We start from the raw sequence: 55,411 nt of genomic DNA, 5'->3' as shown, positions 1-55,411 counted from the left end.
AATCTAGCGATCTCGATTAACCGTGCTCTCATCTTCACCGTCCTGTGCACTGAGGAGCCCACAGGGTCTTTACTAGAGATGTACGTTCATGTCCAATTGCTCAGGACTCCCCTCAAGCCACCTTCTCTGTTGCAGCGAAGTGTACCTATGCCAGTGGCAGCAACATCTGTGCAGCCCCCAGGGCTGGTTTAATGGCGTTAATTTATGACCAGAAAGACCAGTCTGAATTGGAAACCAGGGGGAACCTTAACACTTCTGAGGAGATAAAGAACAGAAAGATTTTGCATGGCAGGGGTTTCCTCTGAAGAACGTAAAGGCCTTCAGCTGTTGACAATTCCATGCTCTGCTGTCTGCACAGACAAGGACAAATTGGGGCCAGCTCCACACATTCCTAGCGCCCGCATCGCTTCGGAGTGCTGCACAAAGCAGGTAACCGGTCCCCATTTTCACTGGTAGGGAAGCAGGAGCGAAGAGACTTGGCTGAGGCCCCGCTGAGTCGGAGGGGACAGGGAATAGAACCCAGGAGCCTAGGCAGTACCAGATCAGCCACACTGCCTCTCAAATAGGTCCCTCAGCGCAGGCCCGAAGAGTCATTCGAAATCCCTTTCCAGCCGCTCCCGCCCCCCTGCAGTGACTCAGGGATGGGAGAGAAGGGGAGGGTGTGGCTGTCAAGTTGATTTGCTCCCAAATGCCAGGAAAGCCGCGGCAAGCGAAAAGCAGCATTAACCCAGGAGAGCGCGAAGAACGGAGCAAGGGAGCGAGTGCTTTGGGTTTGTAGTCCTGCGATTTGATTGATGAAAGCTCCCGGGGGCAAGAGGGAGGGATCAGGCCTTGGAGACTCAAAAGGGGGCAGAAAGCAAATGGGATTCCATTCGCACAGAGCTTTTCATCAGCACGTCTCAAACACACTGGAGCTAAGGGGACCCTGTCACATATTTGGGAGTGGGGAAGTCTCCATTCAAATACTTGGATGACTAGCACTGGAAACCCAAACACTACGCAGCTGATCCCAAAAGTTGCTGTCAGAGAACCCCTCCCTCGGCTCTCCTGATGCCTTGCATTTGACTGGGTGTGAGCAGAGCGGAGGGGAACCACACACACAGCCAGCAGCACAAACCAGGCGGTAACTAACATACCCTGTGCCTTTGGGTGGAGAAGGTTGCTGTGGCCAAGCCAAGATGTTCTTAGACTGAGGCCAAGTCTACACTAGGAAAGAAGGCACATTTTTAAACACGTGTAGACAAAGAAACTCCAGGTCAGACCTAGGCTCTCCTCTGAGGAGCTTGTGGCATGCCAAAGGGCTGCACGTGTGTTACTTTACAGACATTTAACTGGGTTTTTTAACAGCACACTTTCAAACTTCACCAGCTGACGGCACGCTGAACAGCCTGGAGCCATCCACGTTATCCGATCATAGACACCACCAGAATATTTAAAGCTCCGAAGTAGGGGGTTTATTTAATAAAAATATCTGCAGACTCAAACCCTGAACGGACTTAACTGCTAGGCATAAGAAATTCCACCACCAAAGGAATGGTTAAGGATGTTCTAGACACCCAGAAACGAGGACTTCGAAGAAAATCACTACCTCTGGTGCAATCACAACCACCATGCTTCAGAGTAACAGCCGTGTTAGTCTGTATTCGCAAAAAGAAAAGGAGTACTTGTGGCACCTTAGAGACTAACCAATTTATTAGAGCATAAGCTTTCGTGAGCTTATGACCACCGTGCTGTAATTCACGTATCAGTGTGCACACAGAGACTTTGCTGCTGTCAGCATCTCCCTTTGAGGCGGGGGAGAGGGACTGTCAAAGTACCCAGATGTGGACTCCACATGAAGTCCCTGTTTCAAGAGTCGGACGCTGTTCCTCCTTCCACAATGCCCAGCCTCCTCCAACCCAGCATAGATCTCCAGCTGGAAGGAAGCTGGGAGTTCCCATTCGCTGTCTGATCTGCAATGCCACAGCTCAGATTTTGTCACAAACAGGCGAGGGATGAGGCATTTTCAGTCTTCATTGAATTCTAGGCACTTCACCTCAGACCTGCTGATGACCCCGGCCAGCGCTGGGGTGGTGCAAACCCTAGTCGACAAGCCCGCTGTGGGATTATGCTGCAGTCACTGCAAAGCCTGGGGGGGTTTCTACTGTCCTTACAAACAGGACACGAATCACCCATGTGGAATTTCAGCCCCATCAGTTTCTCCAACTCATTTTGCGTAAGCCTGAGAATACGCGATCAGAGACCTGATTCCAGTCCCCATCACTCACCCCAGAAGAGAAAGCTCATTATCCCATCCTTTCAGAGCTTGGGAGCGACTGAACCATCCCTGCTGCAGGAAAGCACAGACAACAACAGTTCAACATGCCCATCGTCAGCACTGTCTTTATTTGTACAACTATGAAGAATGCCAGGAGCAATCTCTGACTGGTGTTACCTAGGATTAGCACTGCTAAGTGTTATGGTTATAAATTTAGTTTAGGGACAAGATAGGGTAGGGACGGGCAGGGGGTGAATAAAATAAAGAGATCCCCCCCCCAACATTAAAAATAGGGAACATCTAAATTTATACAGGAAGTGTGCGTGGGCCTTCACAACTCTGCTTGGCTCCATGGAAGGGTCCCGAGCAAGGGTTTGGGATTCGGGGGGCCAATGTCGGCCTGGGCTGTGCTGAGATTCAGGTGAGTTCCAAGGAAAGTGAGGCAGACTCCACACGGCTCTCTCCAATCTGACCAGCAGCTACCCTAGCTGAAGCCCCAGCACTCATTTCACAGCGACCCTCTTCACTGCCAGCATGAACTGTGTGCTGTTACCAGTGAGAGCTGGCTGGGGGCTGAGGTTCCACCCACAGGTTGGTTCACCCAGGGCCACAACTGGGAGGTTATTTTTGGCTCGGATTCTGCCTGGGGTTCTGTGGATAACTCTGAAGGAAAAGGAGCCATGGAGGTCCCGGGAGCTCCCAGGGGAAGCCACAGATCTGGCAGCAGCAGAGTGTGTTCCCAGTAAAGCATGAACCTGGCACACGGCAGTAGCGCGTAGGGAGACGCATTAAGTAGCTTCCACAAAGAGAAGAAAATTAAGGAAACGTATAAGGGAGGAGAGAAAAACGTGGCACAAGAGAGGAGTGTAAACTTTCCTTTGTTAATAGCTCTAGCTAGGAGTTTCCTACAGTCCAGTTATCAAGCCGAGTCTCCAGAGGGAATGGAGATCTGGATCCACTCAGGAATTCGCCTCTTCAGGCTGGCTTGACCTTGGCTTACGTTGTGGGAGCCCCTTGATGTCTGTGGTGGGTGCGCCTGGATGCACCTGTGCTGAGGGGATGGGCTGGCTCGCCAGGGAGGCAGCACCAGTTCCACTGGTTCCCGTGGAATGAGTCTGGCCAGGGTCAGCAGCAATCCCTGGAGGTCGGAACTGGGAATTCTGAGACCTGGAACTGGACTGATACCAAGGCCCATTTCTGTACCGGTTCGTACTATCGTGTCTTCCTGGATTGGAGGGGCCGTTATGGCGCTGGCCTTGGGTCCGGTAGCCCTGGCCTTGTCTCCTGTTACCCTGGAAGACCTGAAACAGAAAGAAGGGCTGGCAAGTGACTGGAGAGAGGAGATTAGCAGAGCCAGCAGCTGCAAAGTGCAAGCTACATGCAGCAGAGATCTATGAACCGCTCGTGCCAAGGCCCTGGATGATCCTCAAGCTGATTACTATCCCCTCTCCAGCCACCGCCTTTCCAGCCACCCTGGAAGCCCCCTAGACCAGTGGCACCTCAAGGGATTGTCTCAGAAGACAGGCGGGTGTTGTGGTGGCTTAGACGTGCTCCTCCCCAGGAGATGTTGCAGCACGCAGCTGTGGCAGACTTCGTACCAACAGCTGCCATTGCAGAAGTAGGTGGTGCTGCTCTCAGAGAAGCTGAGACAAGCCAAGGTTCCTCCAGCCATGCTTGGATGCCCTGGACTTTTATCATGCCCTCCTGCCTTGTGAGCCTGGACACACTGCCACTGCCCAGTCTGCACCAGGCAAGACAAATGCCCTTTTGGCACTTGGCAGGAGGGACCCATTAGAGAGAGAGGAAACAGCCCCGAGCTGGTGGTGAGCTCCATGCCGTATTTAAACGCTTCTCTTGTGAAGTCGTCACCTACCTCTCGGTGAGGCTGGCATGGACGGCTGCTGGCGCTGGCTCCGGCTGCAGGTGTTTCTGCCGAGGACGGGGGCTTCCTGCTTGCTGTGGGAAGGCTGGGAGCAGAGGCACACTCCGGGGTGGAGGGATCACTTGGGCTCAAGGACATGACGGAGCTGCACCGCGATCTGGTTGAGTAACTGTTCTTTGGATGGGAAACTGAAATGGAAACACAATGAAGGATGGTGTAAAGGAATTCCACACGCACACATATGCCCCTTGAATCTCACCTACTGTGGGCTACAGCACGGCTGCCCTGTTCACTCCATGACATGTTACACTATCTCTTCACCTGCTGACTCACCTACGATCTGTGCCAAAGGTCGGCTGGCCAGGGTCAGCATCTCGGTGTTAGAACGCGCCGGGAAAGGGCCCTGACTGGCACTGGAGGGGCTGGACCCGGAAAGCACCGCAAACTCCAGCGAAAGCCGGCAGGATCAGGTCCTGCTTTCATCACGAGACGTGTCCCTGCTTCCTCAAACTAAGCAAATTCCTGATGAAGGAGACCACTTAGCTCCTGCATGACTTTAAGGGCCTGAGAGAATTGACCAGCCTTTGAAGAGCCATTGTGGTGTTTAAATAGGATCTGGACAGACTCTGGTAATACACCACATTGTCAATGCTATTCATGTTCTTAAATTTATACATACGGTTACAAGGGGTCCCTGCCAAAGATGCTCTCCCACCATAAATTAAGCACAAGCATTAAATGGCCGGCAGACCACTATCCTCCCCAGCCCCCAATCTGGGCTTGCCCCAAAGCACACTGCCCACCGCACTGGGTAAAGATACAGGGGCTTTGCAGCATGCCCAGAAGGTCAACAGACTGGCTATTCTGAACAGAGGGGAAGCTTCTTCCAGAGCAGAGAGCCCCCCCCACCCCCCCCAGACAACACTATACCACTGGCCCCTGGTTTAAATCCAGGGGCCCCTCTGAACTCTCTCCTCTGCAACAGTACCTGTCCCTGTCCATACCTGCCCACCCTCTGCCACACGCACCTTCTCACTTATAGCCTCAGACCAGCTCACCTTGCCCAAACGAGTTGATGCTCTTTTTTACTGCATCCAGGTCACAGGTGAATCGTGCCACTCTGCCCAGGTCTTCATCATATTTGCGTTCGCTGACAAAGTGCTTAATGGGAAAGAAAACACTTGCAAGTTAATACAATCTTTATGCTAATGCCTGGTGACAAACTGGCGCGTAAGAGGGGAAGTCGAGATAAGAGCCTTCTCCCTCGCCTGGAAACAGAGCCTCAGGTCAGGCACGGCTCTGACAGCCTTGCCAAGAAAGGGGATCGTTAACACCACGAGTCACTCGGCGCTCTGCTGCATCAGTTCCACCTACACACGTGCAAACAAACAGGCGTCTGCAGCCTCCCACCAGAAGTTAACATTTCCAGGAAACGCAATCTAAGAGCGGGCACAACCTGCTGCTCTCCACCCTACGGAACTCAGGGTGGCTCGCGAATCTGCTTTGGATGCTGTTGGCAGCAGTAGTCCAACTGGGGGAAAACCAAAGCTGGTCTAGGCTGGACTGTTGCTGGGAGAACGTAGCAGACCCGGTGATCTGACTTTCAGACTGGGTTTTAATTCAGCCTGTAGATAACATTTTACTGACCTCTGGTGGTAAAAGTCTGAATGCAATGGGACTGATCGGGGACTGGTCAGGTGCCTGCTGACACTGGTGGATGTGACATCAACCCAAAACCATCAGCTGCCAGCCCTAGCAGGAGATTGCCAGGCAAACCCACGTGGACAAGGCTCACGAGGTGCCAGAAGCCCTGTTCTGGGCCAATTCAAAATGGTTAAAAGCTGAACTAAGCTAAGTGGTGTTAAGAACCAAAAGGCCCTTTGTTTGCTGAAGCCAGTATTTTGCCAACCAAATGCTAAAAGAAAAAATGCAGGGCAAAGTCTGCTGAATCTTCCACGCTGTGCATGAGCGCCGCTAGGAGTGAATGTATTTTGGGAACTACTATTTCTCGCTGAAAAGAAACGGAAGATTTACAGACACGGGTGCTGCTCTGAATGTGCTTCTGCATAAGACGAGCAGTGTGACCTTATGTATACACCGGACTGGAGCGGAGAACTCCCAAATATTCACCTTGACTCCATTTTAAATCTCTGTGTCCTTCAATGGTCACTTCACTTCTGTCTGACTGGGCATAGCCAACATCTGATTACGCTATATCTGGAAGGACATTCATCCCGAACACAGGCCCGGGGTCAGAGCCCTCAGGCCAGTGCCCTGTTGTAACAGGACGGAGGAGTAGAAAAGTTCACCTTTATGTCAGCTCTAAGCTCTACCAACTGCTCCTCGGACATGCGCACAGCGACATCAGTCATCTTCTTTAGCGCCCCAGCTTTCTTCTGTCGGCTGACCAGGATTTCCACTGAAAGGTAATGAAAGGGAGACCGAAGCTTATGTAGAGTTGATGCTGAAGGAAGAGTCAGTCTGCAAAGCACCTCACTGGTACACATAAGGTTTAGCGGTCCGTCTGGGTGCTCGGTTAAGCACAGCCGGGTGCTGGGTTGAGAAATGGAACTTTCAAGCACTACAATCTACATGTTAACTACATTGTCCAGATTTTAACGGTTTCTGACCACCAGAGCGCCTCGCTAGGGAAGCCATTGGAAAGTGAGTTTCAGAACAGATCTGCGTTTTGTTTCTATTAAATCCTAAGCGCTTCAACAGCACCAACATCTTCACTGGTATGCACACGAAAACAGAGCCTCTCTCTCGCCCAATCCCACTTCATTTCTGATCACCCCAGACCGCCTGCACTGACAGGCAGCTGCCGAGCTGATTTTCAGTACACCACCAGGGACGGAGATAGAGGACATCCAAGAGGAATTTATGCTCTCAGCTTCAGCCTACCCGTTCTGTGCAGCCAAGGTCCTACTTCCTAGCACAAAACAACCTTTGGAACTGGTGCACCGCAGAGAAAGCAATGATCTGGAGAAACTGTTTAATACCCAACCACAAGCCAGAGTCTGTCTTTTGGCAAGTGTGTTAGACTAGTTAACCAAAACTTTCGGTTACCAGCTAAGGTAAAGTCTTGGTGGCGCTGCAAGTTTCAGCCAGATTAAAAACAAACCTGGTACATTAAGACCCAGTACAAAAAATAGTAGTTGTATAAAGAAAGGTATAAATATTTAAAGAGACTTCATCTGGTTAAAAATATTTCCTGAGCTTTGTAACACCCCAGATTATTAAAACTGAAAGGATCTTATATCTACTTGACTGTTCATCATTTGTGTCACTCATTTCTCTCACTGGAACATAAAAATAGGCTAGTGAATTTCACTTTATTCTTGTAATGCTCTTATACAATGGTCAGATTGCAACCACTACAAAGAGATGCTTGTTTAAAAGAAACTTTCCATTGGAATTAGAATGTTTACAGCACTGAAGCCCAACAAACTTCACAAAACAAATGTAGCTTGTGACCAACTTTGATTTGTGTCCCTTTAACAGCTAAATGTCATCCTAACCTGTAGAGAGAAACTTTTAAAAGTGTGTAAGTGTACGAGAGAGAGTGTGTGTGTGTGTGTAATGACAGGTTTCAGAGTAACAGCCGTGTTAGTCTGTATTCGCAAAAAGAAAAGGAGTACTTGTGGCACCTTAGAGACTAACCAATTTATTTGAGCATCAGCTTTTTGCATCCGATGAAGTGAGCTGTAGCTCACGAAAGCTCATGCTCAAATAAATTGGTTAGTCTCTAAGGTGCCACAAGTCCTCCTTTTCTTTTTGTGTGTGTGTAGTTAGTTTACCTGGGAATGACGGAAGTCAGACAATGTACTATACACACTGCTCTCCCTGGAGCAGTGTCTGTCCAACTTGCTGTTAGAGTGGAACCGCACCAGCTTTTAAGATGAGCCACTTTTAAAAAATAAAACATCTTACTTGCTTCTGCTTTCACTTTGTCCATTTCAGCCAGTAGCGCCACCTCGCGGTCCATGAGGCTAAGAAAAGAAGGTGACAGGAATAAAAAGGTCTGATCAAGAGCCTGAGTTCACAAACAAATAACCCAGAATTCAAAGCAAGGATTTTTTTGGGGGAAAACAGACAGCAAAAGCATCCCTCCCTTTACGTGGCCAGCTGCATACAGTACAGAAGCAGGAAGCTCTCCAGTTAGATGTTGGCCAGAATTGGCAGAGAACAGGCCAGCAGATGGCAGCAGAAAGCCGGTGTTCCTATGACCGCAACCTGTCCCGGCCTGGAGCAGACACTGAAGGCTAGCACGCACCTTAATGTTCTCATGGTACTGTTTAGTCTGGAAGTTCGAGAGTTTTGTGTGAATTTTTTTAGCACCACAAAACCCAATTCCACTTTGGCCCACATAAGTTACTGTGCTAGCTGCCAGGGCAGCCCGCTGGGTACCGGTGCAGTCCCCGCGCGACCTGGGAGGGGAGAATGGTAAAGCCACTGCACAAAGCTGTGCTCTGGACACCTGCATCAGCAAAACCCGCTTTTCACAGATGAGGAAACTAGGCCACAGAGGTTCCGTGACTTGCTCAAGTCAGGCTGAGTCTGTGGCAGCACAAGAGCAGAACCCAGAAGTCTTGATGGCCAAGGCCCTGACCTTACCACTAGGCAATGCTCCCTCCAGAACCATTTGTCAGTAGGAGCTGAGCTCTAGGATTATAGCTGAAGAATGACAGGGGACACCCTTTTAGTCTCTCGTTGCCCCATCTCCTTCTGTGTGGACGGTGTTGGTATCAAGCCTCGTTAGAGAGGTGATTTGTGTTCATGCTCTCACCGGGACGGGGGGCAGATGCACAGGCAAAGTTCACTGTGCTGGTTATGAAACGTGACAAACTCAAATTCAAAGCAAATTCCCTCTGTTCTGGCTGGCCACATGGCAGGCTTGAGGGAAGACCTTTGAGAGACTGCTGAGAAGGTCCGAACATGGCTTTTCTGCATCAACAGAAAGAAGACTAAAGAAATCCCAACAAAGCCCCAAAGCTAACAGTTGGCGGCAATGTTCCAGCCTTCACTATGGCAAGGCAGCAGGCACTGGAGGAAGAGATTTTCTCCTCGAATCACCCAGGCTGAAGGCTGATGCTTCTGCTCATATCACAGAGGCACTTTAAGAGCTGAACACACCTTACGAATGAAGCAACAAGCTCAGGATTTAACACACACATACACGTGTGACATTCAAGATTTTAACAGCTAAGACACCACTCTGGCCTCCAGTTGTCACCACACACAGAAAGCAGCCCACAGATGTCAAAGTACACGGCACGACCCCTCCAAAGCCCTTTGTGACTGTCACAACTTTCTAGCAAAGGAGAAACCAAGAGGATCACAATGAAGCTCCCTCATTTGCCTGTAAGTTGTATTGTGACTTGGATGCGTATCTGTTGCTAGGAGACTAAAAATTCCCTGAGACTTTCAGCTGGCAGCCTGCACTGGCAGCTCTAGCTAGAACTTCAGGTGATGACCACGTTCAGACTAGAGTAAGTGCTCTTCAGTTAGCTCATTTAGTTGCTCAGCTCAACCACTGAAGAGCAGACAAGGAGGGACTTCCTGTAGCTGCTGCTCAAAGGAACAGGCCATGTGAAGAAGGGCACTTGAGTAACCTGAGTTACTCAGACTTTGTGGAGGCAAAGGAGGAAAGGCCAATGCCCACGTTCTGGATTCAGATACATATGGGGAGGGGCCCTCCTGTGTGAGGCACAAAGCTCAGGTCTCCATTCTGCTCCCTGCTCTATAAGGCCCCCTCTGCAATAAACGCTGCTAGCTTTGCACTCATTCTCTACTGGAGCAGGTTTCTCTCACTCTTGCGCCTCAGTTGTCCACAGTGGCGCGGTTTGTACCCCGAGACACACCAAGTTACCTAGCGCGGCAGCCAGCATGTTACGAATACATTTACCAGCCACTTCATTAACTTAGGCTCATTTCAGCTGCTGATCTCTCCTCACTACATTCTAGGTTTGACATCACAGCATGCTATACGGGCTTCTCTGCAGTTCTAGTACCCAGAGGATCAGAACCATCAAGCTCCTACTTCGTGCTCCACATTGAGAATGATTTACTCGCTTCAAATGGGAAGGGTCTTTATTCTACTGCCCATTTGGAAGCGGGCATAAAGCACAGTACATCTGAAATGCTCGTGCTCTCCCGTGTCTTAGAGGGGAGGGAGGCAGGCAAGTTCTATTTGTGCTTCTCGGTTTACTTATCACTGTGTCTGTGTTGCCTAATTAGATGAAATTCGATAATGACAAGTAAAGTATTTTGTGCTTAGGAGGGAAAAAACCAAATGCACAAATACATTTCTGCCCTACATTTCTAGGGCTGTGAGCTATTCAGAGCAGACAGGCTCTCTGTTCCCAGTGCGATAGGATCCTGACCCTGGCTGGGGTGCTCTAGGCACTACCGGAATACAAACGCTTAGAACACAAAAGTTACTAGTAATGAACAAGCACAAGATTAAAAAGATCCAGAAGTGATTTAACCTTGCCCGGTTGACACAGTTCAGACAGACTGTGGTACAGAAAGCAAGGGGACAGGAAAAGACTGTACCCCGTGACTGCAGTCTGCTAGCGCTGTCCCACACTGTGTTCCAGGAAGGATTCTCCGACAGAGCGCAGCAATGACTATCCAGCCATGGGTGCGGGGCCTGAACAGCCCTTGCCTATCTCCAGGGGTAGCAGAAGCCTTGTTGTGCATCGTGTGACACCCTAGAGAACTAGCCCTGTGCTGTACCCTCCTTCCACACACCCCCACTCATGCTAAAGCAGCCACCTGTTTCTATCAGACATTCCTGGCTCAGCACTCCAGGCATCCGTATGGTCGATGGGCAAACTGAAAAGCAGGTTGGGCAGCCTGTGCAAACTCAGGCTTGCTTCAGTAGGTAAGTTAGTTTACCCAGCGAAGCTCAGCTGGAGCCTTTTACGCAATTTTACAGCTGGGCTCGCTAAGGGACAAAGGTCAAGTGGCTTTGCCTGAGGTCCACACGCTGAAGGAGGACTCTCAGATCTGAATCCAACGGTCTGTTGCTGAAAAATCCAGATGGCCTGGCTTCTAGTTAAAGAAAAAAGCTCCTTGTGCTGGGTCCTTTCAGAAACAAGTATTCATTTTTTGACGGCTCTGCCTCAGGGGCAAATCTATGTGGGGGGAGGGGAGACCAGTTCACAGTGGCGATCTGAAGTGCAGCTCCTGAGAAAGCAGGTTTAGAAGAGGGGAAGAAACCCAGCCAGCTGGCAGCTGCTGAAATTCAGGGGAAAACGAGGAAGGTGAAATAAGGCTGACCACACCATTGTGATCTCAGCCAGCGTTTGAAGGGTTAACTTCAGCTGCAACCAAACTCTGGCAACAGCACCTGGAAGATGTTGCCCCTTGGTGCAGTAAAACAGTGGCTTGCCTTTGCACACGCACACAAAGGGTTTGGGGCCAGGTTTATGTCAGGCTTAAATATAACAGTCTCTGAAAGACTGGAGGGTGCCTGGCAGCTCCTCCACAAGACAATGAAGGCAACCTACAGCATGTAACATGCATAAGCAGAGGTGGAACTCCCAGATCCAGCACCCAATGCACAGCCAATGTCCACAGTGGGGGGGATCTGTGACTAGAACCATGTACCCCACAAAGCTCAACACCTTGTGTGCAAAGCAGAGGATTTCGGGCATTCTCCCCCACATCATGTAGTGGGAGCGTTCTGGTCATTATGTATGTTCCCCAGTCAATACCGCCAGCCTGAACTCCAACCCAAAGACAGGAAGAGCAGAGGGAGGGATCTGAGAAGGAGAGACTGCCGTCCTTCAGCACAGCACCAGGCAGTGCCCCCGACTGACTAGCCAACCACAACACGCCGCAGCAGAGCCCTGGGGGAAGAATGCTCTGCTGAACAGTGGAAACTTCACAGACTGAAGAGAACTTCCGAGTGCGGAAGGGTGGCTACTTCCACGCAGAGACAGGCCTGACATTCTGGGGAGGGCGTCAGTCCTCACGGACTGGAGCAAATCCAGTTACAAGCATGGGTCAGCACCTTATGTTTGCTGTAAGCAACTGTAAGGGCCAGGTCTGTGACAAATGTGTAAAAGTGCATGAAACAGCCAATCAAATGGCAGTCGTCTGAGTACAGCTTTGATAGCTGCAGCACCAGCCGCTGTTCTGCAGCCCACCTGCACAGCCTCTAAAGTCAAGAGTCCAAACTCTGCCTTTCCTTCACCGCCCTGCCCCGCAGAACAGCTGCTTTTTAAACCAGCACGGGGGCAAGTTCTCTTCAGCCGAAAACCAGTGGGAGCGATGGCTCAGCGAGCACCGTTAGTGCCAAGATCTTGTTTTGTGCCAACAGGAGTTAACAAACATACTGATTGTTCCTTGAAGCACGGCGCATAAAGGGCACGGAAATGATACTCAAAGGCACAAACCTACAACTGAGTGGCAAGTGCATCACTTTCGGGAAACGGCACATCATCTTCTCTCTAAAGGCAAATTGACCTGGCTGCAGAGCTATGGCTTATCAACCCTATATACACAGCCTCCCAGCAGGAAGGCCGTTCATTTGGCATTTACTGAAGGAGGTTCCCACTGGCTGCATTCCAGACATGTACTCAACATCCCTGCCTCACGGAACTGTGTTTCCTGGTTCATGCTGGTTCTGTCTCTCAGCAATCAGAGCTTATCGGAGCAATGCTACTAAACTGGACTTGAATCTTTAACCTTTCTGAAAATGACATGAGTGTTTCATGGACTATAATCCAAAGGGCAAGGAATTACTGATACAGAACCAGACATTTTAGCTAAAAGACTTAAAGCTTTCCATTCTAATGAGAGGTTTTTCAGAGATTTTGTCCATACAGAGAGGCAGAGAATAGAACTGCTGACAGAAAGAGGTCACAGTAGTAATAATTAATATTACTGACAAAATCTACTGAAAGAAAAAGGTCATAAATAATAAATAGTATTAATTCCTATCCATAAAAACATTAACCGGAGTTAAGATTGTAAATAGCTCAGTTATTTATAGGGAAAAATCTCTTGAGAATATACTTCTCAAAATATTGAAAAGATTAGAAATTCCAAGTTAAGGTTACACCAAGACATCCCAAAAAATTAGAAAGTCTGGCAATGAAGGTAGCATCACCCAAATAGTCTTAACTCTGCCCCGCAGTTTGGCGCAGATTATGGATGCCTTACAGATCTGCTTCAAACATTACAGTCTTTAGATGACATCACAGTTTATGGAATCTACACACTTGCTGATACAGGTCCCATCCCTGCAATCATTTATGCACATGCTTAATTTTACTCCTGGGAGTAGTTCCATTGAAATCAGTGGAATGTCTCACAGTAGCAAAGTTAAGCATGTACATGTTTACAGGACTGAGGACATATGGATCACACATCACTACAGCATTGGAACGGAGTTACAAATGTCCTTACATCACTCCAGCAAAACCCCACTCCTTAATTATGGCCAGCTCAGTCACCAGACAGGTTTGAACAGACCTGCAAGCCCACCACAGAAATCACCTCTCACCCCTTAGCACAAGAGTTACATTTAACTGCCTGTCAAAGAACATCACTCACTCCAGTGAAGTTTTAATATTTCTTCACCAAAACCGACCCTATTTGAGACCATCGGGTAGGGCAATTCCTCAAAAATCTAAGACAGAGTCAGCACAGACAGCTAGTGTAATAGGCACTATCACCTTAAAAGGGCATCATCTTAAAATAAGTCCTTCAATAACAGAGCTATGATACATACGAGGTGCAGCAGTTCCATAGTGTTGAAGACTGACGTGGGAGGGGGCAAAGTTAAGGTTGCGTGGGATGATTCTCATGTGCATTTCTTCCCTTCCACTGGGTTTCTTCCCTCCACCCCCATCATGGTACCCTTAAAATGGAATTATTACCAAGCCCCAAGATTTATATTTTTTAAGAAAACTACAGCATTCTCTTACCATGTTTCTCTGCAATAAGTGGTAGGATTAAGATGATAAATACCTTAAATATTTTGCCTGTGAGTTTCCTCAGATTATCAGTGTCTAAAAGAGTGTGTGTGTGTTGACCTGGACATCAGGGTAGTTCTGACAGGGTGAGGATATTGTTAATTCCAGCACCAGAGAGTCATGACTTAAAACAGACAAACTGAAGCCTTGCCTATGGCGATGGTGGTTCTAAGGCACACGGAACCCGTAAGGTACAGTGGCTCCAATGTGGGCCTTATGAAGGCTGTAGCCTGGGAGGGCAGGTGTACTAAGGCACAGCAGACCCTAGGCTGATACAGTAGTTGCAGATGCCCACACCTAGAATTTGTGTTTATTCCTTAACAAGGTAGATGTGCAGTGTTCGGGGCAAGGGGAAAACACAAATGAGCAATCCATGAGCTAAAACATTAGGTTTCCTATTTACTCAGTTTGTTGATCCCAATTCCTAACGGTTGGATCGCTTCCTATTCTACTTACCAACTCTGCAGTTCAGCAAAGACCTGCTTCATTTTCTTAATGGAAGCATCCATTTCCTCTTTGACCACAACCCGATATCGTGCCAACGAGACTGTACAACGCTGGAGGTCCTTCACTGATTTTTCAATATTTGAACCTATTGACAGAAAAATAAAACAACACAAAAAACAGCCAAGCATGTTAGCTTACAAAATCTTCCAGATTGTGATAAATCATAAAGGAATCTTTCAGCTCATTTCAAAACCACAGACTGCTTGGCTTTAAACTCCCCTCTGCCTTTTCCTGTTACAAAAACATTGTATTTAGTCTGGACAGCTGCAGAATTTTCCACATGGGGGAGTTTTTCTGGGCTTACAGAATCTCCTGCTTACAGCTGAGAACACAGATGTGTCACTGGATTTTCATACACAGGAGAAATCTAATGCATCTCATGTTTGCTGCTCCTTTGCTACAGATTGGGGACTACTGAAGGGAAGCCCACCTCAAGGAATAACAAGCAGAAGCACTGAATCATATGGAAAAAATGTCCAGTTGTGAATAAAGTTTACTGGGGAAGAGAAATCTTTTAGAAGCTAAATCAAATCCCAGCAGAGAGCTATTTCCTCTGAAAGAAAGAGAGATGAAAGGCTTGGCTATTTGTTAAAAAAGTTTGTCTCCACACTTCAGATCTCCAACAGAGCAGATCACCATGCCTGTGTGCGTCTCTGCAGCTCCCTGACTGCCAACACCCCCTGACAAGCTAAATTAGCAATGGCTCATTATGGTCCTCGTTACAGTGAGAAGGTGAACTACCAGCACTAGGGGCCGGATGTTCTCATCTCACTAAAGCAGAGGATAACGACGGAATTTAAAATTGGGGTCTCAGAGGTCCTTCCTGCTGACGAGACAAGAACAGAAGTGGAGAAAGCAGAAGGAAGGAAAAATAACCAGAGGCTGTCGTTTCTTGTAACTGGGTCTTTGGGAAGCTTTGGCTCCTAGACAAACTCTCACGGAGGAGGAGAAAGAGCACACAGGCTCAAGGCTCTATGATGGGGCACACAGAGAAACAGGCTAAGCACATGTAGCATGACTGACTGCTTATCTACTACCCCTGTCGTACTTGGGTTTGGTGCTTCAGGCATTACAGCTAAACTGCTGTCAAGATTCCAGCTGTGCACAGAGAGGAGAGTGCACTACCAGTTACTGACCAGATAATAAAAAGGATGCTAGTTTGCCTTACAATCAAAGTCCAGTGTGCCTCTCCATCCATCAGCAACCAGCTAAATCTGGGCAGTACAACCAGAGAGGAGGCCCACAGAACCCTGCTGGAGGTAACCAGTTTTGTAACTCAAGCGCACATAAATCTTTGAGGCCTTACCCAACTTCTTGTTTGAAGATGACACCGGAACATCTTCCAGCATCACTGGAGACAAGGAAGCAGACGTCTGGTTGCTTGCTGTGGACCTAAACAGAGACTTGCTGACATTCCTCTGCTCTGGCTGCGGCCTGACAGATGGAAGGCTCTGGGAAGAGTGCATTACGGGTGACTTTGGCTCAAAGTCCACTATTCCACTGTCTAGCTCAGACACTGCTGTAGAAAAGCAAGTGAGTTCAGGGAAACAAACAAACACAAAAAGCTGAAACAAGGAGCATAGAAACAGCCCCCTTCCCACCAAAACTTAAATCAACAGGGAGAGCAGCCCTTCGTTCTGTGACAACTGCCAAAGAGTGGAAAGCAAATAGAGTATTTACAGAGCCAAAGAGTTTATGCTATTTTAAAAAAACTCCGTATTCAGAACTGGTGCAAAGAAAGGCAGCAGTAACAGAAGGGAGAAAGCAGCTGTTTGAAAACTTACTGAGCTGTTCAATTCCTACAATACTTTAGGAAGTCTAACCTGGTCCATCGGGCATGTCAGGTGTGGCAGATTCACAATCCTCTAACTCTCTGGCATCTATTGAAAGTGTATCCAAGCCTTCACTGAGCGAGTCCACAGACTCCGTATCATTGGCTGAGCCGTTGACATGGTAACCATTAATCCCGCCCTTCTCAGAGGAAGCTGCAGACTGTTCCCCTTCAGCGGATGCCAGTTTACCAGGATCTGGGAGGCCTGGGCTTGCTTCAGCTGGAGGTTTGGGTTTCGTTTTCTTCTTTTTGTTCTAAGGATTAAATACCCATCCCACACAAAAAAACCCCATAGGTTAAGCTTAATTTCTGAAGGGAAAATTCACCTTGTGCTTACTGCCCAAGAGTCGCTGAATTAAACGCTTTTTCAGCCAATCCTGGCTTTTGGTCCCATAACTGCAGGAGGGATTTATTCAACAATGAGAAGAGATATCCTGGTATTAATGAGGTTGGAGTGCAGTCTCCTCCTGCAGTGGGGCGTGGGGGAAACCATGCCCCCGTTACCGGACGAATGCTGCCTTTCCTATCAGTTATGTAGCAGTGACATTCCAGACGCCCTTCTCACGGTTAATCCTGCTGGGTGACGGTCACCCATGAGGGGATACATATCCCCTGCCTCAGCCCACGCCGACTGAACCCTGTTCTCGAGGCTGCTCTACCCACCGTCAGCCTTTGGATGGGACACCTCACGCACTCCCCCTCTCTTCCCCCACCTCTCCTACACTTTTTGCACGTCCGAGCTATAGTATTTTGTTTTGCACCTCAGTGCTTGCTGGTTATTTAGAGAGAGTAGTGTGGTATGATTATCGCTTAAATTTTTATACTGCAGTGTACTTCGATATGATGGCATTAATAACTGAAAAAATAAGTGAAAACAGCCTAAGTTATCTGTTTGTGTAGGGCTCTGAACACACTAGCAGGCAAAACAGTCAACGAGCGAAACATGTGTTGCAAAGAAAAAGGGCATCAAAGCAAAGACTTCAGGAAATAGAGGCTGCTGAGCTCCAAGGGGTCATGACGGGACACACAAAAGAGGCTGAACACATGGAAAGTGAATGACACCTTCTCCCACCGAAGATGAGAGCCTCGCAGCATGGGGGTGGGGTGGGAGGGAGGAAGACCAGCACGTAGCAGTGTTTTCATCATCGTGGCAAAGAGCAGGGGTGGAGAATTTGTGGCCAAGGTAGTAAATTTTCATGGTGATTCTGCAAGGCAGTGTCATCAATATTACACTGCAGAACTGAACTAATTACATGATGGTGTTTTGGGGGAGGGAGGGGTTCAAACCTTCTTTTGAAGTCATCAGATAAAGCATTTCACCTCAGCTGTGAGTTAGACTAGCCGGACTGGTGACTACTTCATGTGAGGCAATTCTGCCCACAGCAATATACATCTATATATATATTTGCCCTGGGGTTTCTTTCCTTGTTCTTCATGATTTAGCATGGAATTATAAAGGATGCTGGGTCTCTAACATGCCCTGGAGCCTTTAAAGAAGAAAATGCCAGGGTGATATAGACCCTAGCAAAGTAAGTTAAAGCACATTTTAAAGGTTACCTTTTTCTTGCCTGTTATTGTCCATTCTTTCAATACTTCGCTGGCATTTCCTGAAATGAAACTTAAGATAAGCACTGGAAAATGCTTCACACTCTCCTACACCTGTGCCATACAAAAACCAGAGAGTCTCCATATCTAGGGCCCGCTGGAATGTGTCCTGAAGCTAATGACGTAAAGAAATTAAGTTTCAATTCTCTTAGCTGATGAAATGAAAGGATCGGTTTCATTTTTGGTTTGGGAACGTCCCACTGATCAGAATGACTCCTCCATATAACATTCTGTGCTGGTTGCTTCCAGGTAACAAACCCCCTATTGGCACGGCCATGCTAAAGACTTTGGCTGTGTTGGAACTTGGACTAAACAGGGGTTCAGTCCAGATCAGAGGGTTTATACGGCTCTCTCCCGCCAAGGACAATTCTGTAAAGTTGTTCCAGGCATTAGGAATAGCTGCACAACTCATATGTACTCTTAGCCAGAGGCAAAGCACCGTGTTGTGAGCGAGAGTTAGTACAAGAAACAAACAAGAAGTCCAAAAAGACAGTTTCATTGGTGAACACCTCCTGTCCTACAAGGTAGGAACTCGATCTGATACAATATGCCACCTGATCCCGATACATGAGCTGTGATCCATGTTTCAAAAGGGAGGAGAGAACTACCCCAAGGTTCATGCAGTCATTCCTTTTCTTGTGCACATGAGCAAGAAATACAATGATTAAATACTTGGTATCTCCTGGTACAAAGTAATGGTCTTTTTTTCCCTCTTAAAACCTAATGGGGCGGATTCTGAATAAAATTATGGGAAGGTCAAGAGGACCATCTTTGGATTGTCTTCCAGGAAAGCATCTGTACTTGGATGCTTTGCAAAGAAGATCTGAGAGAGTCCCCAGTCACAAAGTATACATACTGTATAAAAAGAGCATATGGCCCTTTCCTGAAAGCTGTACAGTGCCTGCTGAAAAGACATGCTATTTCGAAATGAAACCCACAATAAACATTGTAGCTAAAGCGCAGTTACCAAGATCATGAAACTAGAGATCGTTACCTTCCATAAAGGCCTGTACTGTTCTATCCACACAGTTATCAAAGTGCTGTAGCACCAGGATGATTTCATTGTTGCTCCTGTTGGGGACCACCGCACGCACTGCACTGATCTGGAAGAGAGGAACAAGGAGTCACATCTTTGTCACTTGCTTACCTTCTTTGTACCATCACGGTAACTGCTAAGCTTGCATCAAAGGGTATTATACTGTATAGAACATGGGATCACTTAGATATGGTTTTAATAGGCCAGGACAAAGCATCTTAGAGAGTGAAACTGTCAAAACAAAAAACTTTAGTCAGTGAATGTTTTCCCCATGTCTGAGTTAACAGCTAAGAGATGCCCTTTCACTAGCACTTCCACTGCCAAAGAAAAGCTACAGAATTGCCCATAGTAACACTTACCTTCTCCTTCATGTTTTCAAAGGTTCCTCCCTGGGCCATCACGGTGTTGGACTGCACATCGAAAATAAACCCTGTTGGATCTGTAAAGACAGTGAAAGGCTGTGCTGACAATGGTGGACATCAGGAAGAGACATTCAGAATAACCTAAGGCAACAGGGTAGCTCAGATGTTTGCCTTGGAGCGGAAAGCAGGAGACAGTTTTCTGAAGCTTCTGCTGAACATGCAGCAGCTAAGGAAAAGGCTAACAGAATGTTAGGGACGACAAGGAAAGGGACAGAAAATGAGAGAGAAGATATCATAAGGCCACTATATAAATCCATGGTACGCCCACACCTGGAATACTGGGTCCACTTCTGGTTACCCCATCCCAAAAAGGATCTAGTGAGCTGGGAAAGGTTCAGAAGAGGGCAACAGAGATGATCAAGGGTATGGAATGGCCTCTGTGAGAGAAGAGATTAAAAAGATTAGGGCTGGTCAGGTAAGAAAAGAGACGACTAAGGTGGGATACCACAGAGGTCTGTAAAATCATGGATGGTGTGGAAAAAGTGACTAGGGAAGGGTTATTTACCCTTTTCCACAATACAAAAGCCAGGGGTCACCGAGTGAAATTAATAGGCAGCAGGTTTCATACAAACCTTTTTTCACACAACACACTATTAACCAGTGGAACGTGTTGCCAGGGGATGTTGTAAAGGCCAAAAATATAACTGTGTTCAAAAGAGAACTGGGTAAGTTCATGGAGGACAGGTCCATCAGTGGCTGTTAGCCAAAATGGTCAAGGATGCAACTTTATGCTCAGGGCATACAGAAGCCTGGAGGAGAAGCGGGGGTGGATCACTCCAACTGCCCTGTTCTGTACAATCCCTTAAAGCTCTGGTACTGGCCACTGTCAAAATACTGGGCTAGATGGACCATTGGTCTGACCCAGAATGATCACTCTTACTTTATCACCTGCGAAAATACAGTATTAACTGGCTACTTCTATCATGCAATCAATGAGGACGAATAGCAGCACGGACTCAGATACATTATAGCCTAACCTCAGACCACGAGGCAATAGCACATCCATCTGGCACACGAGACCCTACCTTGCAACCAAAGAGTCAGTGGGACAAATCTAAGGGCCTCCAAATGATCCTGTCTGGAATGAAAAGCCATGGTAGGGTCAACCAAAGCGATAAGGTCAGTGGGAAGATAGACTTGGCTCAGAGGTGGTCAAACTACGGCATGCGGGACCGTCCTGCCCGGCCCTTGAGCTCCCGTCTGGGGAGGCTAGCTCCCGCTCTCCCCTCTCCCCTGCAGCCACGCGGGTAGTGTGGCTGGTTCTGGCTGGTTGGTGGGACAGCGAGCTCCTGCTGCTCTCAGCTGCATAGTAAGGGGGTGGGACGGGGTGGGAGGGGTTGGATAAGGGGCAGAGGATCCTAGGGGGGCGGTTAGGGGACAGGGAGCAGGGTGCGGTTGGATGTGGTGGAGGTTCTGGGGGATGCGGTCAGGTCGCAGTTGGATAGGCTGTGGGAGTCCCGGGGGGCCTGTCAGGGGCAGGGGTGTGGATAAGGATCTTGGGGGGCAGTCAGGGGACAGGGAGTGGGGGGGTTGGATGGGGGAGTTCTGAGAGGGACAGTCAGGGGGCATGAAGTGGAGGGGGCAGATGGGGGCGGGGGGCAATCTGTTTGGGGAGGCAAAGCCTTCCCTACCCGGCCCTCCGTATAGTTTTGCACCCCGATGTGGCCGACTTGGCTGCTTAGTTGTGTCCACACAAACCCAGACAGGCCAATTTTAATCTTATCACGTAAGCATGCGAACAGGAGCAGTGCTGAAGGTACCTCCATCCTACCACCAAAAGAACAGCTCTAACATCTGGAACACTCAGCCAAATTAGGAATTGCCTGTAGACTGGCTATCATGAACAGTACATTTTCTTCATGCAACAAAGAACATGGGCTTCCAACATCAGTTAAGTTGGCACCTGTTGTTCTTTGGTAACATTTTCCTAAAATGAATTTTGCTAAATAAACCATTTTCAATGTCCAAAGCATCAAGCCAAAGGTTGCTCCCTGCCTTGCCCCAGGTACAAAATTATTTTAAAAAAGGAGAAATGTTTCACTTTACTGAAAAAATTAAAATGATCTAACGTTAAAAAAGCAAACTATTTCAGTTGGCTACAACTTTAACTAAATGTACAGGTTTCAGAGTAGCAGCTGTGTTAGTCTGTATCCACAAAAAGAAAAGGAGGACTTGTGGCACCTTAGAGACTAACCAATTTATTTGAGCATAAGCTTTCATGAGCTACAGCTCACTTCATCGGATGCTCACGAAAGCTCATGCTTAAATAAATTGGTCAGTCTCTAAGGTGCCACAAGTCCTCCTTTTTTAAATGTATAGTGAACTGCAGTTTGCATTACAGCCTTTAACAAGTCATTGAAATTCTGATTCATTCCTCAGCTCCGGGCCAACTGAAATAAAGAAAAAAGCAGCAAGCCAGTGACTTTAACCACCAACAGGGTTGGTCTGACGCACTATTAAGTTAATCCAAGAAGCTCAATGCAGCTTTTGTCTTTCTGTACTAATCTTAGGACAATGTGCTCTTATTGGGCTCCGTAATAAGGAACTACCAGTAACCTCAGCACCATAGCCTTTGCTCTGTATTTAGCAATTTCACTTACCTGAAAATACAAACCGCAAACACTTCCATAAACATCAATAGCTTCTGTTAAGTGCTACTATAACTTCCAATTAAATGCTTATTTTCTGCCTTCCAATCAGTCAACTATCCTGAAAACATTTCTACTTCTCCACCCTATGCTGGAAACAAACTTCATCAGGACTCTTACATCTTCTGCCCTAGCTCTGACACTTCAAAGTGCAGACCTAAAAACAAGTTTGCTGCTCTTGACTCCAGCTTGACAAAGACGACTTGCGTCTGGCTACGAAGGAGCTGATTTTATTGCAGGCAAGCAATTAAAGCACAGTCTCATCTCCACTAGATTTGGTTCCCACAAGCCAGTAAGGGTCACATCATTCTGCAAAACTTGCCATTTTACCGAGATGCATCCCTACGAATGATTGGCACGTGAGCCCACATGTAGTGGTCTGAAAGGTCTAAGTCTTCTGCGGACAGGGAACAGGTAGTTTCATCCTTTTGTTCCACTTGCATATTGCATATTTCATGTATCTATTTTAGTGCATTTAGTCTGGGAGAGAATAAACGCTAACTGTGCTCTAACGCTTTATTTCTACTCAAGGGTCAGCTGCCTGGGCTCTGGAGGAAGTCAGACTTCACAGAGACCAAGTGAGACTACGCTTTCCTCCCCAGCCAGCATCACCTTTGCATCTTCAGGGACTTTTTTTTTTTTATTAAAAGCATGAAGCAAGCTTTCAAAGAGGAGATTTGCTCATGTGCAGTTCATCCCCTACAAGGACTGACCCAGAACACACTGTACCAAAAGGCTGCTGATTTCCGTTGCGAAGCTTCAGACAGATCTCCACAGCCAGATGCTTTGCTGGCTGGATCTTTCAAGAGCAACACTACTTAGGAGTGAGGCACAATCTGCTAGAAGAGCTGGACTCAAGTCAGTCATTGGCCTCTAGGTTTTAGTTCAAGTGAATTCCAAGTTGCTAACTTAAAATCTCGTGTGAGTTATTTAGAGAATGTGAGGGAGAGGTGAGACACCACATTGACGTCTCTAATTCTCAGACACTGATGCAGCATTTAAACGGAGGAAGTACTGGACAGAACCGATGTTTGATGGATAGGGCAGCTACTTATTAAGGATACGGATGAATGGTTAAATCCTGCCTCACTTGGTTTCTCTTCCCATTCCAGCCTCATGAGCAAATTTTCCCAGATTTCCAGGCCTCAGAGACAAGAGCCACTAACTTCCTGCTGTTAAACCTTTAACAGTCTCATGGTTCATACAACTGAAAAAAAGCTGGTTGATGATAAAAAAACAATGTTATCAAACTCTTCTTTGCAAAGAATTCCCCTCTCCCCCCAAGAATTCATGCTGCACACTCCTGGAACAGCAGATTACCATACACTGATTTTACGTCTAATCTTCTTACTCTCAGTGCTTGCTTTAAATCAGTTTACATTTAATGACAGGTTTCAGAGTAACAGCCGTGTTAGTCTGTATTCGCAAAAAGAAAAGGAGTACTTGTGGCACCTTAGAGACTAACCAATTTATTTGAGCACAAGCTTTCGTGAGCTACAGCCTACTTCATCGGATGCATACTGTGGAAACTGCAGAAGACATTATATACACAGAGACCATGAAACAATACCTCCTCCCACCCCACTCTCCTGCTGGTAATAGCTTATCTAAAGTGATCACTCTCCTTACAATGCGTATGATAATCAAGTTGGGCCATTTCCAGCACAAATCCAGGTTTTCTCACCCTCCGCCCCCCCCACACACACACACAAACTCACTCTCCTGCTGGTAATAGCCCATCCAAAGTGACCACTCTCCTTACAACGGGTATGAAAATCAAGGTGGGCCATTTCCAGCACAAATCCAGGTTTTCTCACCCCCCCCCCCCAAACTCATTCTCCTGCTGGTAATAGCTCATCCAAACTGACCACTCTCCTTACAACGTGTATGATAATCAAGGTGGGCCATTTTGGTATTGTTTCATGGTCTCTGTGTATATAATGTCTTCTGCAGTTTCCACAGTATGCATCCGATGAAGTGAGCTGTAGCTCATGAAAGCTCATGCTCAAATAAATTGGTTAGTCTCTAACGTGCCACAAGTCCTCCTTTTCTTTTTACATTTAATGAACGCAAGGTATAAACAGAACATAAAATTCAAGAAAATGTGTTTGTCTAGCACTCCCTACTCTGTTTTAGGCATGAGGATATTTGCTGGAGTGAAATTAAACTGCCAGGGGAATCATCAAGGAACTAGAGAGCAGCTATTTCTAAATGCCAGTGTATTTGTCATCCCATTTGCACATAGTCTATTAGAAATTTGGGATCTTAAAAACTTTTTTTCCTTAAAATGCTTTGCAGTTCAATTTGAAGAATTACAATGGCTTTCTAAGCACCAAATTCATTATAAGACTGCTCTTAATTTAGAAGACTGTGTAGTTTGGGATCTACATATTTATTACAGTGGTTTTCTCTATAAAAGCCTCATTATCTCACATGAAGCCAGACTACCCAAAATACCAGTTAAAGACTTCAGGCCAGATCCTGCCCTCAGGCAATACCTATGTAACGCCACTGAAGATAGGGGAACCCCTATTTACATCTGTGCAACCTATGCAGAACATGCTTTAACCGTTGTATGTCAGCTAATGTAGGGTTCACTCACATGGTGTTAAAATTCACTGAGAACTATTCTGTACTGACTTCACCTGGATTCCCATGTCTAGAATCCAGTTCCTCCTCAATGGATTAAGCCCTCGTTGTGTTTGAATATTTCTTGTAAAGGACCCTGGAGAACTTCCTTTCCTTGATCCATGCTGTATACATCAGTTATTGCAGGGTCGCACTTCCAAGTGTTCCTATAGAGCAGGGGTGGCCCAACTGCATCTCTTTTACCATTGAAGTGCGGCTTATGGAGCCCCACCCCACATTCTCCACCTACCAGACTGGGGGGAGCTTGGGACCTCTGCCGTGCAGCGGGGTGGCCGGGTAGGGGCTTCTGCCCAGCAGGGAAGGGAGTCTCAGGGCTTCTGCCCAGCAGGGCACACCTGCCAGGGTTTGGGGCTTCAGCAGGAGCAAGGCTGAAGCCCTAAGCCCCGTCAGGCACACCCTGGCTCTCAGACTTCTGAAGACTCTTGTAAGGATCAGTAAGTTTGGCCACCTGTTATAGGGGGTTGTTTGCTCTGAGCTGGCTTGATATGGCTGAAATGCATCAGAGAAGGGATAGCAGTTAAATTACTCATCTCTCTTACCCTTAATAAAATCCTGATTCCCATTAAAAATGTTATCACCATATCAACGTACACCTTACTCTCATGAGAAGACACGCTCTCTTCCAAAGCCTGAGTTCGACGTACAAATAGAATATGAGACATTTAGTACAGAATAAGTTAGGCCAGATCTCCATAGTGTTGAAACGTAAACCACACAGCAGCTATCCCATTGATTTGATGTGACAAACTCCAGAGACAATGCTAACCACCTAAATTGCTTCTTTGTTCGTAACCTTGTCTCCTCCAGAGAGGCAAATCAATAAGGAAGATGTCATTGCAAGTCTAGTTCCATGCTCGTATTATACCACTATTTATCACACAAATTAACGCTGGCTTCTTTAAACAGCTGCACTGAAGAGATCAGAAAGAGAATCCACTCTAGCAACATTCCATAGCACTTGGTCTGCTCTTATGACAACTCCAGTGATTAGTTTCTCCAATGCATGGCACACACATCAGAGCTGATATAGAAGAAAAGCCAACCGCATTCAACAAACACGTTAGCATAGTAGATATGTATCTTTCCATTTTAAATTCAAATACAGTTGTTTCCTGCCCAGCTTTCTCTTTGTACACACACCAAGAGCTATAAGAGCTGTGCAGTAACCCTCATTCATTTCAAACCACATTCCTGAGACTGGTTTCAGAGTAACAGCCGTGTTTGCAAAAAGAAAAGGAGGACTTGTGGCACCTTAGAGACTAACCAATTTATTTGAGCATGAGCTTTCGTGAGCTACAGCTCACTTCACCGTGTTAGTCTGTATTCGCAAAAAGAAAAGGAGTACTAGTGGCACCTTAGAGACTAACCTATTTATTTAAGCTACAGCTCACTTCATCGGATGCAACTGAGACTATGATCAGCCACAGCACAAGAGACATTGTCAGGTTTGGCGACATTGCGTAAGCATGTCTCACACTACTCAACACTCCCTCTAATGCTCTCAATTATCTATTCAATATCATTGCTTAAGTGCACCTGAAATGTTAGATAAACACTATGATATTTATGCAACTGATAGACCCTTTCAAACTAAACAAGTCTCTCCAGTGGAAAACCAGAAGGCATATTATCTACAGCAGCAGTGTCTCAGTGCGCAAGCTTTCAAAAGATGACACACAAAAGAAACCAAAGTACCAACAATTAAAGCAAGGACCTGATAGCAAGTCAGACTCTTGCAGTGAGCATTGGTGAAGACAGACAGAATCTTCACACTCTCTGCATATGTGGAGCGCTAATATCTTCATTTAACGCCTTGTTAACAAATGACAGGTTTCAGAGTAGCAGCCATGTTAGTCTGTATCCCTAGCAGGGTGCTGCTGCAGTTTCCACGGTATGCATCCGATGAAGTGAGCTGTAGCTCACGAAAGCTTATGCTCAAATAAATTGGTTAGTCTCTAAGGTGCCACAAGTACTCCTTTTCTTATAGCCTACTAAGACTCACAAGGTAATGAAACAATTGTTTATGTAACACAGATGTGAGGCAAAGAATAGTGCAGATAGCTGCTTGTCTGTCTTCACGACGTTGCCTCTGCACAGCAAGGGGAAGGGTACATATATCCTGACCAGCAAAATGCAGGACTTGAGGGACCTGTAAACGCCCAGTAACATTCAAATACTGTTTCTAAAAGGTTTGTGGCCAACCACATGACTCCTCCAGTTCTGTAAGGACAAAGCAGAGAGAGTGACTTGGTAAGTAACCCCTTTTCCTCCCCCTCCTGAACTGCCTGGGCCTGACTGCACCACTGTGTTTACAAAGTGTCCCATCCCTCAAAGACCAGGCAGTGTGTCTTGCGTGGGCAACAGTGAAATATGCACTACAGTGAACTAAGCAAGCAACCTAGGCAGGAGTTTCTATACTAGTAAAAGACACGGGGGATGTCCAGTCTAAATCTTATGCTATGCTTCAGTTGTTCGATGCTCCATCTCCTGTTATTCCTGACAGCAAGTATCCTCTGCAGGCAGCACACTAAATATTTAGTGTTAAGCATTCAAAGGGTTATAATCAACAATAAAGAATGCCTTCTTATAGGGTCAGAAAAGTTAGTGATGGAGACACATACAATTTCCAATTCCTTATTGGCAAACAGCCCTGGATTGTCCAGGTTTAAACGCCTTACTCAACGTGCCTGCTTCCAGTGCGCGCTGACGCCATAGCTGCTCACTGGACCTATGAAGCCAAGTCCCTATTTCCCATTAGCCCTGCAGAGACAACACAGCTCGGGGAGATTGAGCTGGGTTCTAGTCTGGCTTGTGCAACACCACTAGAAGTCTGATTCACGAGCGTAATGTCCTCAGTGACAAATCAGAACACAGGGGGATTTTCAGATTCCACAGTTTGTGGCAACAGCAGCTAGAAAAATAATCTTTTAACTTGTAGGCTAAGATTATTAGCCCTGGATTCATTGAAGGTGAATAAAAACAAAACCTACCCTCATTTTTACAATCCCTTTACGGACTATAATTCACTTTATAGGGTGTCTATTGTGAGAAAAATGCTAGTTTCTAGCATAATTTTAGCATGTAGAATGATCCAGCATCAACAACATAAGATTGAAAAAAGAATTCTCTTGATTTCCAGAATCCTTGGAAGAGGCTGTGAACAAGTTCAGATATTTCTTTAGCTTGTCACACAATTCTAGCCTTTCTATCCTCACAAAAACACTTGGGACAAAAATGACACTTTCCTTAAAAGAGCCTGCCTGGTCAAAACAGAAGTTACAAGACCATGATACAGTCAATGAAAAGATTTTCCTCACAGAAAAGTACTTCTGAAATTCTGGGAACTGAAGTACTTTCACTGCTGGACTGTGGCCAAGTAATAGCTCAGAACATTTTACTTGATAGCTAATAGATGCTACATTAGATTACATCAAACGTGTTCTGAAAATGGAGACCTGTCTTGTCTACAAGGTAGAGTGGTGAACATACTTAGTCAAAATCTTCCTTCACATGGCTTGTCTGGTTACCCTCTGGCCCTGCGGTAGATGATCATGTGCCATTACCTACTGCCTGGTGTGGCACACTATGTCAACACTGGCATCAAGACTCTGCTTAGATCCCATTCTTATGAGAGCTCATCGAAAGCCCAGTTAGAAGTAGCATAAATTTTTCAGTTAGGCAGGCAAGAGGACAAAGCTCCCTTTGGTTTCTGTTCCCTGCCTAACGACTAAAATCATTCTCCAGACAAATGGCAGATTCTTCTGCCTGTCCTAGTAAAGACCCTAGCAACTGCCTGACTATGGGGAATTATGTAGCATAGATGCTTGAAATCCCACCCAATAAAACTTCAGCTAAACTGTGAAACATTTATAGTCATGGTGGCTTTTCAGGTCAGTGGTAACTGCTCTCACTCTCTCTGGGATAACACATAAAACCTTAGCTAATATGAAATAAAAAGCTATTTAAGAAATGGAATTTTACTGCAGGCTAAGAGCAGCTTGAATTTGCTCTAATTACAAGTTCTCTTCAGCTGTTCCTGGATCACAGCGATCATTAAAAGGCAATGGTGGATATTGCAGAGAAGACCAAACCTGAATGATCACTGAGCACTATTTTCCTAGGACAAGGTGAATTTATCTCAATGGGATTAGGCGGATTAAAAAAAAATTAAAAAATAGTATTACTTTACCATTGATCGTCTACCACCTCCTGGGGTCCCGGAAAGACAAGGAAGAGCTGTGCAGAAATTAACATCTCAAAATTCTTTGCAAAAAAATGCTACATAAAACTATTCTCTACGCCTTAAATACCAAAAGTTGTCACGGCTTCACTGGCACCAGGACTCGAGACATCATGCTTTAAGAAGGCACAATGCGACAAGTCTATTTTAAAAGAGTAGATACATGTGGTGCTCCACTTTTATAGCTGTTTGTGTATTTTAGCAGAGTACCTTGCTGTGCTTCCCACCTTTGTCCAAGTATTGCTCCTGTTTTACAGCAAAGTGAATGGAGCCACAGATGTGAAGTACCTTCCACAAAGTTACACAGCAAGTCGAAGGCAAAGCTGGGACTAGAACCCAGTGTGACGGGTTGGATCACAGAAACCCCCTTGGGGCTGCCACCTGATGTGCCAAGACAACTTCTGCCCCTGCTTTCCCTGCCCTCCCAGCTTGGGACTCCAGCACCCTGTCTTGCTGAGCCAGACATGCCAGTCTGCTCCAACACAGACCCAGGGTCTGAACCACGAGCCCCAAAGCTGCAGACTGAATGGAAAGCAACTTCAGAAGTGTTCCTGTCTTTAACACTCAGATGCCCAACTCTCAATGGGGTCCAAACCGCAAATAAATCTGTTTTACATAGTATAAAGTTTATACAGCGTAAAACGGATTTATTTAGGTTTCTGTGATTCAACCTGTCCCACCCAGATCCCCTAACTGCCCGTTGCTGCTCTAACCATGAGAGAGGGCACTGTTTCCTCTCCATCACCGATCATACAGCACCAGAATAAAAGTATAGAGCAACATTATAAAAATTCACACTTTACCAAGACTGAATATACATCAGATTTACAAAGTGTAGCTTAACCACAGCATTTCAGGTTGTGGAGAAGGCAAGTTAAAGTCTCCTGCATGGTTTTTGCTCTGAAATGGCAACTTGTACCTTTCTTCGTGGTCCCTGGGCAAGAACATCTTTTTCATGCACGCATCTATTCTCACACAAATGAAAACACTAAGATAGGATTTTAAAAGACAGGTTGGTTAATAAACTTGTATCTTAAACGCCTCCTCCCACCCCAAATCACTTACATACAGCCTGCTCAGATAAAGAAATCCAGGCGTGAGGCCTCAATCTGTTTCTCTGGAAGTTATTTTTAACAGCACAAGGGCCCTGTTGTGATCTCACTGTATTGTCAGCCAGGGGGGAAAAGTGGCAGCTACACACAAGGAGTTTGTCTAGACAAAAATATCACTTACTTTCCTCAAACAACATTTTAAATACATCTCCAAGTAGGATATGGCCTCTATAAAGTAAGAAATAAGAAACATTGTATTTGAAGGTTGTCAGCTCATCAAATTTTAATTAAAAACTCTGATTGACAGTCTTATATTGTCTACCACCATGAAACTCTGCATGTTGTGATTCAAAGAATTCCTAAACAGGTGAGCAGATTACACCTGCCAGCTACAGGATCCTCGAGTTTGATACCTGTGAGATGGGAATGGAATCCTCTTCTTGAGGAATACACTGAGCTTTTAATTGGCCAGCAAGCTGCATTTCCACTGTACAGACACACATTCATTTGGAGGTTGAGGGGTTGGAAGAGAACAGCACTAAAAAACATTAATATTTTAAAAGGTGTCATGTTCTCCCCAATAATCTAGCTACAAAGAAACAGGGTAGAGAATCTCTGTACGCTAATTAGTGCTGCCAGAGAGCCTACAATGTTAGCCATTGCAGACAGCCGAGGCCTACCCAAATATGCGAAGATGGCATTTTGACTCTAAAGCCAGACATTTCAAACCTGACAGTTTAGGCTCAAGGTAAAACTCCAATAAGACATAGGGAAAGTTGATGGTATGAAGACAGTGCCCTTAACAGCACAGCACTTCCTTTCCAGGAGACAGGTGGAAACCATTCCAAAGCATCTCTAACTACTCATCCAGTTATTACCAACTGATTCAATTCAGCAGTCACTGGCTCTCCACAACTTACAAGTGACAGTAATCACAGCTGACAATTTTAACCCAAGCCCTGCACATCGTTTTGAATTAGCAAGTAATGCACCAAGAGAAGAAGGAAAACCTTGCTGCCTTCAGCTGGCTGAAACCTAAGAAATAAACCATAATTTAACCAGCAGAATTTTCACTTCACCCCATGTAGTTCCCATCTGCATCTGGAAAATGACAGCAAATTAAATTACAACTGCACATTTCCAGCTACTTTTCTAAAGACAAGGCTGTTAATACTCCAATACACAAAGTGTAATGGTATAAAAAAATCCAGCAACTTCTTACTCCACCTTTCCTCTCTGTGCAGCATCTCTTCATGTCAAATCTGTTGACTTTACTTACAAGCCAAGTTTTTACTCCTGTCAATGACAGAGGAGCACGTTGGAAACTTTTATCCCTTGTGCATTATCAACAAAGCTACCAGCAAAGTTCTGAGCTGCAGAATCTACTGCCTATGTCAGAGGCAGAAAGAACTCTGCTGAATTATTCGGATCACACGTTCAAATTCGCAGGATGGACAGTTTAAAAGGTGGTCTTGATTTATAAATTGAAAAATATTGCTAATGAAGGTCACCAAAAGAAAATTAATAGGAGTCCCCCATAATCTGATTATCCATTTCCTGCAAAAACTTTGAACTCTGCCCAGAGAGCGGCAGCTTTTCTGACACATCCGCCCTTGGCTCGCATGCCGAGCAGCGGCGTCCCACAGGAAAGAGCAGAGCGCCGTGCATTAGTGGGGGCCAGCTGGGAAACGAAGGTGAAGGAAAGAGCTCGGCAACACAAGTAGTGACGCTATTATTGTGGGTTTCAGAGTAACAGCCGTGTTAGTCTGTATTCGCAAAAAGAAAAGGAGTACTTGTGGCACCTTAGAGACTAACCAAGAAAGTTTAGTGTCCTTTTTCTTTTGTAGAGAAGCAAAGTGTGCGTTGTAAATGGCTTTTCTAGTTTTAGTAAAATCCAGCCACGAGGAAGTTTGTGTGGAAGGTTGTTTTTTTATGAGAGTATCCATTTTTGAGAGCTCATTCTTAATCTTTCCCTGTTTGCTGTAGAGGATGTTGATCAGGTTAGTCTCTAAGGTGCCACAAGTACTCCTTTTCTTTTTGCTATTATTGCGGGCAGCGATGAATCAGCAGCACCACCGAACTACCCAGAGTATTCACTCCGCCAGTTAGCGCCCCTGAGAGCCTCCCCTTTGACTCACCAAGCAGCTCCACAGGGAATAAGTTAGTCACAAGTTTAAATGAAGCATGCGGTGTAACCGAGATACAGTCCTACAGCTGGACTCAAGAAGCTACATTTCAAATGGAGATTCTAGGACTGCATTCCAGTGCAGTGGTTTCTTGGCAGTACTGATCTTTCAGTAAGAAGTTACAGTCAATACAGCATTATGCAAAAGATACAAAGTGAATATGCACCAATACTTTGCATGCAAACTTTCAAAAGATTTTAAAAATACCCTTCTGAGTAGTTCAGAGGAAAATTCTACTCTCTGATGCTTCAATTAGGAGAAACAGATGGACCCATGATGTGGTTTCAAAACTGCTGCGTTATTAAAAATAGTTACAGCCCCTCTTACAAATCTTTCAATAGTTCTCACTGAGGCTTTGTTATAAAGCAGAGGTGTTTTTTTTGAGGGAAAAGATACATCAAAATATCCAAGAATAAAAATATTCCCTCACTAGCCAGGTATTTTGTTTTTTAAACAAAGCAGTTAAAATCTGGGTTGACTAAGTTAGGGCTACAAAACAAAACAATTAAAGATCTAATTGAAAATTTCAGTCCAGGTTCAAACATCTCTATTGACTCTGACCCTGTATCCCTGCTTGCTGTCCACATGTATGTTCCAGGTACGTGGTGTGTCCCCAATACTCCTCTGTAGGCTCTCCACATGACCTCCTGCTACAAACCCAGTGGGGGCTCCTCATATAGGCAAATGAAGCAGGCTTCCCACATTCAGTAAGGGACCTGCAGGCCCCCACAATTAAAGTTTCTCACAGATAACTGCTTTCCTTGCCCCTTTCCAATTCTCCCTTATTCATTTCTCAGGCACGCTCCCTTACTCGCTAGGTTAATTCCCCTCTGCTATCTCCAGATGCATTTTTCTCTTCAAGTCTGTTCACCAGTTTAATAGTACGGTGTTGTTGCTACCAGTGAAATTTAGTAGTCAAATCATTCATGACTCAGTATTTCAGCCCCTGAACGTCTATCATTTCAATACAGCATTTTAAAGTTATCCAAGATTATCCTATGCAGTAATGTTCCCCAAGAATGCTAACCTCTCTCAGAGTCCTTCTATAGATAAATCCTGACTTAAGGACCAGATCCTTCCAGCAGAAGACCATTTCAATGTAAAAGTTCCCAGGAAAATCATTGGAGAACAAGAACTCCTTTCTTCAGGTAAAAAGCTTTCATTGTGAAATCCACTCACATTAAAATGTTTATTGATAAAACGATTCTACAGCAGCAGACAAGTCAGGTCAAAACAAATACTTAGAAAACTGACAGGATGTTTCAGAGATAAGAGGTAAATTTGTCAAAAGGGCGTAAGTGCCTTAAGGAGCCTACATCTGATGTTCAAAAGTGACTAAGGCACTTGGTCTAAATCGCACTGAAAGTTATTGGCACTTTGGCTCTTCAGTGCCTAAGTCACTTTTAAAGATGGGCATTAGGCATTTTTGAAAGTGTTACCCAAAGTTCTTCAACGTTTATGTAACAATATTTTGAAGTTCTATTGTTCAAGCAATTTGAGTTATAACTACCTTCTCTCCAAAACAATACAGTTCGCAAAAGGTTTGAGAAAGATTAGCTGTAAACCCAAAATTCCTTGACCAATTTCCTTCGCCTGTTCAGAAAATTTACTAAGATTCAAATCACAAGGATTTCTTTTAAAGAAAGTCTGAAGAGTATCTACAAAGCTTATAATCGCAATCTTATTACAGCCTTAACTATAAAACTGTCTACCAATCCATCCACCAAAAGTCTCAATAATTAACAATTACCCCGGCAGTGTATCTTCTACAATAAAGAGGACAGGCATAAGATAGACACAAGAACAAGGAAAGCAAGGACTAGAGAGAAAAGGAAGAAAGGAGGAAGTTTATTTCCACCAGGAATAGTTATTATCTGGAACAAAGCTACTTAAATAGTTACAATGAGGAGTCAAAGTGTGTAAGCAAAAAAGATGATGGCTAATTCAAAAGAAGAAATGGACCTAACAACATACCTGTTATTCTAAACGACCCTATATGTACATACTGAATACCTCTCCAGGCCAAATAGCTCCAGCAGCGCCCAAGGCAATATCAGTTTGCTAGAGGTAACTGGTATACTTTGGGACACAGGATGTGAGAATATCAAGTGTGGACAGCTGGGGGTGAAACGAAACCAGATGACTATTGGCATATTTCCGTGGTCTGTGAACGAAATGCACTCATGTACATTTTGTGGCTATTATAGGGTGCTACAGGTTGTGCAAAAGCCGTGACAAACATAGGCAACAAAACCCTATTTTAGTGTCGTTCAGCGCGGCAGATACAACTGACAGGCCAAAAAGTGCTTGTGTAGACTGTAAAGCTACTTCATTCGGTTCATAGCTAATCTAGGCACAGCTGGATGCTAGATTAAGTATTATGTGACTGTTGTGCCCAAGGAAGGTTGCCCAACACACCAGAAAGACTTTTATCTGGACTCGGTAAGGAAGCAGGATGGTGGTAGGGGTCACAGTATGATTCTGTTCATAAATATTCATTTGAGATACAAAAAGCAAACAAACCTCATAACGTACACGAAAGAGATTTTCTCAAAGAAAGATTTAATAGGGAACAGTAGTCCCAAGAAGATCAAAATTAAGTACTTGCATAAGCATTTGTAGGAGCAGAGCTTTAATTAAAACAAATATTGGTTTCAACCACCATGATAAAGCTAATATTTATTTTCTTTGTCAGGGATAAATCAGGTACCCAATTTTGCCAATTTTTTGTTTGTTTAAGATTGGCAGCTCAGGCAAAACAGTAAATTAATCCGAAAACCAGGTAGGTTCAGAGATCGAATAAAAGCTTCATTTCCCTAAGTAAAAATTCTTTGGCACTATTATTTTGCAATAATACACTCAAATGAAGACGAGCAGGAGTTCACTCGTCCATAAATTGTGGGAATGGTATAAAAATCCATTAAAATATTAAAAACAAAAACACACCAGCTTATCACCAACTGATTTTAACATCTTCATAAATTAGCGCCGACTTTACCATGCGCCTGTTAGTCATCTATTTCTCCACTGACCTTTGTTCTCCGGGATACAAACAAATCCGGTTACAGGAATAAAAACCTATACCATCGCAGGATGGCAAGTGTGCTAATCATTGCAAATGAGATGTCACTCACTAGTATAAACTATTCTGTTATGGTATCTATTTCCAGACATTACAGCAGAGCCTACTAATGTGACCATAATTAAGGTGGTATTAGCATTTAAAACACCCTGGAGAAATCATATACTCTAGAACTAACATTTAAGCCTAAGTCAGAAGTTGTCAAACTTTTTCATAGGGTGGACCACATCTGTCATTGCACTCTAACAGCTGGCAACAAGGAGCATCCAGCCAGGATGGGAAACTCTGATGTAGGATCAAGCTTGGTATTAAGCCAGAATCTCAAAGACCAAACCATAACCTTTGAGGGCCACAGCCAGGGAGCAAGTCTTTTAAGTACAGTTGGTTACTCTACAGTGATGAAATGTCCATATGTTTAGTGTACTTTTGGATCCCACGTCAAAGACTTCATATTTAAATGGTCTCTGGTTTGAATCCAGTTCAGGGAATTGGTGACCAAAAGGTGGCCTCACACATCATCTGGCATCTGTTCAATGTCTATAAAACAACTAGGCGGTTTCAAACTGGTTCCGAGTGGGTAGGTGCCCACAGCCTCAATCCACAATCACAAGTGGTGCCCTTGTTTAAAATTCCAGCTGATGACCGAATCCGGGTAGAATTATAAATAGTAGGCTCACGAAAAACCCACACAAACTTAGGCCATCTAGCCTAGTCTCTGAATTTTGGCATGGAGACCAACCTACTTTCCCACTCCCAGAAGTGATCCCTAGGGCAAGGGGAAGAGTGTCTTACAACGGCAGTATGAGGAAACTGCACAGTCACTGCCCCTTCTTTGGAGAGAGGACATCAGTTCATCCTGTCATCAACCCAGAAGCTTTTGTTAGCTCCAACATGGACAAAAACTTTTGTCTAAAATTTGGTCTAAACACTTATGCAAGAAGCTGGAAAAAACAGCAGAAATATTAGAAGGGTCATTCAACTTAAAAAATAAAAATAAAAATCAGACCTCTGTCCAAACATCTTCACTTGTAACCCTAAGACCCTGTTTCTGCAATGTTCTGTGTGCAATGGACCCTGCAATTGCACGGAACTCCATTTCCTTTATGCAGACACAGAGGTTTGCCTGTGTCCATCCCACTGCAGGATCAGGGCCTAAGATTGTTACGACTGAAACAGATTAGAGACAAAGTTATGTTCCTCTAGGATTTCAGCTTGTTTACTTTGTGCATTTGACAGCATGCTGTAGCTAGTCAGTCCCACCATTTCCCTGTTGTCTTTCACAGAGCAAGAAAAGAGAAACATTTCAAAAAAATAGGGCAGCAATTTTAAAGACAAAAACTGTCAGGACTACTTGGAGGCAGGTGTAGTACCTGAGATGAATTTTAATATATATTTTTTAAAAGGACTAGATTCCAACTTGACAGTATCCCTTTAACTCTGAGATGTTACTATGCATGTATAGTCATTCTTCACGAGTATTTTAACTGCACACAGAGCGCGTGACAAAGACACCATCACACCACTTCTGAAAGGAAGCAAACTTGGTCATCACTTCTGGAGTGAAAGAATGATCATACAAAATGCTAATGGACCACAGAATGCCCATAACTTCATCAAGTCCATTGCGTGATATGGACATCTATTCAAACTCACACATGCAACAGCGAAACAGTGTCCCCACGAGAGATTATTTTGGTTCTAGAAGATCACAACTATCAATCCAATTCTCTGATCTTATTTCCATACAGGCTGATTGCAAATACAGTGCAACGTTCATGCTGCACTGGAATGGCCTGGAATCAGATGCTATCTGGATGAACAACTGAAGTGTTAATGGAAGCAAGACAAAAGCATTAACTATATGGAGTACACTGAAATAGTGGGGACAAGCTGACAAGTTATGTTATCAAATTTGGAAGGGGAGGGGGAGAGCAATTATCCTCCAAAGCTGTCAAAGTTTTTCCAAACTGATCACTTCAGAACCAATAACCATATTAACTGATGCATGATCCGGCCAAGCACACCTCATTCACATGTAATCTTACCTTTCTGATTTTGTTTCTTAGACATCCCTGCGTATTTGTTTTTATGATCAATTAATTATATGAGGGGGGAAAATAGTTCTCTCCCTTGAATGATGTGGCTGACAGCTGCAAGTCACACGTTGTCTCGTATCAAACGGGAATGGCAAATATCTGGCGGGGATGGCAAATGGGAGCTAGAGAAACCTGCTGACTGAACAGCAAAGCACTCTAGGCTCCTTCCTCTCAACACCAACTTATCAGGATGCCCGAAGGTAGCAGCTCACATTGTCCTTTTCACAGATTCTGAAAGTAAAAAAAAAAACAAAAACCAAAAAACCAAGAAAGGAATTAAGTTAGAAAACTCCCGCTGTATTACAGGAATTCTCATAGGGTACTGGGCTCTTCTGGGCAATGCTTTTTAAAAATAAAATTTATGTTGCTTAGAGGGCACTGTAAAACTACCAGTTAAAAAATAAATAAATCTAAACACAAAGCAGCAAGGTCTCTAAAGACTTTGCCTTGCGTTTCAGCAATCTTGCAGTACTGGAATTCAGAGTTAGTGTAGCCTTTACAAGACAATTTTATTGAAGCACAAAAGCATTAGGGCCAATTTATAACCCATTATAAAAACAGCTGTCTAAACGGATACTAGCATGGAGATAAAGTAGTGTTAGCACATTCAATTTGAGCAAGGCACAACATTGCTTTGGTTTTTCTCTCACCACACCCATAGGTTCTGTTGGTTTATTTCAGCAAAGAACAGGACAGCAACTGACTAAAGCAGGAATAGTTCTCTCTCTGCATTGCATTGTTTTTAAATTGAAGAACTGAAGAGGTCACCTACGTTATTGTACTTGCTCCCATTAATTAGTCCAAGAGCCTTGACAGCAGTCACCACAGTCAGGCGTGACAGGCGAAACAAAGAACAAAGTACAAAAAAAAAGAGAATAATAAGGAATTCTCTGCTACCGTAAATGGGCACAACTCTGCTGAGCCAGCTGGCCCCACTAAAACCTTACAGCCACATTCAGAAGGAAATGTAAAAACTCAGTGAGGAGCTGACAGTAAACCCCTGCTTAGGCATGTATGCTAAAGACATTCCTGGGATATGGTTTACACATCTAGAGAACAGAGCAACACTAACATAATACAAGAAACGAGTAACACTGGCCAACTGAACGTTATTCCTACAACACAGGTGCTTATACAAAGGTATTCAATTTATAAATGAAGTATTTGCTATAACTAAAACTTTACAAGCTAGACTATACAAGTGTTCAAAACCCTTTTTACTTCTAGTCACAGAACCCAAATGTACTTTTTACAACACGAGACATAAGCTCCGAGATACAGAGGAAGCTGCTAGAATACAATAAAGGCTCAGGGTATTTTGAAAGCTGCATGCATAAGAGAGCCCTTTTACCTGTCAGCAAAGCTCTTGGAAGGAAGAAAGGAAGGAAGGAATACAAACTCCTGTCTCGCTGCCTTCAGCTCTTGGAATTAAATAACGCAATTGGTTAGGTTTTTGTTGCCTGAAGCCACACCCGACCCATTAAACTTGGTGTGTGTCAAATGAAATTCAGAAAACAAAATGAGATCCCTACAAAAGCCAGGAAATGTAGTGAAGGACTAAATCTTCAATATTTAGATAGAACAAGGGAACCAGCTCAACTTTTTCTTACTTAGGAAAATTATTGCTTGTAGAAACACTCTCAATGTTCAAAACAGATGTGCTCTGGATCATACGAGTACGTGTAAGTTTCATTTCCCCACCCTCCTGTCTGCTCCCTGGCTGTGAACAGGCAGTACACTGTAAATGATACAAGGATCCTGCTGCTGGAAATGCAGGAACTGAATTGCTGTGGATTTCAAGATAATGCCTGCTCAGGAGAAGGAACGTGATATATGTACACACTTGTGATCACAGAACTAGTACTCAGAAGTCTATTTTTGTAGGATCTTTCAGGAACATAACTATAATGTAAGGTCTTATGCAACATTTATTTTTTAGAAAACAAAACAGCTTCTGTGATTCAGAGTAGTGTGTGAAAGTACACAGGCAATTTTAAATACAGAAGCAACATTTTATCTAGAACACCAGAACAGAGGCAAATCAGGGGGTTATGGGGACCTGGGCAAAAGCAAATGGGAGCCCCCCACCACACCTTCTGCCTGCACTCCCCTCCATGCCCCCCTGCCCCCAAAGCTCCTGCAGGAGAGCTGGGTCAGGGTACTGGGACTTGCCCCACTCTGCCCACCCGGCGCTCCTGCTGGGAAGTGGGGTTGAGGTGCAGGGACTTGCCTGGTCCCACCCGCCTGGAGCTCCTGCCAGGGAGCAGGGTCGGGGCGTGGGGGCTTTGCAAAAGGTAATCCTCTCCAACTGTGAGGTAAGTTATGTCTTCATTTCAAAGAGAAAATAAAAATAATTGTAGTAATTAAGTCTTGGAAAAAACAAAGGCATTTACCAGCAATTATACGTTATTCTTTACCAAGCCTGACAATATCATATAATGATACTCTAGTAACGGTTCAAAGGAATATAGACATTGATAAATCCGATAAGCATTAAATGGCTGGCCATTATATTCTCGAGGATGGAATCAATAGTACATTATCAAATGAAACTGCCACGGTGGAAACATAACTTGGACGATCAGAAGCCACTTCCGCTTGTGTTAATATTCAGTTTCAAAAAGTTGTGCAACATTCACAACCAGATGCCTTGTAAATAACTGACCAGCAGGGAAATTGCACCATGGTAGTTAGATGAAAGGCTTAGATAAATCACTTTTGTTTTTAAAAACAAAGTGGAAGCATCTCTTTAAATTCCAAGACTGGTAAAATAACCAAAGGTAGTAGAAGTTAAAAAAAAATTGCAAAGGATAGTGTATTTAGTCAGAAAAGATATCCCAACATCTAAGACATTAGGTATAGTATATGTCAATAAAATCTGTATAAAAACAAATATTAACTTTTAAAGCCAGTAAGAAACAACTTAAAAAATAAATTAAGATCTGATTTGTTGGATTTTAAATTACTCCATTATTAAATTTAAATCCACAGATTATGTAGGACCTACAAAGGAAAAAAACACACAATACTTTTTGCTTCTTTTTCTGGCTCTGCAGCAATGAAGCTATTCCCAAAGCTGTGCAGTCACTTAGCTGATTACATAAAATAGGATGCGAAAAAGAAAGAAATTAGTGTTTCTAAAGTAGCTTGAAATTTAGAATTAAAAAAACCACAATGTTTTCCAAATGGAACAACAAGATGAGCAGGGATATATTTTCAAGCTTCTTTATGCCTTTATTGTAGGAAGTACAAACTTAAAAAAATATACTCATCCATAGTCTCTTTCAAGAATACCATGATACTAGGATTGATAATTAGTCAATATTTAAACTATCTGGTGAAAGCTTTGCGTGGGTTATCTATTAAATAAGCTACAAAAGTTGCTTCTGCTATCCTAAAGCCTAAAGGACAAGTCTGCTACTTAGAAGGATTTTTACCATTTTCATGCTAGGATTTCAAGCAAGTAGTGGTTTGTTTGGTTTTTTCCCCCCCTCTTGAGCTTAAACAACATAATTCGTGCTATACAGTAGCATCTGGCTAATTGGCTCTTGAGTAAAGTAGTCCCTTACCAAGCTATTTTAATCTTGTTGATCGAGCACATGGAAGTCTTTGTGATTCTACACACAATACCATTTCACTAGAATAAATCTTTGAATTTGTAATTTATAATCATTCAAGAAAAGAAACTATTTCCAAGATACCAGGGTGGCTACAATCAGCAGAGGACTCAAAACACAAAGATGTTTATCCAAAATATTATGCACCCTGCCTTTGTAACACAAACACATGGACACTGGATTAAAGGTCAGTTAAGTACCATGTACTAAAAGTGTCCCCAAATTAACCTAGGAATCCAAAGTATCGTATTTTGTCTTACCACAAAGACTACTTAGAGCAGTAACAGGTTTCATATACCTGCTAGGGGTAGGAATACCAAGAATAATTAAGAATACTTACAAAAAAACCTTAAAGTTTTCTTTTTTGCTGTGTCCCCACAAAAAAGCCTGCCTCCCAGCTGAGAGCATCACTTTATCTGTTGGCCTGCACTGGATCTCTGACACTTCCTCTTTAAGCAAAAGCCAAAAAAGCCATAGAATTCCAACTGCCAGCATCATTAAAGCTTGACACAGGCCTCCATCACTCCTCTTCGAAGACTTAGCTTTTCTGCTCCAGAAGAGATTTAAACCTGGTTCACAGGCTAGTGAGCCCAGATGGCCCCCATTGCTGGATCATATTAAAGAAGTTCTGTATTAAAATCACAAATGAGTTTGATTCCCCATAGTTTAAATTCCAGGGTATTACTAATTAAGAGGTCTCTTGGTTTTTGGTACTGTTTCTCTCCCACTATGTGTGAAACTTGCAAGCTGCTAATTTTAGTATTACATTCTAAGACAGAGTCTGTTCTCAAAGTAATACTCTGTAACAACAGAAACAGCACCCAGAGACTCCCCGCCCTTTTGTTGTATTCATCTCGCTTTGTTAACAATTGTAATTAAAATAGAGATAGAGGATGTATGTGGATGGATGCTTGGTGTGGATAACAACTGAATGATCAGGGAGGTACCAGCCTAAGAATCCAGTGTCCATCAGCTGAAGAAGGCGTCAAGTGGAAATAACCAGAGGACCCCCGGAGGGCATACTGGAATCCACCCAACAGCCTCAAGGATGGGAGACCCAAAGGACAAGATCACATCTGGCAGCACGGAGCCGTCAGGAATGTGCCATCCGCTGATTGATTCAGCAACAGTATGATGAAGCAATTCCATTGACTGGCATAGGAAGAAATTCCTATAAAAATGGACTCTAGAAAGTGAGAACTTTGGGGTCTGATTCTGCAAACCAACTTCCAGGAGCATCAGATGAGCATCTGACAAGACCCTGCTCCCCCCTCATGTCCAGGCCACCTAGCCAGTGGCTTGGCATGAGCAACTCTAAGGCTGGTAACTATAACAACCTTGCAGAACGTGTGTGTGTGAGAATAAATATGAGATTGAATGGAATGTTATAGCTATAACTAACTGCTTACTATGATTCTTTCTGTATTCACAATAAATGTGGCATTTTGCCTTTTCCCCTTTAATAAGATCCTGCTGGTTTTTATTTTATTGGTATAACACCATCACAGACTAAACTGAATGTGCTCAATGTTTTGATAATAGCAGGTTGGCTTTGGTATCTTCTGTCAGAAGAAGGAGCAGAATATGCCCAGGGGTGCTGGAACAATTTTTATAGTGGAGATACTGAGAGCCACTGAACTAAGCTGTAAACCCTACTTATGATGGAAACCGCTTCAAGCCAGGGGTGCAGCAGGGCCCCCAGTTTCAGCACCCATGAATATGCCATACAGTGGTACAAGCTTTCAAAGAAGCATGACAGGAACTGATTTTTGAATCTATACGATCAGATTCCAGAATCTTATCAGAGAAAAAAGGCACATTTAATACACAGTGCTATTAACAACTTGATATGAGGAGGAGGGCAGAGGTAGAGGGGAATTTTTATGCACTCTGGCCTCCTTGGTTTTCTGAGCACAGGTCTGAAAGTGTCTCCAATATCAATGGCCCCAGGGGAATCGCTGTTTGCATAAAGCAGCCTTTTTCCCCCCTGCCCCAGACTAACCCTTTGCTATTTCTAGGAGAGGATAGCAAAATCATTTTGTGTAAAAAAAAAAATCTTTTTATTCCTTACAAACATTAATTTCCTACTATCCCATTCAAACTTCTATTCAGGATTTTTCCACATTGAACATATCTTGCTCTAACCAGTTAATTATTTTGTACAAGAATGAACTGAATATTTAAATACAGAGATGTCACTATCTATGGTCTCCTTAAATCCACACCTGTATTGTTCTTTCAATGAATGCATTACAAAGAACACAAGCTAAGCATTAGATATTCTAGAACATACATACCTCTTACAATCTAGTTTTACGTGGTCTTGCACCTTAGAGAAGTGGAAATGCAAACACTGCTCAGACCACGCTGATTATTTGTTGCACAGACACACAACATGTGTACACATGTAGATGCAGTATGCAAAGGTAAAAAGCAAAAGGCAACCTTTTCACTTTTCCACAAATTTCAGACCACACCACCACCCACCAATGGACTGCATTAGTTAATGCCAGATTATACCGTGTTTTACACAACTGTATAGCGAATGGATACCATCCAATGTAGGATTGTTCTTATAAGACTTTCAATATTTAAAAAAATTGCTGTAGTCTAGTGACTAGTCACAGAACTGGAAGCAAGAACTCCCAAAGTCTAATCCCTAATGTGCTATGTGGCCTTGGGAAAGTCACTTCACTTCCATGCGCCTACTGTAATGTGGGGATAATTCACATCTGGTGCAAAGTGTTTGTATTGGTGTAAAGTGCTGGGTATTACTCTGGTCTTCAACTGTTTCATTCAAAGCTCTTTGGTCCTGAGGGAGGTATGTGTGCCACACAGCCAGTGTAATCAGGCCCTGTACAGAAAGAGAACCTCTCATGCGCTAGCAGCCATGCTGGATGGGCCTGATCTGATGGCCAAACCAGAGGAGACAAAGACACTGCATACTCATGTGCGACGAGCAGACAAGAATAGATGAGGAGTTGAGTAAAGGGAGCAGAGACCAGCAAAAGTCCCTGTCTCCAGATCCCTGGTAGAAAATGTAGGGGGAAGGAAAGAGATAGATATTCTTGTCCTGATGGTATTTTAGTGTCTCTTACAACCAGCTGTGAAGCTTTAAGGCATACTTTGGACTGCAGCTGTGTGAATACTCCGTCAGGTGTTCCAGGCCATGCCTAAGTGCCCTGCCACCACCATCGCCTTATCAAAATTCTTACTTCCCTATTGCAAACATTTTTTACCTCTTCATTCTAGAAAACTCCATTAGAGATCTCAAAGCACTTCGCAAACATTAAATAAACTTCAAGACTGTCCCGCAAGAAGTAATAATGGATATGAGCTGTTTGCTCTTTAGATGCAGCTTGTTCATATAGATACACACACAAGTTTCTCTCTTTTGTTTCCACTGCATGCATCCGATGAAGTGAGCTGTAGCTCATGAAAGCTCACGCTCAAATAAATTGGTTAGTCTCTAAGGTGCCCCAAGTCCTCCTGTTCTTTTTGCGAATACAGACTAACACGGCTGTTACTCTGAAACCTCTCTTTTGTTTGTTGTTAAACCACCACGATTACTTTCAAATAGCTTTCTGGGTTTGAAAGACACAAAAATAAGACTTTTGTTCCACGGTGACCTATAGAAGGAATTTTTTTTTAAACGAGCTGGTGTCTTTTTGGCTATTCTTTCAACATAATCTGTAAAAGATTTCTTTTTAAAGTTCAGATAGCATCAAAAGAAAAAAATTCATGGAAGACATCCGAAGAGGACTTACTGGAAGTCTCAGAAAATATATGCTGTTAGATCTCCTACCTTTACTGAAGGGGCAAAGGTGTTGAATCTTTAAGATCTCCTAAATTAAATAGGGGTTAACAACAAACGAATGATGATTTTAAGAAGTCCCACTGAAAGTTCCTTTCTCTCAGTTGCTCAACTTTCACTCTCCTGGCTCCTGTGATGTCAGTTTGAGTGGTCCAAGTCTATCAATGAGTCATCCAACAGACAGGACTTGATATTTTAAACTTAAAAACAAGCAGATTTTTTAAAACCTCACACCTTCTTTGTATTAATAACAAATTTATAAAACACAAGTCTCTATCCCCACTCTTTGCAGGTCACCTCTTCCTTTGTCTTGAAACTAATCAGCCGCTTTCGCTTAGGGACTATACTGCAGTTGTTCAGCAAGATCATAAAAGAATTGAAAGCCACTTGAAAAGTAATCTACAGTTCACCATGCAAGTCAACTCTCCCTCAAAACAGAGGTATATGCTGGCAAACCCTTAACTACAGTGACACCAACAACCACCACTACTGCTGTACATTTGTGATGCAGGGCAAATTAGCTGACCGATGTGTATTACTTCTATGTGGACTGTGTCATATGTTTTCAATCAAAATTGAGTTTTTGACTAAACAAAAATGTTAATGGAAAGTATGATTTCCTTGAAAAAACATTTTTTATTGGAAAAAAAGAGTTTTCTGTTTTCCGACAATTACTTTTCATCAGAAAACTGGAAACTTCATTTTTTAAGCTGTAAATTTAGAAAAAAACAAAAACATTTTGATTTTGTTGAAGTTTTCAACCAAAACTGAAATGTTTTACAGCCAGTGCTAAAAGTTACTGAACCAGCCTGTAAAATATTTCCCCCCCCCCCCACACACAGCTGCTCAACAGATTCTTTATTAAATGTTACATGTTAAATGGTTTGAATAGTCAGGGAAACCATGCCAAAAACCTGCTGTTTCCAAGCACCATCCGGCCCATTTTTCTCCTCGCAGTGTTACCTGCCTTTCATCAGACATATTCCTGCTGTCTCATTCCCAGTCATCATTTGTTATTTGTACAACAGTAACACCTGCAGGCCCCAATGGGGATCAAGCCCCCATTGAAGTGGTTGTCATATAAACACAAGACACCGTCCCTACCCCCAATGGGCTTAAAGGCTAGGCTGTAACAAGTGGGTGTAACAGACAGACGCAGGGGGTAAGGGGAAGATGGTGAGAGCAGCAGGACACTTGGCTGTGGATGTGCACAGTGTACAGTATAAATCACACCTATTAATGCCCTCAGCAGTCCTTTCCCACTTGAACAGTTAACACCCATGACCTTAGTCTCCCCTTTGATGTTTGCCCACCTGCCATTGTACATTTCCCTCATAACCCCGTTCAGCCGTTCTCCCCAACTCCTCGCTCTGCTGTCCTCCATGTCCCCCACCTCTTCTCACTGTTCTATCACCAGACTCCCACACCCGCCCCCAGACTCTCCCCCAGCCCACTCCCATCCCCTCTCCTTTCACCTTCCCAGATCCCCCCGCACTGCTGCCTCCAGCCCCCCTCCCAGCCCCCCACCATCCCCTCTCCTTTCACCCTCCCAGACCCCCCGCAATGCTCTCCCCCAGCCCCACTCCCATCCCCCCCACCATCCCCTCTCCTTTCACCTTCCCAGACCCCCCGCACTGCTCTCTCCCAGCCCCACTCCCATCCCCCCCACCATCCCCTCTCCTTTCACCCTCCCAGACCCCCCGCAATGCTCTCCCCCAGCCCCACTCCCATCCCCCCCACCATTCCCTCTCCTTTCACCTTCCCAGACCCCCCGCACTGCTCCCCCCAGCCCCACTCCCATCCCCCCCACTGACCCCTCTTCTTTCACCCTCCCAGACCCCCCGCACTGCTCTCCCCCAGCCCCACTCCCATCCTCTCTCCTTTCACCTTCCCAGACCCCCCGCACTGCTCTCTCCCAGCCCCACTCCCATCCCCCCCACCATCCCCTCTCTTTTCACCCTCCCAGACCCCCGCACTGCTCTCCCCCAGCCCCACTCCCATCCCCCCCACCATCCCCTCTCCTTTCACACTCCCAGACCCCCCGCACTGCTCCCCCCAGCCCCACTCCCATCCCCTCTCCTTTCACCTTCCCAGACCCCCCGCACTGCTCCCCCAGCCCCACTCCCATCCCCCCCACCATCCCCTCTCCTTTCACACTCCCAGACCCCCCGCACTGCTGCCTCCAGCCCCACTCCCATCCCCCCCACTGACCCCTCTCCTTTCACCTTCCCAGACCCCCCGCACTGCTCCCCCCAGCCCCACTCCCATCCCCCCCACTGACCCCTCTCCTTTCACCCTCCCAGACCCCCCGCACTGCTGCCTCCAGCCCCACTCCCATCCCCCCCACTGACCCCTCTCCTTTCACCTTCCCAGACCCCCCGCACTGCTCTCCCCCAGCCCCACTCCCATCGCTCCCTCCTCCATCAGCCCCCTGCCCCCCCAAAATCCCCCAACCCCCCCCCAGGCGTTACTCCTTATTGCCCCCCCCGACTCCTCCTTCCGCCTCCCCCCGCGTCCCCCGGGCCCGGCTGCTCCCCTCAGCCCCCGCCGGGCCCTGGCCGCGCGCAGGGAGCCAGACGCCGCCGCCCCCCTCACCGTCTCCTCAGGCCGCCGCTGCCAGGCACCGGGGAAAGGGGGGGCGGGGCCCCGCACCGACCCCGGCGAGAGTCAGCGAGCCCAACCAACCAACGGGAAAAGGGCTCGGAGCCACCCAGCCAATGGCGAACGTTAGAGTCGGAAACCCGGGGCGTGGACAGCGAGGCCAACCAATGGCGGCACGGGACACCGAGCCCCGCCGGCCAATAAGGAGCGGCGAGGGGCCGATCCCAGTCCCACCGTCCAATAGGACAAGGCGAGCCTCCCTCGCGTAGCCTCCTGCGCGCCGCAGCCAATGGGCGAGCAGAGCGCTCGAGCCAATGCGGGTAGCGAGGACGGCCCAGGAGAGGGACGTGGCTATAGGCGGTCGAGGGCCAATCCAACAGCGTCCAAGAGGATACCTGGCTCCACCCCCTATTCTCGCCGGCTCACGCCAAGGGCAGGGCGGGGGGAGCCGAGCTGAGCCGGAAATTGCCGAAGCTGCTGCCACGGACCTGGCGGAAAGAGCCGAGCTTGTTCCGGAAAGTGCCGAAGCTGGGAGCTGGCCTCAACACTGATGTGCCGAGGCTGGAGCCTGGTGCGGAGCCAGCGGGCCGGCCTCAGGGGGGGTCACTGGTCCAGGGGACCCCTGGGCTTTGGGGTCACTGGTCCTGGGGCCCCTGGGGTCACTGGTCCTGGGGCTCTGGAGTCATTGGTCCTCGGGGGCCCTGGGCTCTGGGGTCACTGGTCCTGGGGCCCCTGGGGTCACTGGTCCTGGGGCTCTGGGGTCACTGGTCCTGGGGCTCTGGGGTCACTGGTCTTGGGGGGCTCTGGGGTCACTGGTCCTGGGACCCCTGGGGTCACTGGTCCTGGGGCTCTGGAGTCATTGGTCCTGGGGCCCCTGGGGTCACTGGTCCTGGGGCTCTGGGGTCACTGGTCTTGGGGGGCTCTGGGGTCACTGGTCCTGGGGCTCTGGAGTCACTGGTCCTGGGGCTCTGGGGTCACTGGTCCTGGGGCTCTGGAGTCATTGGTCCTGGGACCCCTGGGGTCACTGGTCCTGGGGCTCTGGGGTCACTGGTCTTGGGGGGCTCTGGGGTCACTGGTCCTGGGGCTCTGGAGTCACTGGTCTTGGGGGGCTCTGGGGTCACTGGTCCTGGGGCTCTGGGGCCATTGGTCCAGGGGGGCCCCGGGCTCTGGGGGCCCTGGGGTCACTGTTTCCCCACCTCCAGGGTCCCAGCCTGTCCCATGCATGGAGCCTACTCCCAAGGGGGGCCCTTGGCTCTGGGGTTGCTGGCCACCCTTTTCCATGTCCCATGCAGGGGGCCTGGTCCCCACCCAGGTCCCAGCCAGGCAGCTTTGGCTCCGGAGTCTCTGTTCTGTCAACGCCAGGGTCCCACGTCCCAAGTAGCATCCCCGGCACCACGTTCTGCCCAGATTTTCCACCCCGAGGGCCCCACCACTGCCCTCCTCAACGCTGCTGGATCTGTAAAACAGCAGGCCCTTCCTGTCCTGGGCTGGATGGGAACGAGTGACCCAGCAGCCAAAGGCCCCATCCCCTGGAGCCCACCAGCCCTTCCCAGAAGTTCTGACCTAGCCTGGCCTTTGTAACCTCTGCCCTCGACGCATCACAGCACAGGCCACCCCAAGCCCCACACTCCTCCCTTCTCCGCACTTCGCCTGCTCTCTCCACTCGGGACCTGTCCTCTTATTCTGTGGAGTGGCCTCAGCCCAGCTTCGGGCTTTATTTCCTTTATTTTTGATTCTCCTCTTTCCACCTGCAGCCTGATGCCGACACCTACTGGGCACCCAGGGCATCACAACGCCGTCAAATATCAATGTACCGTTCCCACATTCAACCCAAAGTGCCTCGTTGGTGCAGTTTATTTGTAGGACAAGTGGCCGGCAGGCCCAGAGCAGAGCCTGGTGTTGTCCAAAGATAGGGTAAAAGACAGTTCCCACCCTTCTTGGGGCAGCAAAGTGCAGAGCCCCCACGCCACCACCAAGTTCAGTCCAAGGGCAGTCGTCAGCGACACGTGGCTTTGTCAGTGTTTGGCCCCAGTCGTGCGTGGGAGCCGCTCGTTGGCCCCGGCTGCACATGGACCCTGGCCTGTTGGAACAGGAGCGGGTGGCAAATCAACACCAGGTGCGTGTTTGCCTGGTCAGTTATAAAACATTGCTGATGCAACTCCACCCCCTGCATGCGAGCTATCGGGCTGGCCCTGAGAATGGTGTAAGCTCAGCAGGGAGGGGTTGTCGGCAGCCAAACCCAGCATTATCGGTCCCTGCCCTGAAGAGCGTGCAGTCTAAACAGACAGGATGGACACAGAGTGGGAAGGGAAACAGGGATCAAGTGACTTGCCCAAGAAGTTCAGTGGCAGAGCAAGGACTAGAACCCATGTTCCTGGCTGCCATGCCAGTGCTCCAGCCACGAGACTAAGCGACAGCCCTCGAAAATTACAAAGGAAAAACCCTGCTTTATTACACACCCTGGGCCCAATCCACAGTCCCTTGTTCTCAAGGGGAGCGACAGGGTGCTGAGCACTTTTGGCCATTTCACTGAGGCCCTTCTGATAATTTGGCCCCCATCCCTGGTTTCTGATGAGCCCCTGCCCATGTCAGCCACCTTCCATCTCTGGATCTCAAAGCACTTTGAAACCAGTCACCTCAAACCCCACCTGGGGACCAGGCACTAGCCCCCTTTTACAGCTGGACTCACTGAGACCCGGGAGGAGACATGCCTGGCACCACGTCACACGATGACTCAGCAGCAGAACTAGGAACGTCACCCAGGAGGGCTGGTGGCCAGTCCCCTTCTCATAGGCAATGAGTTGCCATCCAGCGAGCCACCTGCCTTCCCCCCCGCCCCCGCTCAGGAATGGGGGGGAGAGCACACACTACAAAAGCCTTTCTCTTGCTGCCCTGTGCAATGTGCCAGCCCGGTGCCCTGTCCGTCCCTGCCGCAGGATTGAAAGGAACCTCTGAAGTTGCTGCTGCTCAGCTGGGCCCTTTTCCTTTGCACCTGGCTCCCTGTTTTGCATTTCACCCTGCCTGTGAGCGCAAAGCTAGCCTGGTCAGTTTCACTTCCTGGTTCTCATGCCCTTCCCGGAGCAGTGCTGGGGGGTGGGAGGAAAGCAGGCACAGTCTCAAAGGCTCTATCGCAAAGCGGTGGGAGGGGCGCAGCAGCTGGGCCTCCCCCACCAGGGGTGCTGCCCATCATGTGGGCTTGGCTTTCCTCGGCTGCACGAGGCTCTCGTAGGCTGCCTGCACCTCGATGAACCGTCTCTCGGCCTCCTCCGCCCGGTGTTGGTTGTGATCCGGGTGCCAAAGCTTCACCAGGTCCCGGTAACTCTTGTGAATCTCCTCCACGGGGGCGCCGTCCCGGAGACCCAAGACCTGAGGGGTTGCAAGGAGAAATGACCCCACTGGACTGGCAGCCGGGGGGGGATGCAGCGAGTCTCTGAGCTCTGGGGTCTTCCCCTTAGGGGATTGGGAGGGGAGCTGGATCCAGACTGGGGACACTGGAGACCCAGGAACTGCAGCCCACCTGGAGACTGGGCCATGGCAAAGGAGGGCAGTGCAGGCTCAGACTCCCAGGCCAGGCACAGAGCTGGGCAGTGCAGGAGATCCCCTGCAGCAGGCGGTCACGTGAGCCCGCTGGGAGCAGCACTGCCCCTAGGGGGCGCTAGTGCTCAACGTGGCCCCGAAGGTTCGGGAAGCCAGGTGCTTCCCTTCACGTGCATTTGCTCCCCCTGGAACTGGGCGTTGAACGACTCCCACCCGCGCCTGCTCTGTGCAAACCAGAGTGGAAGCCGCTGCCCCATCAGGTCCCGCTGGTTTCCCTCCCAGACAGAGCTGGGGATCCAAGGGCCCTGGCCCCCGCTTTCCCCACTGCTCTAACCATTAACCCCCAGCACAGAGAGAGCAATAGAACCCGAGAGTCCTGGCCCTCTGGCCCTTGCTCTAATCACTAGCCCCCACCCCCCTCTCTACACTTCTCCTTTGTCCATGTAAACGCTAGTCGGCACCCTCCCTGACGTCCCCGCGGACGCCCACTGCTCACCCCAGGAGCCGGCAACTCCCCACCTTGTACGCCAGCAGCTGCCGCTCACTCTGGAAGCTCTGCACAAACTCATAGACCTTCTCCCACTCCTGGAAGGAGCCGGCCCCGAAGCCCGCACCCTCCGTCAGCAGCCTCCAGGCGCGGTAGGGCAGGAAGAGGAGCTGCTCCAGGAAGCTGCCCAGGGACGGGAAGAAACTGAGCCGTGCCAAGACGGTGCCAGTGATGTGGGCGACGTAGCCGGCAGTGGCGGCTGAGTTGCTGAGGGCGCAGTAGGCCAGCGGGGCGGTGAAGGCCAGGTAGGCCAGGCCCAGGTGGTACAGCCGGGAGCGCAGCGTCTCGCTGGTGCCCCGGCAGGCCTTGTAGCCCCGGCACTGCTGGGCGGTCACGCTGGCCGTCAGGCTGATGGGCAGGATGGCCAGGGCGCGGCCGTAGAAGATGGGGGAGGTGAGGAAGGCCGCCGCCAGAGTGCTCCTGAGATCCGAGGTCTGGTCACCCACGCTGGAGACCACGTGCACCCCCAGGCCCACGGCCAGCGGCAGGGCCAGCAGGTAGAAGCCGGCCAGGGAGGAGAGGCCGATGAGTGCCACCAGTCCGAAGTAGATCCCCACCAGGACCTGGCTGAAGAAGCGCGTGGGGCTGAGGGCCGGGGGCTCCGGGCCGCGGGGCTGCGGCTCCCGGGTGTCATTGGCGCGTGCCACCCAGCCGGGGAGCCGCCAGAACTCCCAGAGCCAGCCCACCCCGAAGCCCCCCAGGGTCAGCATCCACAGCAGGGCGTGGCTGTCCCGGCCCAGGTAGATGTGGTGCAGCCCGACGGGGCCCCCCAGCGCCCACAGGGCGTAGGTCACCAGGAGCCGCTTGGCCATCGTTGTGGGGGGTTGGCTCACACGGGCTCCGATGCTGGGTTGGGGGGGTGGGACATCATCCCCTTGCGATGCCCCCCGCTGGCTGCTGGGAGTACCGCAGGTGTCCTGCCACCCTAAAGGAGGGGGGTGGAAGAGATCATTGCGCGGCATAGGGGGCGGGGGCAAAAATCCCTCCTCCCATGCCTCCCTCCCTAGCCGGACACCTGGCCCAGGCTGCCCCTCTCCCCCCAGCACAGTAACTAGAGATGCCCCCTGCCCCCCATCCAGGTGTGCTCAGTGCCCCGGCATTCACAGTCACCAAACCAGGTCCCTCTCCACCCCAGGTGCCCCCTGCCCTGGGAGCCCTCATTCCGCCCGGGATTGGGGCCAGCGGGGGCTTGGAGACACCTCGATGTCCCCCACTCGGGACATCAGGGAGCCAGGGCCAGAGTGAGCTGGGACGGGGGCACCCGGAGAACAGGAACAGGGAGCAGAATCCACCCCCCCAACAACCCCCGGCCCCATCCCAGAGCCGCCCTGCACCTCGGCTCACGTACCTCTCTGCACATACACCCAGCCAGGGGCCCCCGGACGCAGGCTGTGGGGCGGGGAGGGGGCTGGGCCACCAGGACTTTGCTCCCAGGCTCCCCACACCGGGTTAGACTTTGCCCACATCCCGTGAGTCCGGGCGCTGACTCAGTGGGGCTTGGCGAGGGCTGGATTCTGCCTGCACCTAACACCCACTCGTCAAAGGGCACCGGCCTTCCCAGCAGCCTCTGCAGCCCTGGTGGGGCTCCCTTGGGGGAAGAGAGGGCAACAATGCAGCCCCCTGGAAATGGCTGGTGGAAAGACTCCTGACCCTCACTCCTCCGCTAGGGGCCAGATCACTGCAGCCCTGCCCCAGGGCCTGAGCTGTGGGGCCAGCATGTCCTTCCTGCCCCCGCTCTGGGCCCAGCTTCGCTGCCAAGCCCGGTTCTGACCTGGCTCTAAGCCCTGGGGCCCGGGAGGTTCGTTTCCTCCCATCACCTGGATCTTCCGCACCGGGGCCCTGAGCCCTGCCCTGGTCTCGTGGGGCCTTGTGCTTGGGCATCCCTGCCCCTGCCCTCCGGGCCAGCTGAGGCAGGATTCAGGGGTTAAGGCCCCGACCTCTAAGCACTGGGCTTCCCCACGCTGTCTCCCAGCTCTGGGAGCCATCCACCCGCGGGGTCCGTGGGAATCCCCCACTGCTGCGGCTCTTTGCTGTCTAGCATGAAGCTGGGCGTCGAGTCCCCTCTGCTCTCCATCTGCTCTCCATCTGCTCCCCTCTAACCAGGGCCCTGTGCTCCCCAGGGTCCTGCACACACTCCCCGGCCGGAGAGAGCCACGAAGGAAGCGGGGGCAGGGTAACCTCAAGACCAGCACCCTCAGGTCGGAGGCGGCGGATGGGGAACCGACGTCCGTTTCCATCTGGGGGTCATTCCCAGCACAGGCTCTTCAGCCCCGGGCTGCCACACAGCCCCCGGCTGGCGCTAACCAGCCGCTGAGCCAGACCCTCCTACAGCACCCTCCACCCGCAGCGTCCTGCCTGTGTGCAGCTGCCCCACCACTGAAATGCAGCCGCCTCTGGGTGCCACTAGGCAGCTGTATTGTTACCAGGGTGTCTCGAGGGGCCACGCTGCACAGACACGGAGAGGGGAAGTGACTCGCCCAGGGTCAAGGTCAGGGGCAGAGCCAGGTGTCCTGAGTCCTGGTGCTGGGCCCCCACCACTAGGCCTAGCTGCCTGGGCACTGGCCAGAGGCAGAGGGAAGGGCAGGCGGAGTTTGAGAGAGGGCCCTGGCTGCCCAGTGCGGCCTAACGAGAGACCGGAGTGGGGGGCTGGACCAGGCTGAGTGTGTGTATGGGCCAGACAGACAGACATTGCCTGGCTAGAGCCTGGAGCAGGGCAGTTTCCCAAGCCAAGGGCCTGGCCCCAGCCTCCTCGTGTCCCAGCCACGCCGAGGAGCGCCAGGGGGACAGGCTGCTACATTCGCTAGAAGATGGGGTGAGGGACCCTGCCCCTCGGGGCTTGATCCTGCCAAGGGAGAAGTGCCCCTTGGTTCTAGCCATTGGGGGTAGACCATCTCGGATGCCAGGCGACTCTGGGGCATGTGGGCCCAATGGCCCCACATATGGGACCCAATCCTGCAAAGCGCTGAGCACCCTAGATTGCAGGAGGAGGGGCCATTCCCACCCCAGGGTGGGGGAAGACAGCTCCCAGTGAATCTCACATGCAGCTGGGCTGGGAATCAGGCCCTGGGGGGGGACCCTCGCTAATCAATCCATCAGCTCCCTCTGGACCCCGCAATTGATTCATCCCTCCAGCCCCCGCCCCGCTTTTTCCTCCTCGTTAGTGTGGCCAAGGGCCAGGTCCAGCGGATTTCAGAGGGTCTCTCAGCTCATAGCAAGTCCCCCCCTTCCCCCCCCCGCCCCGCATGAGGCCAGCGGCACAGCGCCTTCTATTTACATGGATTAGCAGGGAGCAGGCCGCCAATTTGCTCTAATTCATTATTAATCAGCCCAATCTCCAGCCTCTTCCCGCGCTGTTGACTTAGCTGCCTGCTGCTCCCCCCATGCAAATGGGATCCGGCCTTCGCTCGTGGTGGGGGGGGCTCTTGAGAGGGATTCTTTGATTTCATTGCCCCCCCAGGCTCCCAAAGAGGGGGATGGAGCGGGACTTAGCGGCTGTTCCGGAGCCCGGGGCGGGAGGGGGTGCAGGCGGCTGGCTCAAGGGGGAAGGGAATGGGACCTGGGGGCACTAGTCCCAGCTCAGTGGGGGGGGTAGTTGTTACAGCGGAATCAGGGGATCAGATCCCTGGGGGGCTAGGCCCAGCTCTGCCACCCAATGGGCTGCATGACCTTGGGGTGCACGCTGTCCCTATCTGTGCCTCAGTTTCTCCAGCTGTACATCAGGGCTATGGTCCTGACCCCTCCCCGCACCTCACCCCTCAGCCCCCCACCTTCCCCCCACACCAGCCTCTCAGGTGCTCCCCCAGTGTCCCC

At 47.7% G+C, this 55,411-nt stretch overlaps 2 protein-coding genes across 6 annotated transcripts; both read right to left on the bottom strand.

Annotated features, from left to right (window-relative positions):
* Positions 1 to 1,672: 1,672 nt before the first annotated feature.
* SPATS2 (spermatogenesis associated serine rich 2) lies at positions 1,673 to 47,622 on the bottom strand. 4 transcript variants are annotated; one of them, XM_084610585.1, is made up of 12 exons: positions 47,512 to 47,622; positions 19,470 to 19,549; positions 19,069 to 19,177; positions 18,027 to 18,076; positions 16,462 to 16,723; positions 15,945 to 16,157; positions 14,588 to 14,723; positions 8,073 to 8,131; positions 6,449 to 6,558; positions 5,198 to 5,300; positions 4,131 to 4,327; positions 1,673 to 3,558 (listed from the first exon to the last, which is right to left on the bottom strand). In XM_084610585.1, exons 2-12 carry the CDS (start codon positions 19,506 to 19,508, stop codon positions 3,217 to 3,219), a joined length of 1,620 nt encoding a protein of 539 aa, XP_084466711.1. In that variant the 5' UTR covers positions 19,509 to 19,549; positions 47,512 to 47,622; the 3' UTR covers positions 1,673 to 3,216. The 4 variants fall into 4 exon arrangements, with proteins under 4 accessions (XP_084466711.1, XP_084466710.1, XP_084466708.1 ...); XM_084610584.1 differs by lacking the exon at positions 47,512 to 47,622 and adding an exon at positions 37,435 to 37,715; XM_084610582.1 differs by lacking the exon at positions 47,512 to 47,622 and adding an exon at positions 20,105 to 20,237.
* Positions 47,623 to 49,341: 1,719 nt separating this feature from the next.
* On the bottom strand, positions 49,342 to 53,050 carry DNAJC22 (DnaJ heat shock protein family (Hsp40) member C22). 2 transcript variants are annotated; one of them, XM_084610601.1, is made up of 4 exons: positions 52,950 to 53,050; positions 51,574 to 52,526; positions 50,758 to 50,883; positions 49,342 to 49,597 (listed from the first exon to the last, which is right to left on the bottom strand). In XM_084610601.1, exons 2-4 carry the CDS (start codon positions 52,411 to 52,413, stop codon positions 49,514 to 49,516), a joined length of 1,050 nt encoding a protein of 349 aa, XP_084466727.1. In that variant the 5' UTR covers positions 52,414 to 52,526; positions 52,950 to 53,050; the 3' UTR covers positions 49,342 to 49,513. The 2 variants fall into 2 exon arrangements, with proteins under 2 accessions (XP_084466727.1, XP_084466728.1); XM_084610602.1 differs by having other exon boundaries at positions 49,342 to 50,883.
* Between the last annotated feature and the right edge of the window lie 2,361 nt (positions 53,051 to 55,411).

Source organism: Lepidochelys olivacea (genome assembly GCF_965140295.1).
Source record: "Lepidochelys olivacea isolate rLepOli2 genome assembly, chromosome: 20".
Taxonomy (NCBI): Eukaryota; Metazoa; Chordata; order Testudines; family Cheloniidae; genus Lepidochelys; species Lepidochelys olivacea.
The sequence above is the reverse complement of the archived record's forward strand: the minus strand, read 5'-3'. Positions and strand labels throughout refer to the sequence as shown.

Coding starts and splice junctions, on each gene's coding strand:
- DNAJC22 (XM_084610601.1), bottom strand. CDS start 52,413: ATGGCCAAGCGGCTCCTGGTGACCTACGCCCTGTGGGCGCTGGGGGGC. Junction 50,884..51,573: donor GGCAGCTGCTGGCGTACAAG/GTGGGGAGTTGC, acceptor GCAACCCCTCAG/GTCTTGGGTCTCCGGGACGG. Junction 49,598..50,757: donor CCGAGAGACGGTTCATCGAG/GTGCAGGCAGCC, acceptor CTGTTCCAACAG/GCCAGGGTCCATGTGCAGCC.
- SPATS2 (XM_084610582.1), bottom strand. CDS start 20,222: ATGGACCTGTCCTCCATGAACTTACCCAGTTCTCTTTTGAACACAGTT. Junction 18,077..19,068: donor AGTACAGGCCTTTATGGAAG/GTAACGATCTCT, acceptor GTTTCATTTCAG/GAAATGCCAGCGAAGTATTG. Junction 6,559..8,072: donor CAAAGTGAAAGCAGAAGCAA/GTAAGATGTTTT, acceptor ATTACCTTTCAG/TGGAAATCCTGGTCAGCCGA.